Source organism: Zootoca vivipara, chromosome 6 (genome assembly GCF_965207765.1).
Source record: "Zootoca vivipara chromosome 6, rZooViv2.hap1.1, whole genome shotgun sequence".
In the NCBI taxonomy this organism is placed as follows: Eukaryota; Metazoa; Chordata; class Lepidosauria; order Squamata; family Lacertidae; genus Zootoca; species Zootoca vivipara.
In genome coordinates this window covers 72263671-72333946 of record NC_142589.1, presented here as the reverse complement: position 1 = coordinate 72333946, position 70276 = coordinate 72263671, and the positions used below count along the sequence as shown (strand labels likewise).

The 70276-nt window shown below is 44.8% G+C and overlaps 5 protein-coding genes across 5 annotated transcripts in view; 3 read left to right on the top strand and 2 right to left on the bottom strand.

Moving 5' to 3' along the window:
- The window catches only part of LOC118087822 (phospholipase A2 inhibitor NAI-like), an 8612-nt gene extending 6814 nt beyond the window's left edge, over positions 1 to 1798 (top strand). The window contains exon 4 of the mRNA XM_088671216.1: positions 1 to 1798. This exon is cut by the window's left edge and continues 704 nt beyond it. The gene's annotated coding sequence lies outside the window, so the exon portion shown is untranslated.
- Positions 1799 to 4656: 2858 nt separating this feature from the next.
- Positions 4657 to 9396, top strand: LOC118087824 (phospholipase A2 inhibitor NAI-like). Its single transcript, XM_060275647.2, has 4 exons — positions 4657 to 5003; positions 6995 to 7119; positions 7498 to 7611; positions 9066 to 9396. The coding sequence occupies exons 2-4, from the start codon at positions 7041 to 7043 to the stop codon at positions 9260 to 9262; spliced, it is 390 nt and encodes a 129-aa protein (XP_060131630.1). The 5' UTR covers positions 4657 to 5003; positions 6995 to 7040; the 3' UTR covers positions 9263 to 9396.
- A 13018-nt stretch (positions 9397 to 22414) lies between these two features.
- Positions 22415 to 30805, top strand: LOC118087819 (phospholipase A2 inhibitor and Ly6/PLAUR domain-containing protein). The gene is made up of 6 exons (XM_035120832.3): positions 22415 to 22471; positions 23139 to 23231; positions 24892 to 25002; positions 25970 to 26122; positions 28335 to 28478; positions 30288 to 30805. Exons 2-6 carry the CDS (start codon positions 23183 to 23185, stop codon positions 30428 to 30430), a joined length of 600 nt encoding a protein of 199 aa, XP_034976723.1. The 5' UTR covers positions 22415 to 22471; positions 23139 to 23182; the 3' UTR covers positions 30431 to 30805.
- Positions 30806 to 32270: 1465 nt separating this feature from the next.
- Positions 32271 to 41538, bottom strand: LOC118087820 (phospholipase A2 inhibitor NAI-like). The gene is made up of 6 exons (XM_035120833.3): positions 41273 to 41538; positions 40236 to 40328; positions 38060 to 38176; positions 36080 to 36232; positions 33975 to 34115; positions 32271 to 32873 (listed from the first exon to the last, which is right to left on the bottom strand). The coding sequence occupies exons 2-6, from the start codon at positions 40282 to 40284 to the stop codon at positions 32734 to 32736; spliced, it is 600 nt and encodes a 199-aa protein (XP_034976724.1). The 5' UTR covers positions 40285 to 40328; positions 41273 to 41538; the 3' UTR covers positions 32271 to 32733.
- Positions 41539 to 51579: 10041 nt separating this feature from the next.
- LOC118087823 (uncharacterized) lies at positions 51580 to 61954 on the bottom strand. Its single transcript, XM_035120835.3, has 4 exons — positions 60034 to 61954; positions 55185 to 55283; positions 53823 to 53939; positions 51580 to 51947 (listed from the first exon to the last, which is right to left on the bottom strand). Exons 2-4 carry the CDS (start codon positions 55231 to 55233, stop codon positions 51757 to 51759), a joined length of 357 nt encoding a protein of 118 aa, XP_034976726.2. The 5' UTR covers positions 55234 to 55283; positions 60034 to 61954; the 3' UTR covers positions 51580 to 51756.
- Between the last annotated feature and the right edge of the window lie 8322 nt (positions 61955 to 70276).

Below are 70276 nucleotides of genomic sequence, written 5' to 3'. Positions count from 1 at the left end.
GTGACAGTGCTTGCACATAATTCTCTTGAAAGTGAAGTACCTTGCAATTTCGGTGCTTAGCTTTGAGAACGTATGGCACCTGTAGCTGCAGTGTGCATAGGTGGGTGTGCCTGGGTAGAGTTGGGTTTCTACATCCTGCAGGGGAGCCTACAGAAACAGACTCCCCACTGTAGATGGCTTCCATGTAACACATAAAGGGTGATGAGGAGTCAAGAGGAAAGGAAGGAAATGGATCCAGGAAATAATGAGTGAACCAGGGAAGGAAACCCATGTCAAGCCATCAGCTCCCTGGCTTCTCACAAATTCTCATACGTTTGCTTCTTGCAATGATGCACACTAGATGGGATGCCAAAGAACTTTGGACAGAGAAAGATATGGAAAGTTTCACTTGTGCCTGGTAGGAGTGTAACATAAGAACACGTGACAAATATAAAGCATGCAAGATAAGATGTCACCAGGTCTGCTAACTGAGACAGGGGCCAGTGAGCCTTTCTTATCCAGATCCCTCAACTAACTCTTCATTGTGGTATGGAAAACACTTCTCATTTCAAAAGAATTCTAACATCTTATTTTGCTTTTTATTATATTTCTGCATCTAAACACATGCCTTTGGACTCTCTCCAAGTGAAATCCCCTACAGGCCACACCTTTCACTGCCCTTGTTTCACATCCACTCTAGGTACCTGCCTAGAATGTGTATTTAAACTCTGAGAAGTCCGCTCACCTCCTTTTAGTCATGCTCCGACTTTGTGGGAAGTCCAGCACCTCCCCTTCCACCAATGATGTAGGGCTGTGCATTGAGGTCTGATCCTGTTCTGCATCAGCCTGCCGAATTGGCCAATGGCAGGCTGGCCTGGAGGGCTGGGCTCTTTGGGGGCAGGCTTGAGGGAACAATCAGGCTTCCCTCATATCCACTCTTTGGGGATTTAAAACAGCCCACACCAGCCCCCGATACCCAGCTCTTCTTTGTCAGATGAACCCACCCACTCACTCTGGTCATTTGGCATTTACTCCTTTAATTGATCTTGCTGTGGCTGTGGTGGCAGCCATATTTGTGGGGCCAGGTAGAAATTTGCCTACCAGGCAAATTGGCTTTTACCTGGAGGTTTTGCCTCCATAGCAATCATCACAGTTTTGGCAGTTTAGGCACTGGGTAACATTAGGGACAGGGACGCAGGTGGCACTGTGGGCTAAACCACAGAGCCTAGGGCTTGCCGATCAGAAGGTCGGCGGTTCGAACCCTCCATGACGGGGTGTGCTCCTGTTGCTCAGTCCCAGCTCCTGCCAACCTAGCATTTCGAAAGCACGTTAAAGGGCAAGTAGATAAATAGGTAAGGAAGGTAAACAGCGTTTCCGTGTGCTGCTCTGGTTCGCCAGAAGCAGCTTAGTCATGCTGGCCACATGACCCGGAAGCTGTACACTGGCCCGCTCGGCCAGTAAAGCGAGATAAGCACCACAACCCCAGAGTCGGTCGTGACTGGACCTAATGGTCAGGGGTCCCTTTACCTTTTTAACCTTAGCCTTGGTTGGAGGGGGAATTTTATCCTCACCTTCCCCTCCAGAAATAGAGTGTCCAATTAAAGGGGTCCATGATGGAGTTATTTCTGTCCATTTGCCCAGACGGGCGGCTTGGGCCTCAGCACTCCTAGAGGCGGTGATCCCTGCGGGGCTACCCCTATTTGATGTAAGTCATAGGAATCCCTGCTGCTGGGTTGGCCCTGATGTCATCTCCCCACTGAGCAGGGGGGAGGAGTGAGCAGCCTGGTCCTGCAATGCATAGCTGCCAAGTTTTCCCTTTTCTCGTGAGGAAGCCTATTCAGCATAATGGAATTTCCCTTTAAAAAAGGGATAACTTGGCAGCTATGCTGCAATGACTCTTCCTCCATCTGCTTTTGCCTCTGGTCCTGCCCCCTAATGGACCCCCAGTGGCATGTGCAGACCCTCCAAGTGTCCCTTTTCCCAAGGATAGTCCCAGATTTACAGAAGCCATCCCGGTTTCTGATTTGACCCCATAATGTCCCGCTTTTCCTTAGGATGTCCCTATTTTCATTGGAGAAATGTTGGGAGATAAGCAGTTATGCGACCCCTGAGCCAAGGAGATGAAGACAACCCTGAATAGCAGGCATGGCCAAACTTGGCTGTTTTGGGACTACAATTCCCATCATCCCTGACCACTGGTCCTGTTAGCTAGGGACGATGGGAGTTGTAGTCCCAAAACAGCTAGAGGGCCAAGTTTGGCCATGCCTGTATAGGGAAGGTTCTTTTAATGTTTAATGTTCTGTTATGTGTTTATATATGTTGTAAGCTGCACAGAGTGGCTGGGGCAACTCAGTCAGATGGGTGGGGTATAAATAATAAAATATTATTATCAGGGTGTCCCTATTTTCATCGGTGAAATGTTGGGGGGCATGCATGTGGCTCCCAGAATGTCAGTCAGAAGGGAGTGTGGCCCTCAGCCTGAATAAAGATTCCCCAACTCCTATCTATATCTATTCTTCAGTTTCATTGTTATATTCTTCACATATGTCCATGTCTAAGTTATGGCACTCCATCCCTTAGGTCACAGCACAACTGCACTCTTTGTTTATTTATTTTTGATTTTTTTGAAAATTAAATTTATATCCTACCCTTCCTCACAAAGGAACCCAGGATGGCAAAATACAAGTAACAAAACAATAAAAACCTCTTTAAAACAATTCCAATGCAGGTGCAGGCATGGAAAGTTTTCAAAATAGAAGCCTTGTTGAAAGGGGAAATGTTGGCACCTGTCCGCTGTTCAGTGAGAGGGAATTTCCCAAAACACTAAAGGCCTGATTCCTACCTAATGTTTGTTTTTCATTTCTCACTTCCAAATATTCTGTTACATCAAATGAAATACCTGGCAGGGAATACACCTTGATCATGAAATTTTAGTCAACTGACCAGTCAGCCGAGGGGCTGGATTCAAGCAGTTCAATCCTGGGTTGTTGTTTTTTGCTTGCTTGTTGAAAGAACACACAAAAATGTGCCTTTAAATGGAATGCATTTTGTATACACTTCTTACCTAAAATATTAAACTTCCCCATAAAATACACACTTCCCCCTGCTTTTCAATGCATTTATCTGTAAACGGTGTCCTTTGTACAACTCTTTTATGTAAAATTTACATTTTTGCGAACACCTTTTGCTCACTGAAACTGCAATGTAAAATCTAGAGAAGAGAGTGATACTGTCAGGAGTTGCATTCTCACCTGCAAGCTGTTTTTTGGCGGGGGTCGGATTGCTCTGCTTCTCCTACCTCCCAGCTTGGAGGTGTTACTGCGGGAGGGTTTACTGAGCATTGGATCATGTGCCTTGGCAGATGGAAGCTGTCTGCCTTCTAGATGTATGTCCAGCCCTTAATGTATACATTGTAAAAGGTAAGTAGGCGGACAGATATTAGCTGCTTTAGTTGAGGGCTTGGTTGCTTTGTGTGATGTGAGATGCACGATTTGCCTTCTGTGCTATCCAAACGGATACTCCCTACAGCAAGCATTTGCCAGATGCCAATCCTCACCAGGTTTACTCTCTGTGCCCATTCCCTTCCCTTCTGGGTACACATGGGCAGATGGCATTTCATCACCATGATTAGATTGCTATGGAACGGGCTGGGAAGTGGGAATGTGTGCTTTCGAATCAACTGTGCTGCCCACTTTGTGTCAAATGGTGTCAACTGGCCCTGGTGACATAGCTGCCAAGTTCTCCCTTTTTTTAAGGGAAATTCCCTTATGCTGAATAGGCTTCCTCGTGAGAAAAGGGAAAACTTGGCAGCTATGCCTGGTGATACATTTGAGCAAGAACGATCTGGGGCCATAGCTGTCAAGTTTTCCCTTTCCTCGCGAGGAAGCCTATTCAGCATAAGGGAATTTCCCTTTAAAAAAAAAGGGAGGACTTGACAGCTATGTCTGGGGCAGAAGATAGGACTGTCCTTGAATCACCAGGTGCAACAGGGCCTGGAAGTGACACATCATCTCTCTCTCTCTCTCTCTCTCTCTCTCTCTCTCTCTCTCTCTCTCTCTCACACACACACACACACACACACACACACACACACACACGAGAGCACACCTGACTGTCAGTGACTCCCGGCTGCTTGCCCAGGAATGTACAAAGACAAGGGAATGTTTCTTACCATCCACTTTTTATTCAGTATTTACAGAGAGAGGCTATAGAACCCAGCCTCTTGGATAATAGCGTTGTTCCGAGTGAATTCCGCCCCCCATATCTCCCACTTCCTCATTCATCAATTGCATCATCTCTCCTACAGGTGCTGAAAAGTGCCCCCCTGTGCTTCCTCCTCCTCCTCTCCCATTATTTCCCAACTTCTCCCTCATCTTCCTCAGAGCTGTGACCTCCCTCAAACCCCTGGTGTAAATCTAAACTTCTTCCTCTTGTCTCCTGCCTCCTTTTATCTGCATGATCTGAAATGCGACAGAGGAGGGTTCGGAAAGGGGTGAAGCACACTGAAAAGAATTTGGCGTACGCAGTCTACTGGAATGTTGTGGGCTGGCACCAAAGCACGCACCCCACTTTAGAAATCTATGCAGTCATCCACTTCCCCACATGAATAGGATCCACTCTGTAGCATTCTTGTCCTGCTGCCCCACAGCCCTCCTAGCATAAAAACACAATAATAGCCTTTCTGGATCAAACCAAAGGTCCATCTTAGTCCAGATTCCAGTCCTTGCAGCAGCCGGCTGGATACATGAAACCACAAGCTGAGCACAATAGCACTTGCGATTACCAGCAGTTGTCATCCTGAGGCACCTGGATAAGGATAATTAATAGGCATAATAATATATTAGGATAATTAATAGGCATGGAGTGGATAAGAGAAGAGAACTGTTCCTGTTTCACACAGAGCCCTTTATAAAGGTGGGTTTCTGAGCTCCATACCTGACAAAATTACATTTGGCAGTTAAAGAAGGACATCCTGTGTGCCTTGCACTACCAAACATCCCACCAGAAGTCCTTGAAATATTGTGGTAAGTCCTACCATCCTTCCCTATTTTAAAACAAGCTTTATTGAATCTCATATATACAGGTAAAATTCGGAAAATTTGAATATCGTCGAAAAGTGCATTTATTTCAGTAACGCAACTTAAAAGGTGAAACCAATATATGAGATAGATGCATGGCATGCAAAGCAAGATATGTCTAGCCTTTATTTGTTGTAATTGTAATTATTTGTCATTAGGCAGGTCAAGTATAAATGGAATGTAATTAATGAAACATAAAAGCAATGTTTATTTTTGTTTATTTTTGTATTATTGTAACTATTTGTTTTATTGCTGTGGAATTTCCAAAAGAAAGCATTTGTAAAAATAAAAATAAAAAATAAAAAGTTGCATTACTGTAATAAATGCAGTTTTCAACGATATTCTAATTTTCCGAGTTTCACCTGTAATTGTGTAAAATAGCAACATTCTACATGTAATAATATCATTATAATCATATTATACTTGATGTTGCATTACATAAAAAACCTGTTTGCTTCATCCATATTTAATTGATATTTATATTTCATAAATTCAATAAATGGACTCTACTTATCTTTAATATTTTCTCTTTGTGGTCTGCCTTCTTTCATCATGGCTACCTTCCAAATGTTTGTTAATTGCTATTTCACTATTGGTGATCATCTGATCTTCCATTTTTGCACAAAAAGTATGCAAGTAGCTACTATTCCATTAACTCTTCACAGCTTATTTGTGGGTCTGAATAACTTATTAAAATGATCAGGGGGTCCAACGGCAAAATGTAATGTGTTATGAATGACATTATCTCTGCTACCTCTCTCCAAAATAATTGAATTATTGGACAGATCTGCAAGCAACTATATTTCATGTCCACATCTCCAACACTGTAAATTTTCCTCAGTCTGTGTGGAGTCACATTCCATTTCAGTTTGCAATGAGCCTTGCTGGTTCCTGAGTACAATTCTTCCGTTCTTTTGTTCAGAAATTGGTCTTCCTATTATTTTTTCCCATTTTTAAACAAACCTATCCACCCAAGACAGAAAAAAACTGTAGCTCAGTGCTAGAGCACATCCTTAATCTGCAGAAAATCCCACACACAATAATTCAAATCTCCAGTAAAAAGGATCAGATAGCAGATGATGAGAAATGTGTTTCTCTTCCAAAAACCCTGGAGAGCCATGGCATCTCAGAAGGGACAATACTGAGATAGGCAGAGTTGGTGCTCATGTGCCTATCTGAGGCACTTTGGGAGGGGCAACAGATTCATACTTAGAGACCTTCACCTGCAAATGTTTATTCAGTAGAAGCTGATCCATTAAGAGAAAGCTCACTCTGCCCTCAGCCACCTCCCAGTCTTCTTACACCCAGCTAAAGGTAAAGGTAAAGGACCCCGACAGTTAAGTCCAGTCGCAGATGACTCTGGGGTTGCGACACTCATCTCGCTTTACAGGCCGAGGTAGCCAGCGTTTGTCCGCAGTTTTTCCGGGTCATGTGGCCAGCATGACTAAGCCGCTTCTGGTGAAACCAGAGCAGCGCACAGAAACGCCGTTTACCTTCCCACCACAGCGGTACCTATTTACCTACTTGCACTGGTGTGCTTTCGAACTGCTAGGTTGGCAGGAGCAGGGACCGAGCAACGGGAGCTCACCCCGTCGCGGGGATTCGAACCGCCGACCTTCCGATCGGCAAGCCCAACAGGCTCTGTGGTTTAGACCACAGCACCACCCGTGTCCCAGTTAGGAGGTGTCTATTCCTGTCTTTATCTCTGACCCCCACCAGCTGCTAGTTTCCCTGCCTTCCTCCCCACCATTCCCAAAGAGCACCAGCAACCACTGGTTTTATTGCTTGCTTGAAGAGTAAGTCTTCGTTACTGTCCATTCCTTAGTTGTACTAGGAAATGACACGCATCATTCCTGCACCATTTAAGTGCTTTTACAGCCTAAAAGGGAGCCCTGATTCCCATGAGTTACATGCTGATTCCATAAATAATTGTGCAGATCCTTCAGCCCAGAAAATCTGCTTCATCAACGAGGGACATCTTGCATGAGGCTTAGACGGCGCACTTCCTTCACCATGCAGCTTCTCCTGGGACTCCTCTTCTGCTCTCTGCTTCTCACTACAGGTGAGGACTTGCTAGTGAATTTCCTTCGTACACCTCAGAGAGGAATTTTCCTGGAAGACTTAACAGTTTGGGACAAATTCAAAGCTGGCACCCCTCATTTTCTCACATGAGGAAAAAATAAAGTATAACTTCTTCAAGCAAGGGTAGCTTGTCTTGACAAAGGCATGTATTGAACTGGAAGGACTGAAAGGCCATCTAAGGCAAGGGAGATCTTCCTGACCTCCTGCTCCATTCATATTTTGACCAGGAGCAAATGAAGGCCTGTTCCACAGTGGGTAAAGTGAAATCCCAAGGGTATTCTCATTATCCACGCAGGTGGGATTTACTCCTATTCCCCAAACAAATAACACAGGCATTTGAACATAATTTCTCTTCCAGGTTCCTCCTTGCAGTGTGAGGTTTGCAGTGCCATTGGGAAAACATGTTCCAGTGATAAGGTGGATTGCCCTGCTGGAGAAGATACCTGTGCCACCTATTTGTATGCACCTTCAGGTGAGTGAGAATTATCATAACCCAGGCCAGGTGAATGAATAAGCTCCCTAGTTTAGCCTGGAAAAGAGGAGACTGAGAAGATATATGATAGCCATCTTCATCTTAAGGGGTTGTCACATGGAGGAGGGAGCATGCTTGCTTTCTCCTGCTCTGGAGGGTAGGACTCGAACCAATGGCTTCAAGCTGCAAGAAAGAAGATTCCGACTATACATCAGGAACAACTTTCTGACAGCTAGAGCTTGTTCAGCAGTAGAGCAGTCTCCCACGAGAGGTGGTGGGTTCTCCTTCCATGGAGGTTTTTAAGCAGAGGTTGGGTGGCCATCTGTCGTGGAATCTTTAGCTGAGATTCCTGCATTGCAGGGAGTTGGACTAGAGCAGGTTTCCTCAAACTTGGCCCTCCAGATGTTTTTGGCTTACAACTCCCATGATCCCTAGCTAGCAGGACCAGTGGTCAGCGATGATGGGAACTATAGTCTCAAAACATCTGGAAGGCTGAGTTTGAGGAAGCCGGGACTAGAGGACCCTTGGGGTCCCTTCCAACTCTAAGGTTATATAATTCTAGCTGCACAAATCATACAAACATATGAAGCTCTCTTCATATGGCACAGCCTGGAACTGTCTGCTCTGACTGAAAGCCCCTTCTTGAGGTCTCAGACAGTTTTCTTACCTAGCCCTACAGCCCAAGACCCTCTAAATAACAAGCCCCCATGTGCTCAACTGCAAAGTTGAGATCTTTCTTTGTGAATATGTCATGGAGGGAGAGCAGAGCATTCAGTCTGAACATGTGAAGGAGGATTGTGTGCCCTGCCATAGCTGCCAAGTTTTCCCTTTTCTCACGAGGAAGCCTATTCAGCATAAGGGGAAATCCCTTAAAAAAGGGGATGACTTGGCAGCTATGTTGAGTGCTGGTCCAAAACGGTCTACCATATTCATGGGTAAGGTTTCCAAGACAAGGTCCCCACTTGACTAGTCAGGCAGCCTGCTTCAGACTAATGTCAATTCTGCTTTTGACCAGGGAGTGCACCCAGTTTGCATAGTATCATTGAGCCGGTGGAGCTCAAACCACAAATTCCAATTTAATCTTTCAGACATTCAAAATGAACACTTGAACAGGGCTGTGGCTGCTGTGTGTGAGTGAGCACTACTTTGGGTTCCAAAGATTCAGCCTTTTTTAAGGTTGCATCATCATTCCTGTTTGCCTTTTATCCTAAAATGCAAATTTTTGTATGAATTTTCTACTGTTTTTGAGCTGAAAACTGCTGCAAAAAACCCCCCAATGATCCCTAGGTTCTGAGTTCCATATGAGCCCAGAAAGTGAGATTTGGGAATGACAACCTCCAGCATTCCTAAATAGAAATTGGATGGGTGAATTTTCTTGGGACATAATGGCTCTGAGCTGTGACAACTTATTATCACTCCTCTTTATTTTTCCTTTTGTTTCATTTTATATCCAGCACCAAACATCAGCATCACAACATTCAGGAAATTATGCCTTACGGAGGCAGGATGCAGAAATGCAACAAAACAGATAGGGGAGGTTTTTGAAGACAAGGGACGTCTTATAAAGGTTGGATGTAACAAGGCCTCTGAGGGAGCTCCATTTGTCCTCCTGGCACTCTCTGGGCTCCTGTTGATGAAGGTCCTCCTTTAATGAACGACATGCAGTGAATTAGCGCTGAAGAAGAGTTTCATTCTTATATCCATGCAGCCTTCCATGTGTCTGTCCAGAGGAAATGGTTGTTTTATATTTCTTCAGTAAAAACAAATAAAAAAGCTTGGGGAAAACTGGAGGTGAGAGGGTCAATGGAATTGGCTTCTGTTGTTGCTATTATTTTACTCGCCCTTCATGCTATGAGGTGGAAAAAATGGAGGTGAAAATGTTTGTGTAAATTCAAGATTTGACTGATTTTCATGAAACCCTGCTGTTCTTAGTGGAAAATCAGACTAAAAAACATGTCACGTAAACTTAAAAAAGGGTTGTTCTTCTGATAGATTTTGATCAGCTGAGTCTGGCTTACAACAGAAGCCAGCTGAATTTCATTCTGATCCTTGCTTTGAGCTATTTTCCAGCATGATGGTAAGCAAGAGAAGTTTGCAGGTGTGCGTATCATCAAAAGGAGTTCTCTGAACGCTGCTGGTGCTTCCATTCCTGAGGGCAGTGTTTGCATACGCTCTGACACTGCTCAGGTCACCTTAGCTCACTCGCTCACTCCTTCCCTCTCTTGCTTCCTTCTCTCACTTGAGGACATGCCAGCAAAGCTGTTCCCTCCCCTCACACTTGCAGGAGACAGAGAAAAACAGGGAGGGAGAGCTGTCAGCCACAGCTGGCTGTGCCGCCACCGGATTCCCCCTGAAATAGTGCTTTGGCACCAAGGAGCTGCTACGGTACTGGTGGAGGAAGGCGAAGCAAAGGAGGAGGCAGTGGAAGTTGCTGCTGGTGAATTAGTGGGTCGTGGTGGGCAAGGACACAGATGGCAGCAAAAGAGGAAGAAAAGCAGTAGGCAGAAGCAACCTCCAGGAAAGGGTTGGGTGCATAGGAGGAGGGTGACAGAGATGCGGAAGGGAGTCCTGCTTCTCCTCCCCCTCTCCTCAATTGAAGCTTCACCTACATGAGGATTGAGACCCATCTATGTGGAGTCTAGTGCAAAGGAGCTGCATTAAAAATAAAATGTGTCCTTGCAGGCTGGCTCTACCAAGTCTCAAGAACATTCTCATTCTGAGAGCTGGAGTTCCTAGGCTCCTTCACACCTCTCAGTCCTCCCTTTTGAACTACATATACCATAGTCCCAGCAGCTCATGCAAGGCAACCGATGAAGACAGCAGAGAGCAGCAGCAGATGCCTCCTTAACACAGGCTTGAAAGGTGTCTGTATGTGTGTGGAAGGAATAGAAGCGAAATTTGATTCAGTTCACATTTAAACAACTTAGTTTGCACTTTCCGAAAAATGATGAAAACTGAAACACGGCACATAACTCCTGAAGGTAAAGGTAAAAGGTAAAGGACCTCTGGGCGGTTAAGTCCAGTCAAAGGCGACTATGGGGTTGTGGCGTCCATCTCGCTTTCAGGCTGAGGGAGCTGGCGTTTGTCCACGGACAGCTTTCTGGGTCATGTGGCCAGCATGGCTAAACCGCTTCTGGCGCAACGGAACACCGTGACGGAAGCCAGAGCACACGGAAATGGCATTTACCTTCCCACTGCAGCAGTACCTATTTATCTACTTGCACTGGCATGCTTTTGAACTGCTAGGTTGGCAGCAGCTGGGGCAGAGCAACGGGAGCTCACCCCGCCATGAGGGTTCAAACTACCGACCTTCCGTGGTTTAGACCACAGCACGACCCACATCCCTACATACCTTCACATAAGTCCTACACTGTGTAGTTCCCACATGCACTTTCCAGAGTGACCCTAGGAGCCAAACCTCAGTGGCTGACTCTTCTCTGATTGGTTCCAGTCAGTTCAAAGGTCGACAAGAGTTTTTGCTCAGTAGATAAAAAGCTCCCCATTCACTCCGATTGGATACTGGAGACAGAGACACTGCTGGGACCCAGCTGTAGAAAGCATAACAGGTCTTCAGCCCCTTCATAACCCTGGACCATTGCACTTTCCCCACTAACATGCAGAGGTGCCAACAAGTGAGCTATAGCTCTGCCGACTGGCCTTGCCTCTCACCTCCTTGGTGGATGACAACTGCCTACAGCTGGTGTGTGTGTGGAAGGGGTAGTTTTGGGATTGTTTATCTTGCAGGGAGCCTGTAGAAACAAACTCTCCACTGTACACAGTTTCCATCTAACTCATAGTGATGAGGTGGAAGGCAGTGCTGGGGCTGGGGAATAAAAAGGAAAGGAAGGAAACAGATCCATCAAATAATGGCCACTAATGGATTGAGTCAGGAAAGGTAACACACATCAAGTCGCCAGCTCCCTGAATATTCTCGCACTTCTGCTCAGGCACGTAGCAAGGGAGGGGCAAAGGGGGTGGGCTGCCCCTAGCTCCACTCTGGTGGGGGGCAGCACAGGGGCAGCGCGCAGGGGCAGCTCCCCCAGCCCCTGGCCTGCCCCTCGCCTCCTCCGCCCGAGCAGGAAGAAGTAGAGCGCACTACGGATTGGGTTGCCGGGCGGCAAACCGCCATCGGCAACCTGTTCCATAGCGTGCGCTGAAGCAGAGCACTGGCCAAGCGCCGGTGGTCGAGCGCACTGGCCGAGTAGAGCAGCAGCACCAACCTGGACAGACTGTGCGTGTGTGGACATGTGCAGTCCGTCCTGGCTCATCCTGGCGCGCGTGTCATGCATCATGACGTCAGGACGCATGCGCGCAGCGGAGTGATGCCCCGCCCCCAGGGGGTGCCGCCCCGGGGAGCCAAGCAGCGCCGTTCGCTACTGCTTCTGCTTTCTGTGATGATGCACTCTAGCTGTGATGCTTTGGACAGGGAAAGAAATGGGAGGTTTCACTTGTGTGATAGCAAATTTATTGCATGCAAGATAAGATATAGCCAGGTCTGGTAACTAATACAACGCCCAGTGAGGCTTCCTTATCCAGCTCTTTCTCTTAACTGTAGTAAGGAAAACACAATAAACAAAATAAAACCTCATACATGTCATGTTGCTTTTTATTATATATGTGCACCTAAACACATGGCTCTGAATCTGGCCCTTGGGTCTCCTCTCCCCAAAAGAAATCCCCTCCTCTTCTGATTTTGCATGGCTGGAATGTAGTGTCCTATAGCAGGTTAAGAGTCACATGTGTTGGCAGCCTGCAGTGACGTAGTGTGGGTTGCCAGAGTTTGAGGAAAGCAAGTATTGTGTCCCCTAAACTGTGGATCATTAGCACTCCCTGACTCCATTCCTCCAATCCAGTATTGAACCCATTACCCACTCCCCCAGTGGATGTATTGCATTTTAAGAAAAGTCTATCTAGGCCAGAGGTTGGCAACCTGTGGCCCATGGGCCACAAGCTGCCCACAGGGGTCGTTTAAACGGCCCACGAGCCGCCCCCAAACCAAGCTGCCTGCTTGGCAAGGCCCTGCACGCTGCGCTAAAACAGCACAGCGCGGAGCAGGGATTCGTTTCCACAATGCCAGAAATCGCATCTGCGCATGCACAGATGCCGAAAAATGCATCTGCGCAGACGCGATCTGGCCCACGGAACGATCTCCATGGGAGTGAACCAGCCCAGGTGAGGTAAACCTTGCTGACCCCTGATTTAGGCGCACTTTGATTTTTTAAAATTATGATTTTTAAAAAGCGGAACATGGAAGAAAGTTTTGGTTTCTCTCCAGCCACGTAGCATGGAGATGCTATATATTTATATTTAGAATGGTTTGTTGTTGTTTTTAAAAAAGTTGCACCTCCCTCCAGACACTTCACCCACATATATATATATATATATATATATATATATATATATATATATATATTCTGAAAGTCATTTCTCCTCCTCCTCTCTCCAGTTTCTTCAAAGAATGAGAGGCTCCTTATTAAGGAAGGAAGGAAAGAAGGAAGGAAGGAAGGAAGGAAGGAAGGAAGGAAGGAAGGAAGGAAGGAAGGAAGGAAGGAAATATTTCACTTAACCTCTCATCCCATAGAGATGTTTTACTACATTTTGAAAAAGAGAAAAACCCTTCCTCCAACTTCACCATCTTTTTCTCCAGTGTCTGTAGAAGGGGACAGGGGAGCCCACTTGGACCCCAGGTTATGGGTGCCCAGTGTGTGTGATGTCATGACGTCACACGCCCCTGGCCTCAGAACCTGATTTCCAATGCCTCTGGAAGTCAGGTTCCAAGACCTTGCAAGACCTCAGAAAGCATCTCCGAGGTCTTGTGAGGCCCCAGATATGTTTTCTGAGACCTCACGAGACCTCTGAAGTTGGTGGGGGGGCTGTGATTTTTTTGTGGCTGCTCGGGCAACCAGAGCCCCATATAGTTGGTGCCACTGAAAGGCGACACTCCTTATTCTTGCACAGTTGGTTTTTAATGTTTAAGGAAGAAGCTGCAATCTTCAACTAAGTAAAACTAAGCCCATGCTTGGATTAGCAAATGAGTGTAAATACTTGACATATATTCTTATTTAGCTATATGTTCTGCAAGCAAAAGCTTTTGAATATTTTGACAAGTATTTGGATATTGTTTTAATTTCAAGAAAAGGGTCTGGTTTCCTGGCTGCAATTTAGCTGCAATGCCGACAGTCCTCCCCCCCTCCGCCCCCCAGCACTTTCCCAATGAAAATCTGCTTTTTTCCACTGAATTGGAGCAAATGGCAATTCGTGGAAAATCCAAATTGCCGTTTGTTCTGATTCAGCAGTAAAGAGTGGATTTTCATGGGGAAAGTATTGGGACCACAGAAAGGGCACTTGGGCGCATCACCTTTGAGATAAGCTGCCCTGGTGAGCACTTACCTGGTTACACCACTTATCAATCACTTCATGGGGATTCTGAGAACAAGGTTTCCCATGCGTCATGACTGACAGTTTTATCACATCCAAGATTGCCTAGCCAGAGTGAGATGGGGACTAATCCAGTAGCAGATGTCATCTGCAGTAGACAGTGGGAGGTCCTCCCAGCTGCCCTAATTAAGTTTCCAGGAGGCCCACGCCAGGGAGATTAAGATAGATATGGCTAACCCATTGCTGTTCGCTGCAAGTAAAAGGGCTGACCTTTAATCCCAAATACTGTTTTATGACTCCATTTCAGGAAATGAGACACACTGCAGGATGAATAATATAATAATCCTCTATTATCGCAATGCAATAAAATTTTATGTTCCTGGTAACGCCACATGCAAAGGATGAGAACATGAACAGAATACAATAAAGAATAAATTCCAGAGCTTCTTCCTAGCACTTTTCCTTATAAGAGTTAAACTTTGGATCCATTTCATGAAGAGTTAAGCTTAAAAGCTGTTTCTTTCTCTTTACAGGTCAAAGCTGTGCCAAATAGTGGAGAAAAACTGAATTTATTTCCTTCCATGTTCCTCTGCTTTCAAATTCCCTAGCCCTATGGAGGTGTCGTTAAGTTGCTGTAAGTGACGTAAGCTTGAATTTCTTTACTTTGGTCATGGATAGGCTCAATAAACCACATTCCTAAAGCAGATAGTGAACAATAAACAGGGCTGGCTCTAGGTAGAGTCCCGGTGGTGCGGGGTGCCAGGCAAAGCCGCGCGGAAACCATGCTGCGCCGCGATCCCCTCCCCTCAGCGCCAGGGCGGCCGACCTGCTCGAGACTGCCCTGACAATAAAAACAATAATTTAACAAGGTTCTTTTATCCAGAAGCAGGAAGGGTGTGCCCATGATTCATACCTTGTAAAATTACTCTCCAGGAGTATCTGTGATCTTCCTCAAGTACAGAAAAACCTTTATTTTATTTTTTTAAGTCTACTTCTGAGACGCAAGCCTTTTAGACCCCTGAATTCTTCTCCAGCTCAGATTAAAATCCAACTCAAATACTTCACTCCAGGAGTGGGGGACTTTTCCACCAAGGCCCACATTCTCCTCTGAGCAATATATTAGGGGCCACATGCCAGGGGCAAGCGAGGGGGAAGAGCCAATAGTGGTCAGAACAAGGAATTTCACCTTTATACAGCAGGTTAGTTTCTACACATTCCCATACACCCCCCTATGTGCTCTAACCAGGTGAACACAAGGCATTATAGGAGGTCAAGGATACAGTCAAGCAAGGCCCAAACATAACTCAAGGAAGATGCATGTTGCAGAGAGAAGTAGTATGGCTGATGAGGAAATCGAGGTCTAGCAGGCTGTGCTTCAACCTGGTCTGGAGGTTTCCCACCCTGTCTCTACTCTATTAGTCTGCAAAGGGGAGATTTGAGAGGCTTCTGGAGCAAGATGCCAGAAGAGGAACCGATCCATGTACCCACCACAGAGAATCATCTTACCTTAAAAGATTCTCCATGGAGAGGATGATTTCCCCCTCTCAGATTCCATAGCCTCTTTATTTCTGCTCCTAATCAGAACCAAAGACCACAGGGGGAAACCCCGATATGTGTGTGTGTGTGTGTGTGTGTGTTGGGGAGGTCCTTGTTTGTATGTTTAACCTTCTGATTAAACCACAGAGTTAAACCACAGAGCCTAGGGCTTGCCACTCATAAGGTTGGCAGTTCGAATCCCTGTGATGCGGTGAGCTCCTGTTGTTCGGTCCCTGCTCCTGCCAACCTAGCAGTTTGAAAGCACGAAGTGCAAGTAGATAAATAGGTACCGCTCCGGTGGGAAGGTAAACGGCGTTTCCGTGCGCTGCTCTGGTTCACCAGAAGCAGCTTTGTCATGCTGGCCACATGCTGTACGCCGGCTCCTTCGGCCAGTAAAGCGAGATGAGCGCCGCAACCCCAGAGTCGTCCACGACTGGACCTAACGGTCAGGGGTCCCTTTACCTTTTCCTTTAATCAGAACCAAAGACCACAGGGGGAAACCCCAATATTTGTGTGTGTGTTGGGGAGGTCCTTGTTTGTATGTTTGTATGTTTGTATGCTTGTGTGTGTGTGTGTGTGTGTGTGTTTGTTTGTCTGTCTGTCTGTCTGTCTGTTTCCTTTCCTTTCTTGTTTGGCTTCTGAATTATGCCCCTGTTGTTGTTTAGTCATTTAGTCGTGTCCGACTCCTCGTGACCCTATTGCTTCACTCACTGAACAGAAACAGAATTCGGAGGATGAGATAAAGGGTTCACTCTGGCCTTAGTCAGCTCTCCACCTGCCTGCCCTCCTACCTTACAACCAGTGCAGGGAGTGACAGTGGCTGTCAGCTTCTCCACCCCCCTCCTTTAGGCTCAGTGTTTCCCTTGTAGAGCTTAACAGGAAGGAGGATAGTGGGAGAAAATGAGAATTAGTCTTATCGGCCATTGGTTTTGACTCCACCTGTTGTTGGGCTCTGTACCAGGGAGTGCCAGACACCAATGGGCATAGATTGGGCCCAAAAAGAAAGGGCAAGTAAGTGGGCATGCAATGCCTTGGCAAGAGTGTGGGGGCCCCCACTGTGGGCACCTTGCCTAAGGGTCCCTCACATCCTAGAATGAGGACTGTTCTGCGGCAGTGTGATTTAGGCTACTTTCACACCATACATTTGATTTTTATTTAAAAATATATAAATTTTATTTTTGCATTTTCTATTTTATATGAACAAATGAATTAAATACATAAACATACAATCCCTTTTGACTTCCCTCTCCCCCCCCCCCATTGTGGATTTTAATGTAATGATTTCCCCCTCTGCATCTCTTTCATAACTCTAGTTTTATAAATCCTTTGTCAATCCATAGTTCTAATTTTTACTACAAGTTTTCTGTCAATCCTACCATGTATGTAATTGTTTACAATACATATAAATTATAAACTTTACCCATTCTTTACTAAAGACCTCCTCTTCCTGGTGTCTAATTATTCCTGTAAGTTTTGCCATCTCAGCATGTTGTTTTTTAGTAGTTTAGTCATGTCCGACTCTTCATGATCCCATGGACCAGAGCACGCCAGGCACTCCTGTCTTCCACTGCCTACCACAGTTTGGTCAAACTCATGTTCATAGCTTCGAGAACACTGTCCAACCATCTTGTCCTCTGCCGTCCCCTTCTCCTTGTGCCCTGAATCTTTCCCAACATCAGGGTCTTTTCCAGGGAGTCTTCTCTTCTCATGAGGTGGCCAAAGTATTGGAACCTCAGCTTCAGGATCTATCCTTCCAGTGAGCACTCAGGGATGATTTCCTTCAGAATGGACAGGTTTGATCTATTTGCAGTCCATGGGACTCTCAAGAGTCTCCTCCAGCACCATAATTCAAAAGCATCAATTCTTTATGGTCCAGCTCTCACTTCCATACTCTCAGCATAGTTCATCAATTTTGTCTGCCACTCTTCTTTGGTCAGAGTTGTACCCTCTTTCCATTGCTGGGCTAACAGAGTCTGTGCAGCATACATTTAAAGCACTATGATACCACTTTAAACAGTAGTGACTTCCCACAAGGAATTATGGGAGCTGTAGTTTATTAAAGGTTGTGAGAGTTGCTAGGAGGCTCCATTCCCCCAAACAGAGCTGAAACTTCCAGAATTTCCTGGGAAGAGGGATTGACTATTAAACCACTTTGGAGCATCCATTCTGATTTGCTTGTGAGGAGGTTGTATGACAACCAACAGTCATCTTGCATCCATTAGGATTTGCCTGATATCGTCAGCATTGAATAAAGTTGCACCACTGCCTTACAAATGGTGGAACCGTTTGGTTCCACATTGCGTTTCTATGCTATGCACAAAAAAGGTGGTCTGTAAATGAGATTATGGCCAGCCCCAAAAATCATGACCAGAGGGCAAGGACAATGGGAGTTGGAGTTCAGTGATGTGTGGAGGACCAGAGTGCCCTGTTTTAGCTACAGGTTGTACTCCAGCACTCTGGCTCCTCCTTGTGTACACAGGAAGAAGAGTTACAGTAACAGATACCTTTATTTCAAAGCTACCACAAGTTAATATTGATTACAGGCATCATGCATTCCCTGATACATTCAGCCCACTCTACATTACAGTCATACCTTGGGTTATGTTTGCTTCAGGTTACGTACTTTCGAGTTGCATACTCTGCAAACCCAGAAGTATTTTCCGCCGCTTTTTCGCCCCGCGCACGGTCTGCGCATGTGCAGAAGCGTGATATTGCACTTTCGCGCATGCACAAAATGGATGCTCGGGTTGCGTACTTTTCGGGGTGCGAATGGCACCCTGGAACGAATTGAGTATGTAACCCGAGGTACCACTGTACAGGTAGAAATGGATAGATGTGTCAATTGAAGTTCTTTCAGTTTCTCATTTTTCCAATCTTCTGTTCAGTTCTCCACATATTGCACCAATTTCTTATTACAATTTTTAAATCCTCATGAAAATTCACCAGCACCTTTGTGCAAATTTCTCCTTATAAACATATTTTTGTATGCACTTTGGAGTAATGTGAAAAATTTTGTAGGCACCCCCCCCCCCGGAATATAATGCATTTCTGCATGTGATTATCACTAATTTATTAATTTTCACTAATAAATTCATTTTGATGCTCACTTTTTGCAATTATGTAAACATCATTTAATTGAAGAACTGCATCACAAAATTTGGTAAAGTGAAAATTTCAAAGAACGACTGTGTTTCTGTTCTCACATTATTTCAGAAAGTCAAGGCGGGGAACAGCAATTTAGCAATCAAACCCTCCCCACAGGGAACTATGAGAATTGTAGCTCTGGGAGGGGAATAGGAGGTCACCTGACAACACTTAGCACCCTTAACAAACTACAGCTCCCATTATTCTTTGCAGGAAGCTGTGACTGTTCAAAGTGGTATCATAGTACATTAAATGTTTGTAGTGAGTGCTGCCTGGGTTTCAATAACTATGCTTCTGGAATGGAAAAAACGCTTTATTTGATCCTGGTTTTTGGTCAAGCAAAAAAAATAAATCTGAACAATCTTTATTTAACAAAATGTATAGACCGCTTAGTTAAAAATAAATACATCTCCAAGCAGTTTGCACAATTATGTTGTTGAAGGCAGGAAGCTTGAAACTGTGCATCCTATTCCTCTGTTAGTAAAGGTAAAGGGACCGCTGGCCATTAGGTCCAGTCATGACCGACCCTGGGGTTGCAGCGCTCATCTCGCGTTATTGGCCGAGGGAGCCGGCGTACAGCTTCTAGGTCATGTGGCCAGCATGACTAAGCCACTTCTGGTGAACAGAGCAGCTCATGGAAACGCCGTTTAGCTTCCCGCTTGGAGCGGTACCTATTTATCTACTTGCACTTTGACGTGCTTTTGAACTGCTAGGTTGGCAAGAGCTGGGACCGAGCAACGGGAGCTCATCCCATCATGGGGATTCGAATGGCCGACCTTCTGATCGGCAGGCCCTAGGCTCAGTGGTTTAACCCACAGTGCCACCCGCCTCCCCACTCCTCTGTTAGCCTGAAGTAGTTACAGACACCTTTTTGCCCCTAACGCAGTAGCAAACAAAATATCTGATTGATAATGTTTATTGATTGTACTAAATGTGCAACACACACACACACACACACCCCACACCACACCACACCACACCACACCACACCAAAAAGGGAGGGGGAGAGAAATAATGGGGAAGTGGTGGACATGATATGAAAAGGTCTGTGGCTTTCACATACAAAAAATGTACTGTATTGAACAAACCACCAAGCAGGAACAAATAACCAAATTGCTGACAGTGAAACTCAGTAAAATTACTGTGCAAGTCGTTTTCTTGCTTCTAGGAAGCGTTGCCAACAGAAAAAGAACAGAGCAATAAAATAGGATTTTGATTCGCAAACAATGGTCTGCTGTGGCAAATGGGGTACACGAGTGGTCCTGAAAGCTGAATGTCAGAAAATTTAGGACAGATAAAAAAAGTCCTTCACAATGCACATAGTTGAACTATGGCACTCACTCCAACAGAAGGCAGTGATAGCCACCAATTTATAAATGGCTTTAAAAGTGAATTGCACAAATTCATAGAGGATAAGTCTATCAATGGCTGCTAGCACGATGGCACTAGCACATTGAGAAGATAGCAGGCAATGCACCCTACATGTTGCAACTTTTACCGTGTGCCTATAATGTTGCTGCCATTGTCTGCAGCAATGTTCCCAAGTTTGAGGCCCAGTGGAGAAAACCAGTCCTCCAGCACCAAGTTTATTTTCTGGGCTGTGGTATACACAACTAAACCTGGGTGTGTTGAAGACTGCCTTATGCTAGCAAAAATGTATAAAACAGGGTCAAATGTATGCTGGAAATGTAAGGGGGGGGGGAGAAGGCACTTTTTATCATATGTGGTGGAAATGTAAGGTAGTAAAATAATTTTGGGAAATGATATATAATGAGTTGAAAAAAAATGTTTAAAATTACCTTTTCTAAACAAAACCCGAAGCCTTCCTTTTAGGAATTCTAGGTGCCGAAATCCAAAGGGAGAAGAAAATACTATGTATGTGACCACGGCTGCGCAGATGTTATTGCCCCAGAGATGGAAAGAAGACAAAGTCCCTACCAGAGAAGAATTTGATGGATTCTGCCGAAATAGCAAAAATGACCGGAAGAATCAGAAATTTTAGGAAGACCAAAATTTTAATAATGAGGAAAATTTATAACTTATCTTAAAAAACCATTGCAAACAGTTAAAATTGTTAGAAGGACTGGAATATCACTTGTAGTTTAATGGTGAATTTTGGACACAATGGAGAGGTAAAATATTTGCATTATCATAAAAGATGCAGGAGGATATGATTAACAATAGGACCCACAAAGGGAAGGGGGGAAGTCCAATAGATTCCATATAATCTTGTTTTTATGTTGTATGTTGGATACGTGACTGTAAAATTTTAATCTGAAAAACCAAATAAATAAATAAAAATTTAAAAAGTTAGACTGCCTTATGGTGGATTTACCCTGCCCAGTCCGGAAGTTCCTCAACTCAGTGTTAATGCATCTGCTTTGCAATCAGCACAGAACACATTTAACTAGAGCAGGGATGTCCAACAGGTCAATCGGAATCAACTGGTCGATCACCGGGAAATTCTGGTCGATTGCGGTTGATTCCTGGCTCCTTTTCCTTTGCAGTGTCACAAGAGCATCCTTCCCCGCCCCCTCGCCCCGCCCTCCATTTTCGCCTGATCGCTGGAATGGAAGACAGTTTTTGCTGTGAGGTACATTCTTTCCATAGTGATCTTTTGTTGAGCGACTTTTGCCCCTTCTCTTTACAGTCATACCTCGGTTTAAGTACGCTTCGGTTTGAGTACTTTCAGTTTAAGTACTCCGCGGACCCGTCTGGAATGGATGAATCCACTTTCCATTACTTTCAATGGGAAAGTTCGCTTCAGGTTAAGTACAAACTTCCAGAACCAATTACACAGTTCAGCTCTTGGGAGTTGGATGTCCCTGAACTAGAGGAACCAATGGCCTGTGTTCTTAAATTCCCTTCCCTGGTTGAAGCACATGGCCTCTCCCAAGACCTGCAAGGTCTTCTTCATGCACAACCATGAAGGACAATAGCTACCAATGCATACCAGCCACAAAATCTATGTTCTATCTCTCCTGTCAGAGGCAATATGCCTCTGAGGATCAGTTGCAGGAGGGCAGAAGGGCAGAGAAGAGGAATGGCAGGAGGGCAGAATTGCAGGGAGGATAGAGGGCATTGCAGGAGGGCAGAGAAGAGAATGGGATGCTTAACCTGGTCGGCCATTATTGACCTGACCCAGCGGGTTCATCTAATGTTCTAACTATTTGAAAAGAAAATCAGAAGAGGAAGTAAGATACTTGAAAACAAATCTATTTTTGTTGAGGACATCCAGTGCTGACCCTGCATCTGGATGAGGTCTACTCAAATTGGCAAAAAAAATATGCATTTACATAATTCATTTCCCTATTCTCTCGCATGGCGCAACACTGAAGCTCCTACTCAAGTCATGAGGTGGGTTAAAAAATATGATCTGAAAACACTGAAATCTATCGCAGAAAACACAGAAACCCAAATTGCCCCCATACCCTGAAGGAAGTCTCAACACAATTTATTGGATAGGGGGAAAGGTTCCATTTATTGAAATATAACAAAATTAGAGGCTCTGCCAATTAAGGAATTCAGTAAATAATTAAAAGCAGGTAAATGGGTAAAGGAAGGATTGGGCTACAAGTTTTTTAATTGATTCTCAGCACTACCAAAATAGGGAAGTGAAAGGACACTGGCCCAGAAACTGAAGGAATGGGATTCAGAAATAGGAGGAGGAGCTTAGGAAATACGTCCTCAAATTCTTGTTTATAAATAGAGCAACAAATGAAAACAGAGAGGAAGACATCCCAAGCCTGTCTTTTCTTCCTCTTCCTACAGACACCATCTTGACAACACCTGAGAACTCTTGGTAAGGCCACCATCATCCTCTGATATGTCCCTAGTCTGATCCTTGAACTTAAGCTTACGAAAATTGTATCTAATATGAAAGCCCATCAAGCTACCATCCAAGTAGAATGGAACCTTGGAGTTTCTTCTTATGCTTTTATGTTACTTCTGTATCTGGTGGAATTTAGACAAGTCATGCAGCCTTCTGTGGGTAACCCCCCCCCAAACCCTCTGTTTTTCCCCCTCTGTAATGAAAGGGGCATGCTTTGATATTATTGTTTCTGAATCGCGTGTATACCATGTCGTTCACCAAAGGAGCACAAGGAGGTGTACATAAATCTCTTCCCACCCCAATTTTCCCCATTCATCAACGCTGTGAGGTAGGTTAGGCTGAGAGTAGGTGACTGTCCCAAGGTCACCTAGCACATTTCATGACAGAGAGCAGATATTAACATGTATCTCCCCATTCATAGTCCAACATTCTAACCACCATACAACACTTGTATCCATTGAAATGAGCATTGCTTTCTTTTCCACTGGGGGGGGAAAGTATTGGATTGTGTGTGTGTGTGTGTGTGTGTCATTTTTTTAGGTCCAGAGATATGTAACTTGAGAGTGTGCTCACCACCCTGCCCCCCAAAAGCTTGTTAAATTTGGAACACTTCACCACCTAACAAATTACATTACAGGGGCAGTTTGTTTCTGAAACTACTTACCTGCATTTGGCATCACCATGAAGTTCCTGCTGGGACTCGCCATTGGCTTTCTGCTTGTGACTACAGGTAAGTAGGGATGTGAGAATCTGTCAATTTCAGTTTTCCCCAGTTCTGAATGTGTCCATTTCAGTTTCTTCCATTTTTATGCTTGCATTTTTGTGCGGACTCTTTTGAAACTGCATCGCAACATTTGGAGATGTGCAGATGTTGAAGGATAGATGTTTCAGTTTGTGTATTGTGATGAATGAAGAAGGCTTGCATTTTTATTTTTATTTTAAAGTGAGCTGAAGCAAATTTCTGTCCCATCCCTGGAGGTTAGGAATGCTCCCGTGGCCATGCCATCTGGTGTTACATTGTTATGGGAACCAGTATAGCTCCTTTGTGCTGGGGAAGGAAGAATTTTACATAATGTGGGGGTAGAAAACTAAGGTTCTCCAGCCATGATGGTTCAGGCTGATAAGAGGCTTAAGGACCACACACTCCATCCTAGTGCTAGACCCTTTACCACCAGCTTCCAACCCAGAGGGAGGTCACTGTAGTATTGAAGATGCTGGTGCTAGCCCCTCAGTTCAGCCTGGTCCCCTTCAAAGAGGTGGTAGGACCAGTTCAAACTGGAGATGTTTTATTCAAGTGGAAGGGCAAGCTTGCTAGGGACTCAGGAGAGGGCCTTCTCGATGGCTGTTCCTCCTTGTTGCCCTTCCACCAGCAGGTAGCTGGTGAAATGTGGACTGAATGAGGTAACTGTTAGGTGGATTTGTAGCTGGTTGACTGACCGAACCCAAAGAGTACTCATTAATGGTTCCTCGTCATCCTGGAAAAAAGTGAAAAGTGGGGTGTCGCAGGGGTCTGTCTAGGGCCCATTGTTGTTCAAAATCTTTATAAACGGCTTGGATGAAGGAACTGAGGGGATGCTCATCAAATTTGCAGATGACACCAAACTGGGAGGGGTAGCTAATGATGGAGAAGATAGAATCAGGATTCAAAATTTCCTTAAAAGATTGGAGAACTGGGCCCAAACTAATCAAATGAATTGCAATAGGGACAAATGTAAGGTTCTGCACATAGGCAGGGAGAACCAACTGCATAGATATAAGATGGGGGACATTTGGCTTACTAGCAGTACACATGAAAAGGGTCTAGGGTCTTGGTGGACCACAAGCTTAACACAAATCAGCCACGTGATGCAGCTGCAAAAAAATCTAAAGTTATTCTAGGCTGCATCAAGTATAGTATCCTGATCAAGGAAAGCCATAGTCCTGCTCTATTCTGCCTCTATTCTGTCACTGCCTCTATTCTGCCACTGAGGACAGGCTCCTAGGCTCACTCTGGAGAAGGCAGACGGGAAGAAAACTGAAGAGGAGTTGTTCTGTCCACTCCGAAGCTAAGCATTGGTGCTTCAATTTCAAGAGAATGGTGTGCAAGTTCTGTTACATACAGTGCAACTTCAAGACCACTTAAGTCACTATTTAAAAAAGATACAGGAGCACTCCAATTCATTTGTCCATGGATGTGCACAGAAAATAGTAGACACAGCTGAAAGGGAATACCTGGAGATCTGCATTGATCATTGTAATGGGTCCCCAAAAATATATATTGTTGCATTGTTATAAGATTATTGTATGAACATAGAAGGTTCTACATTCTTAGAAGGGGCGTAAATGAGATGTTGCACTTCTGAATTTGCTACTACCCTCCTGAATGGCACGAACTGTTTGCCCTTTTCCAGGTGCTTCTTTGAAGTGTGAAGTTTGTATGGGCAGTGGCAACAGCTGTTCTGGCCCCATGGAGACCTGCGACAATGACACCTGCGTCATCTCTGTATCTGAAATCACTGTAGGTGAGTGAAAAGGACCGCAAATCTGAGCCTGTGAATAGCATAAAAGGTAAAGGGACCCCTGACCATTAGGTCCCGTCATGACCGACTCAGGGGTTGCGGCGCTCATCTCGCATTATTGGCCGAGAGAGCCAGCGTACAGCTTCCAGGTCATGTGGCCAGCATGACAAAGCTGTTTCTGGTGAACCAGAGAACCTCACGGAAACGCCGTTTACCTTCCCGTACCTATTTATCTTTCTCTTGGTATCCTCTGCTCTGGTCCATTATTGGGGTCCAAGGATTACTCACACATGAAGGTGGCAGATGGCTGAATGGAAGGACCTTGAGTAAGAGGCAAAGAAGGAAGGACTTCCCCACATGAGAAACTGGGAGAAGAAAGGAAAGCTCCCCGGTTAGAGCTGGAAGGATTCACCATTTTCGGTGTGAGAAAAGGATTAAGAAATACATTTGAGAGAGAACTCTACATTTTCTTATCTCTTTCTTTCTCTGGTGTTGTTTTTCTTAAGATTAGTTTCTTTAATTTCATTGTATTATGAAAAAGCTTTAATAAAAATCTTATGGGGAGAAAAAAGAACCTAAGTAGAACACTATCAGATCAGGTCAAAAGACCAATCTGTTCTCACCATTGCCAACCAGATGCCCATGGAAAGCTTGCAATCAGAACCTCAATGCAACAACACATTTCTCATTTCTAATTCCTGGCAGCTGGCTCTCAGAGGCATAGCCATTATGGCTAGCAGTGAATGATAACCTTATCTTCATCTAACAATGGCTTGCGCAGGCCGCATCCAGCCCCCGGGCGTAGTTTGGGAACCCCTGTTTTAAGCCCTCTTGAGCTTGGAAATGGATGCATTAAATAGAGGAGAATTTCATATCTTCTTTTAAAATTAGAACTGGGTTTGGGATTTTCTGGCTAAGGAAACTAACAGAGGCAAAACCTAACCCTTCATCCTTCATTCCACCCCTGCAGGTGGAATGCAAACTCAGATAATAGCTAAAAGCTGTGGATCGTCCAACATCTGCAAAGACAGAACACAACTCCTCAACTTTGGGCGAGGGCAAGAACTAAGGACAGGACTCGCTTGCTGTGTAGGGGATGCCTGCAAAACTGCAACTCCTCAAGGTAAGGCAAACTTCACCAGGGCTAGCCCAAGAAATTGTACTTCCTGAAGTGAAGGATGAGGTGGCCTGGTGAATGTGCACAAGGTCTGGTTGTTGTGCACAATAAAAACACTTAACTTGTGCTACTCTTAACATATGGGGGAGGGGTAATAAACAGGGAAGTCAAAGGGAAATGAATGCATTAAGTATAGGTATAGGTGTGGGCAATTCAGTTAGAGCTGGATCGTATGCAAAATGAGCCTAATAATCCTTTACAAAGGTGCTAAAACTATCAACTTGTTAGTTTGGAGTTAATAAACACCAGTACAGGATAGGAAACAATGGTCTCCATTCAGAATGACGTGAAATGAATTGTGCTTCTTGGTGAAGCTGTTTCACAGTGGAGCCTCCCTTTGAAATTGTTCTTTACACACACCTGTTCCCAACAATTAGGGGCATGAATTCAGGCTCATGGTAGGAGAAGGTAGGAGAACAAACCAAGCCATATATAAGACAATGGGACAGAACAATAACAATAACAATTTATTTGTACTCTGCCCATCAGACTGGGTTGCCCCAGCCACTCTGGGTGGCTTCCAACATATATAAAAACAAAATAAATCATTAAAAAAAATTTAAAACTTCCCTATGCAGGGCTGCCTTCAGATGTCTTCTAAAGGTAATTTAGTTCCTCATCTCCTTGATATCTGCTGGGAAGGCCCTCTGCCTGGTTCCCTGTAGCTTCATTTCTCGCAGTAAGGGAGCCAGGAGGTCTTCAGTGTCTGGGCTGAATGATGGGGCTGGAGATGCTCCTTCAGGTATACAGGGCCATGGCCATTTAGGGCTTTAAAGGTCAGCACCAACACTTTGAATTGTGCTCAGAATTCAGGAGAAGATGTACTGTAGAATTTTTCCCTTTGCACTTGTGGGTTAGAATGAGGGAGGAACACGGATTTCCATACTCTTCAGAAATTGTGTCTATGTTTTCAAAATGTGAGGTTTGCTTGTGTTCTGCTCTTGCCCCACGCTTTCTTGACACAGGTCCACACTTTCCTAGTCCATAGAATCATAGAGTTGGAAGAGACCACAAGGGCCATCCAGTCCAACCCCCTGCCAAGCAGGAAACACCACCAAAGCCTTCTTGACATATGCCTGTCAAACCTCTGCTTAAAGACCTCCAAAGAAGGAGACTCCACCACACTCCTTGGTAGCAAATTCCACTGCCGAACAGCTCTTACTGTCAGGAAGTTCTTCCTAATGTTTGAGCATTTTCTTTTCCCCGCCTCTTTCCCCAGGAAAACACAATCTTTACTGCTGAATCGGAGCAAACAGCAATTCAGGTTTTCCACTGACTGTCATTTGCTCCAATCAGTGGTAAGTATTGTGATTTCCTGGGGGAAAAGGCAGGGGAAAGAAAAGTCTGGAAATCTCACTTCAGATGCTATGACAGTGATGTAGCTCAGCCTGGTGGCTACCTGTGTCTGTTTACAGAAGTTGTTGAAATGACCTTACCTGCAATAGACCTTTAGACTCTAAATGGGAGGACTTGAGGAGTCTCTGTGGTTTTTTGTCTGGAACCCTCCAGCTCTGAAGAACGGGCAGCTCAAACACCTCTGGCTGGGGAGATGCTGACAATATGGATTCCTCATGCACTGGGCTTCTGGGAAAGTGGTGCCATCAGCAGTTGGTGAGGATATTAATTCCTTCACCTGTTCTGCCACCTTCTCAGAATCCATCATGCCATCCCCTTGACATTTGGGGAGGGGGTGTGACCCGTGACTATTACAACTTCCTAGTAAAATAGAGGACTGCTAAACCACAGAGCCTAGGGCTTGCCGGTCAGAAGGTCGGCGGTTCGAATCCTCACAGTGGGGTGAGCTCCCGTTGTTCGGTCCCAGCTCCTGCTAACCTAGCAGTTCGAAAGCACATCAAAGTGCAAGTAGATAAATAGGTACCACTCTGGCAGGAAGGTAAACAGTGTTTCCATGTGCTGCTCTGGTTTGCCAGAAGCGGCTTAGTCATGCTGGCCACATGACCCGGAAGCTATCTGTGGACAAACGCCGGCTCCCTTGGCCTATAGAGCGAGATGAGTGCTGCAACCCCAGAGTCATCCATGACTGGACCTAATGGTCAGGAGTACCTTTACCTTTAGTTCAAAACTATGTTCTCCTCTGCATCCATTTCCTTGCTTGCTTCACTCTCCCAACCAATGGGCTTTTACGAATTGGTTTCAGTGCCTCCACGCATCAACCAACCCAATGGGAAGCAGTGCCCAGCCTGCTATTCTTTGCTCTCTGGTGTTTGCGATACCAATGAGACGGTGGACTGCGTTGGACCACAGAACAACTGCCTTGAAATGGCTGTGACCGTTTCTTATGGTAATTCAAATTTCAAATTCACAATGTGCCATTGAAGGAGAGTCAGTGTCCTATATCTATTCTGTTCAGGCAAACTGAAATGCAGGGTGAAAAGCAACTGATGGAATCAGTTGCATGTACATAAAAACAGGCATAAAACACATTGGTGGAATCAGTACTCATGGTGCTACATAGCCCTCTCAACAGTTTGCCTCTGATTTCTGCCCCTCCAAAACATTTATCTTTCCTATTCAGTGAGCTCATGCCACATACACTCTCTGAGACTAAAGAAGCCATAGAATCATAGAACTGTAGAGTTGGAAGGGACCATGAGGGTCATCTAGTCCAACCCCACTGCAACGCAGGAATCTTTTACCCAATGTGGGGCTCAAACCTACAACCCTGAGGTCAAGAGTCTCATTCTCTACCCACTGAGATATCCTTCCTTACTTATTAGGTTACTGGACTCATTAGGTTAAGTAAATTATAGAGCAAAGACTCGGTGGATATAGGCAACTCTTGTTGTAGTATATGTAAAATACATGAGAATTGGAAGGGGTATCAGGGATCCTTCAGCAACTGACTTGGCATGTTGTTGTTGTTGTTGTTTGTTGTTGTTGTTAGAATATATATACCACCCTATACCCGGAGGTCCCAGGGTGCTTTGCAGAATACACTTTTATATAAAATACTTTTTACAAAGATGTATTTTCACCATAAAGATGCAGAAGACCCACTTGATTTCAGAAAATGACTACATGGGGATCACATAGTCTAAAGCCATCTACATTGATAAGTTTATATGGACTTACTTTGGTCTGTTTTTTGTTTTTGTTTTTTTAGCATTGTTATGCTGCAATGCTGTAAATACATTTGGGAATAATCCCCACTGATCTCAATAAGGCTTTCTTCTGAGCAGACATGCATAGGATTGCTGTTAATAGACTCATTAATTAGCCTTTGCTACACAAAGTAGAAGATATCAATACAGTGGTACCTCAGGTTACAGACGCTTTAGGTTACAGACACTTCAGGTTACAGACTCCACTAACCCAGAAATACAGGTGAAACTCAGAAAATTAGAATATCGTCGAAAAGTGCATTTATTTCAGTAATGCTACTTTTTACTTATTATTTTACTTTTAATTTTTGCAAATGCTTTCTTTTGGAAATTCCACAGCAATAAAACAAATAGTTACAATAACTCAAAAATAAACAAAAATAAACATTGCCATTACATTTCATTAATTACATTCCATTTATAATTGACCTGCCTAACAACAAAAAATTACAATTACAACAAATAAAGGCTTGACATACCTTGCTTTGCATGTCATGCATCTATCTGATATATTAGTTTCACCTTTCAAGTTGCGTTACTAAAATAAATGCACTTTTCGACGATATTCTAATTTTCCGAGTTTCACCTGTAGTACCTCAGGTTAAGAACTTTGCTTCAGGATGAGAACAAAAATTGTGTGGCGGCAGCGGGAGGCCCCATTAGCTAAACTGGTACCTCAGGTTAAGAACAGTTTCAGGTTAAGAACCGACCTCCAGAACGAATTAAGTTCTTAACCCGAAGTACCACTGTAAGAGCAACATCAGGTAACGGGATTTCAGAGGTGTGGTTGTGCTAGTCTGTTGCAACTGAGGTCAAGTGGCCGTGAAACGTAAGAGATAGAAAGAGAGCCTGTGATAATTCTATAGGCCAAACCATGCCTGCCAATTCTTATAGCGCAAAGCATGGAAAATGTCTTGGGACTTGGGCAGAGACGGAAGTTGTTTGTGGAATCCAGGACTCATCAAATACATCTTCCTTCCCATATCCAGGAACTGTCATCGTCAACGTTGTTCAGAAGGGTTGTGCCACTAAGGGGTTTTGTGATGGCTTAAAACTAGGCGAAACCACCGTATCAGGCTTTTACTCTCACATCACAAAAGCTGAATGTGTGCCAGCCTCACGGCCAGAATGATGACTTCATCAGCTGCCTTCTCAGGATTTGGGGGCTTCTGCCACTGAAGAACCGATTCTGATCCACCTGGTTTGCTGCTGCATTGGGGGGGGGGGGCTCTGCTTAAACACCTCTGTATCACTTATCTGCAACTTCATCCAAAAATGATTTCTACCTCCCAGGGGGAGAATGATGCCCTCTTTGAGTGAAACAAATAAATCATAATTTGCATGAAAACTGTCCCCTTGTTCTGCTAGAGCAGAAATGGGGAATCCTGTGGTCCTCCAGGTGCCAAGTGACAAGTGGGCAGGGCCACTCATCTGTCAATCACTTGACATCATTATGCTGGTTATATAGGGAGATTTTTCAAAGGAAAATAAAAAAAGAATTATACAACTTTTTCCAATTAACATTCAGTTCATATTCGACTTCCCCTCTCCCCATCCATGGTTTCCCCACATTTTCTAATATCAGGGCATATTATAGTTCTTCTATATATTATCTCCTCCAAAGTATTCTCAGACATGTATTTTACTGTTCTTACACCAAACCTTTTAGCTTGTTTACATTTAAATAATATTAATCTACAAACATTTTCCAATCCTCCTTAAACACAGTATCATCTTGATCTCTAATTTTACTACTTAGACTTGCTAATTCAGCATATTCCATGAGTTTCAACTGCCAATCGTCTTCAGTGGGCACTGCCTCATCTTGCCATTTTTGCTCATAGATTATTCTTGCTGCAGTAGTGGGATATAAAAATAAGTTCATCTGGATTTTTTGTACATCTGTCCCAGTTATGCCTAAAAGAAAAGCCTCTGGGTTTTTCTTGGGGAAAGTCTCACTGAATATTTTTTTAAAGGTAAAGGTACCCCTGACCGTTAGGTCCAGTCGCGGATGACTCTGATGTTGCACACTCATATCGCTATATAGGCCGAGGGAGCCTGCGTTTGTCCACAGACATCTTCCGAGTCATGTGACCAGCATGACTAAGCTGCTTCTGGTGAACCAGAGCAGCACACAGAAACGCTGTTTACCTTTCTGCTAGATAGGTACTTTTTATCTACTTGCACTTGATGTGCTTTTGAACTGCTAGGTGGGCAGGAGCTGGGACTGAACAAAAGAAGCTCACCCCGTCACAGGGATTTGAACTGCTGACCTTCCAATCAGCAAGCCCTAGGCTCTGTAGTTTAGATTATGACCCACGTCTCGAGCCCAATGAATCATAGCAGCACTTGCCATCATTATGAAGCCAGATGGCAACCTCAGAAGGGCTCATTATCAGTGTCCATTAGCTGATTGGTGCTAACATTCCACTTTCAAGGGACCCATATTGAAGCCATAGTTTGTATTCAATGATAGTCAATGCCTTAGGTTGTACTCCCAGTACGTTTCCGAGCACAATTCAAAGTGTTGGTGCTGACCTTTAAAGCCCTAAACGGCCTCGGTCCAGTATACCTGAAGGAGCGTCTCCACCCCCATCGTTCTGCCTGGACACTGAGGTCCAGTGCCGAGGGCCTTCTGGGGGTTCCCTCATTGTGAGAAGCCAAGTTGCAGGGAACCAGGGAGAGGGCCTTCTCGGTGGTGGCGCCCGCCCTGTGGAATGCCCTTCCATCAGATGTCAAAGAGAAAAACCGCTACCAGATTTTTAGAAGACATCTGAAGGCAGCCCTGTTTGGGGAGACTTTTAATGTTTAATAGATTATTTTATTTCATTTTTCTGTTGGAAGCCGCCCAGAGTGGCTGGGGAAACCCAGCTAGATGGGCAGGGTATAAATAATAAATAATAATAATAGTTGTTCTTGTTGTTGTTGTTGTTGTTATAAATGTGTTTGTGAGAGGGGGGCTATGGGTTTGTTTTGTTTTATTCTTCCCTTTACAATATTATGTAATATATTATTATTATTAATATTATTATTATTATTACTACTACTACTACTACTACCCAAAGCCAACCAAGAAGGGACATCACTGTAATAAAAAGGCCATCAGGAATATCAGTGAAGCTGGTCGGAAATGGACTTCCCTATATAAAACTGATTGAGGTGTATAGAGAGAGAAATTATCTTGCATTGCTCTTTAGCTAGTTTTTATTGGTCATCACAAAGCAGCAGTCAATGTCCTCTTTGGGAGGAAATTACGTTAGAGAAGATTGCAGACACAGAGGGAACAACTTGTGGCATCTCCCTAGGCTTTTAATTGATTCTCAGTAGGGCTCATCTTCTTAGAAGCAATATCCTTGCCACCTAGTACAGGAAGATTATAACACAATCTCTGGTAGGATCAATAGTTAGGAGGAAGTCAGGTGGCTGGTGATTCATTCAAGCTGAAATGGGAGCTGGTGTGCACTCAGCTTTCGTAATATCAGAATAAACCCCTGCAGTAGCTGATCTGCCCACTTTCGCAGCACAGGCAGGTTGGGAAGCACAGCCATTCATGGTGATGTGGAAGGTGAATTTACCTGGAAATGAAAAGTTCAGGGTCAGGAGAAAGAGCTAAACAGAGAGCAGGAGAGAAAGAGGGAGAGAGAAGTAACCTGGCCTCACAATGGTAGCTATTTCGTATCCATGTCAACGGAGGCCTTGTTCAAAACCTAGGAGACTGGATATTCAAGGAAATTTATCCTAAACCAACAAAGGGGTGAAAGAATAGAAAACACCAGCCCAGGATCTGAGAGTCTGTGGCCCTCCAGGTGTTGCTGGACCCCGACTTTCATTAGCCCCAGCCAACGTGGCCAATGGTCACGGATGGTGGGAAGTGTGGACCAACCTTGTGGACAAAAAAAAGTACTGTGCTTAGTTAAACTATGGAATTTGTGATGGCCAACAAATGGGGTGGCTTTAAAAGAGGATTAGACAAATTCATGGAGGGCAAGGCTATATGTGGTGACTAGCCACAAAGGCCATGTTCTACCTCCACCATTGTAGGCAGTAGGCTTTTGAAAACCGCTTGCTGGGAATCACAAGCAGGGAGACTGCTGTTCTGCTCATGTCCCTCTTGTGGGCTTCCCATAGGAATCTGGTTGGCTACTGTGACAACAGGATGCTGTCCAGTAGATGGGCATTTGGCCTGATTCAGCAGTGCCTATTCTTATATGTTCTTAACACCAGAAGGTACACAAGATCCCGATTCTTGCCCAGAAATTTGGGGTGAGCAGATGAACTATTTCCACTCCATGTCTGTTTCATGGCATGGAATGGTCACTTTTAATAAGGTATTTCCTTTTGACTTCACTCTTTGCATTCCCCACCCGCTCCAATGTGTGTAGTTGCAACGAAAGATAGCACATCGGGCATCTGATGAAGGGGTCCGTGGTCCATGCAAGCTGATGCCATAATTAATTTGTCAGCGTTGAAGGTGCTACTAGAATTGTAGAGTTGGAAGAGACCACAAGGGTCATCTCCTGCAATGCAGGAGCCTTTTGCCCAACATGGGGCTCAAACCCACAACCCTGAGATTAAGAGTCTTATGCTTTACGGACAGAGCTAGCAGGTAACCATTGTAGCAGTTTGACCAGGGGCTCTAGCTAATCTCTACTTGCAGGCCTACAATGCAGAATTACCATATGTGACTTTTTCCTCCATTTCAAGGCAGTAGTCCTCGGTTCCAATGCAATCCACGGTCTCTGTTTCACAACCACCGGGTAAGAAAGAGTAGCAGCCTGGGCATTGCTTGCCATTAGGTTTGTTCAATGCTGGTGACACTGAAATCATATAGAGAGGGAAATGGTAAATGGTCAGCTTGTTAGGCAAAGCAAAGTTGGCAGCTCACACAATTCAGCTACACCCTCCATTCCCCGCCCCAGGCAGCACACATGTGTGGATGCTTCCAATTCTCACCATCTACTTTTCTTGCTGGATTTTAAAGTTACAAATGTAGGAAGTTGCAAACACCAGGAAGTTACAAACATATGAGGCTGCCCATGAAGACATTCGGAAAACATCAATAAGTACTGACTATGGTGACCGTAAAACGAAGAGATCAAAATGATGAACTTTCTATGGAAAACTGGAGGCCTGTTTTGGGGGGGCGGAGATCTGATGAAGTATTATAGTGATATGAAGTCGCAAGCAGGATTTGAGATATGAGTGGTGGAAAAATGAAACAAAAAACAATAAAATGTATTAGGGGGGTTGGTAACAAGTATAAGGCAGCAACTAAGAATAGGAACAAAAACATCAGGAAGGGAAGGGTGGGAGGTCAAAAAGAAAAATCTAAGAGAATGGCATGTTGCCTGTGAAGTAGATTTGTTAAAATCTTTGAAAAATTAATAAAAATCAATTAAAAACAAAAGTACTGAATATGGCTTCCAGAATTCTGATGGTGCAGCCCTGTAAAGACATATCATGAATTTTAAGAGTTTTATTAGCTGCTTGTTTTCCCCCCAACATCTCTCTCTATATATAAAAATGTAAAAGGTCCATGTAAGTGGGCATCCACTTTTCTCCCAAACTGCTTGACCAATTGGGTTGAAATGTTGACACAAGGTTCCAGACCAATGTGGGCGTGTTTGCATACACTTATATTACATAGATGGGACACCTAAGGCAGGTAAAAACATGATTTTAGGTAAAAACAACAACACAGCGCCCTCCAGTGGACATCAAAGGAACTGAAGCCATTTCCTTTGGTATACCGCCATCTGCTGGATGCCAACACAGCCTCAGCTGCTGCCATTAGCTGCAGACTATCGGTAACATCACAGAAGACCACGGCAACCAACTGAATATGGGCCTTTAACAGAAATCAACAGCAATGCCCAGCATTGCCCAGCCAAGAGAACCAGCTAGGCCACAGGGGTTTGCAAGGGGGAGAGATAGAGGGGTTGAGGTGACGAGTGCCATCACGTGGAAGGAAGATGACGTCACAAAGCTTGGGGAACAGAGAGAAGGGGTTGTGCCGTCATGTGACTGGGGTGAGGAACGGGGGCATTTAGTGGAGGAGGGCCCTGCCTTTGAGGAGGGTGGGTCGGGATGGGTGGGGGGATTTCACAGAACACACTTGGGTAGGGGAGACAAGGTTGGGATGGGGCGGAATTTTAAACAACACACGTATTGGGGGGAATGATTGTATGCAAAATGAAGGGGGACTCTGAAGGTTAGGGGACTCTGAAGGGGGGCTCTGAAGGCCCATTTAACAGACTGAGCCACAGCAACGCGTGGTCGGGCCAGCTAGTAATACATAAACATGGAAGACCATAGGAAGCTATGTTAAACTGAATCAAACCATTGGTCCATTTAGCTTCATAATGTCTATATTGCCAATCAGTGGCTATCCAGGGTTTGAGGCAGGAGACATTCCCAAACTTACCTGGAAAAGTCAGAGATCAAACCTGGAACCTTTTGCATGCAAAGCAATTGCTCTAGTTCTGAGATACATCTCCAGACAACATAGGAGCATATGTCACACCCCTTCCCCAAAATGCACCTGGGGCCACACACACACCCAGCCCCCCGCTACACCACTGGGCCATGTGGGCACTGGTAACTTCCCCCAGGTATGCCCCTGTGGACAATACCATAAGTCTGGCCATAATTATTTGGCCCACAGCGGGGTAGGGGAGATAAGAATATGGCCCACCGGTCACGTCCAGATTCCCACATCTGTTTTAAAGGGACAGAAGAACTTTCCAGGTTGTATGATCACTGGCAACTCACGGATACTTACGTTGAGGAGATACTGTCCTGCAAGCATCTCCCGCGCAACAGGTGATGTGGGACCGAATGTATTTCCCCTGCCCAAAATTCATGTACGTTGGGGGGCTGTTGCAAACACTTGAGGATGCACAGCTCTTTGAGACTGACTGTGTTGTCGCTTCACCTGCACAGGAAGAAAAATGGGATTTGGTTAGAAAGCTGCAGCCACCAACTATTCTCATCTTATACCGGTGCATATTAGCTTTGTATAGCTAGGTAGAAATTCCTCGGGGGGGGGAGGGATCGTCTGGGTTGTTCCTATGGGTGTTTCTGCAGCACAGGATCCTCCAGATTCAAAGCTTATCGGCACCATTCTTTTTCTTGTTCTTCTTTTTCTTCTTTCAATATATGAATATTGGTAGCTCAGTTTTTACACAAGTGCACACACACAAGACTGCTGCCCCTGCTTGATCTGCCCATCAACCTCACCTACCTCTTTCATAGAATCATAGAATCATAGAGTTGGAAGAGACCACAAGGGCCATCCAGTCCAACCCCCTGCCGAGCAGGAAACACCACCAAAGCATTCTTGACATATGCCTGTCTAGCCCCTGCTTAAAGACCTCCAAAGAAGGAGACTCCACCACACTCCTTGGTATCAAATTCCACTGCCGAACAGCTCTTACTGTCAGGAAGTTCTTCCTAATGTTTAGCTGGAATCTTCTTTCTTGTAGTTTGACTCCATTGCTCCATGTCCGCTTCTCTGGAGCAGCAGAAAACAACCTTTCTCCCTCCTCTATATGACATCCTTTCATATATTTGAACATGGCTATCATATCACCCCTTAACCTTCTCTTCTCCAGGCTAAACATATGCAGCTCCCTAAGCCGTTCCTCATAAGGCATCATTTCCAGGCCTTTGACCATTTTGGTTGCCCTCTTCTGGACACGTTCCAGCTTGTCAGTATCCTTCTTGAACTGTGTTGCCCAGAACTGGACACAGTACTCCAGGTGAGGTCTGACCAGATAACCAACTGTCAGGGACTGGCAGAGGAGAAGGACTAGTGGGGACTGCCTCCCCACCCTGACCCTTCCAGGGAGGAGAAAAAGAAAGACAGTGTAGATTTACAACAGTGGCTTGCGGAGGTCACAGCTCAGAGGCAGATGCAAGGAAATGTTGGAAAATAATGGGAGAGGAGGGGCAGGCAGAGCCAGAGCAGCAGCTGGCTGACATATTGTCACTAGAAAGCATTCCAGACCCACTATCTCCCAGAACCTGGCAGGCATTGAAAGTAGGAGAGCAAAGAGCTCGAAAACAAAGGGCACTTAGCAGCATCTGTAGAGGTGACAAATGAGGAAGTGGGAGAGACGGGGGGTGGAGATTCACTTGGGACAATGCCATTATCCAAGAGGCTGGGTTCTACAGCCTCTCTGTAAAGTCTGAAATAAAAAGGACTGAAAGAAACTTTTCCTTGTCTTCATACTTTCCTGGGCAACCAGCCCAGGATGCTGACAGCATCCTGACACCACCCTTCCACCACACCTGACTAAACCCCTGTCCCATTTTCATCCCACCCGTGCCTACCTGCCCCACAACTCACTCCAAGTCCCTCCCCTCCCATCTTGCCTTAAGTCCCTCATCCTCCCCTCTTCCTCCTCTCTCAGCAAACTGCAGCGTTACAACAGCCTTATATTTTTATGTATATAGGGATACACAAACACAAGCATCCCTTCTCTTTCTCTTGCCAACCATTAGATGTTAGGAGTCATGCTAGTTTAGTGCTCAGTCCCTGGCTCTGTCGTGCCAAAGGCATAAGGCTAGTTGCTGTCAAACTCTTGTTCTGAATGAGCAAATTAAGTCCTCGCTTTGCTGTTAAGTGTGCAGAGCTCTTGCTTCTCATTTGAGCTGTAGACTTAATAGAGGCTGTAAAGATCTGGGAGCACAACAACTTCCCCTGCCCACCCTTGCTGCAAGGAGGCATTTCTGGACTTGTCTGTCTCAGACGACCAACCTAATGAGGTTTCTGTGAAGGCAATGACACAGGTATCTTGGCCAGCATCACAGTTCTCCATCCTGCCAGCACAGCTGCTGCCAAGGCCACTGCAGACTTCACATTCCAGAGAAGTGCCTGGTGGAGAGAAAGCGACACAGTATCATATCCATTTGCACGGGTCTCCCATGCATTACCTCCTTCAGCAACATGAACCTTCATGCATTCACAAGGCAAGGTGTGACCACAGACCACAAGACTATCACCAGCACATAACTCTGGCATTGAAAAGTAAGCAGGGGCTGTCTATATGCTATTGGGTCAGCTTCAAGGTTATTGTGTTCTTTTACAAGCACTGTAACAATTTGGGTCTAGGGCAGTGATGGCCAAACTTGGCCCTCCAGCTGTTTTGGGACTACAATTCCCATCCTCCCTGACCACTGGTCCCTATTAGCTGGTCCCCAAAACCACTGGCCCCCAAAAAATCTGGAGGGCCAAGTATGGCCATCACTGGTCTTGGGACTCAGTTACATTAGTCAAAAAAACAATGCTTTGAATGCATTATAAACATGCAACACCAGACGGCACCAGAGAGCAAACAAATTTTCTATGCCATTTTTACATAGGGTTTTTTTCTTTTGTTTTGTTGTAACGATTTAATTTCTGACTTATTTATAGTGGGGTTTTTTCCTTTGTGTAGATCCACCCCAGGAGACCTCAAGGACTGCCTAACTCTCCATACTCCTGCCTGATCACTTAAATCTTCAGGGGAGGCACTGTTAGTGGTTCTTATAGTTTTACCTGATTTTTATTTTTATTTTTATTGTTTGCATTGCATCTTTTTAAACAAGTTAGAGACTATTGCAGCTAAGCAATATACAAACTGTTTAATAAAAAAAACAGTATACCAAAAATGGTAAACAGTTAAAGTTCTATGGCTCCCAACCCAGAACCTTAGGGAACACAGTTTGGTGGGGTTGCAGTTCCCATAGGTAAAGGTAAAGGGACCCCTGACCATTAGGTCCAGTTGTGACCGACTCAGGGGTTGCGGCGCTCATCTCGTGTTATTGGCCGAGGGAGCTGCCATACAGCTTCCAGGTCAAGTGGCCAGCATGACAAAGCCACTTCTGGCGAACCAGAGCAGCACACGGAAATGCCGTTGACCTTCCCGCTGTAGCTCTCATAGTTCCCATAGCTCTCATTGACTACATGTTCAGAATGGAATGTGATTTCTGCATAGGGATGGGAGAGACAACCAATTCAGTTCACATTTCAGAACGGAACTCCCTAATTGGCGCTTTCTGAAATGACTTGCGTGGCGATACCCAGATCCCTCCAGGAGTAAATAAAGACACAGGACATGTTGAATAAGGTTAATGGGCATAAAAAGGTCACAGCTTTATTGATTACGGGTGTAGAGAGGTATTGGCTTAGGCATTGGATCTAACCAACTATATCCGACACCAGCCCATTGTGCTGGCAGTCTGTGAAGGGTTAACCACCGTTGGGTGAGCCCTGTGATGCAGATGAGCTAGGAACTCACCCTGGGGCCACCGATAGGGGGCGTGCCTTAGGCCCTCACCTTCCACGGCTTCGGACATGGCCACGCCCCCAGATTCCATAAGGAGTACCCTTCAGCATTTGGGGGGGTGACAGCCATCCCCCCAGCACGTGAAGGGCTTGTGGGTGCCTGCAACCTCCCCTCCTGCTATGCCGGAAGGGACTTTGTGAACTGAAACAGCACCATCCACCGAATTCTGCACTTGTCTGAATTTTGTAGTGCTGCTCTTTGGCCAAGTACTGTGTGTAAAGATGCCTATACCGGGGTTAAGTGTGTATTAAAAATGCACAGGTTACTGAAGAGAACATACAAAAATGCATTACAGAAGGGTGATTGCTTGGGGGGGGGAATGCACATCAAAGCATATTTCACACCAAAATGCTAATGTATATCCTTGAACACTTCTTGAAAATAATTACAATTGCTGGTTAATGTGGAAATGTGAAGAATTCAATTTAAGATGGGAAAAGTGAGAAACTGAGAGGAACCTAAATTGATAGATTTGCCTGTTTGACCCAGTTGAAGCCTGTTTTGGAAAGCTCTTAAACTATCTGCCAGCGAATGGAAAATTGGAAAATAATTTTGTCCTGCCAATGAAGCCCTTTCCCACAGGAGTGCTTGCCAGCCTCTACTGACCTGTCTGTATTAAAACAGAGAAGAGGAAAAATCCCAGGAGTGCTTGCATGTTGATGGGGAAGGGTCACAGAAGAGACAACGAGACTGGTGTATCTGTAATGATATCAACATTCAATCAACTGTTTATCTAAATATCATGTTTAGAGTCTGTGATTCTCCCCCTCTGAAATATACTCAGAGTCTTGTAGTGACTTCATTCACTGTTTTACAAGCTGCAATGAAGTCACTACAGGACTCTGAGTGAAAAGCTTAGTACATAACACCCTCCTTTTTTATCCTATTGTACCCACCCCAAAATGGTAAAGGCCGTAGCTATCATTCTGAAATTTTCCAGGTTCCATCCCCTCTGAAGGGGTGGTCATGCCTGCTCATTGCATCCCGCTCTGACAGAAGATTTTAAAATGTATAGAACAAGGTAGCTCCTGTGTCTGCAAACAGGATTCACTTGGTCCAAAAGGGGGAGAGGAGTTCTAGCTATGTCTAGATTCCCCATTATAATGAACAGGACAATAGAAATTCATTTATACAGAGTGGCTCAGAACCCAGGGCGTATATCAAAGCATAAAAAGCACAGAGTGATTCAAATGCCAATCAGAATTTATTTATTTATTTTAAAAAAGACACAGATACAGAGTACAGTGGTACCTTGGTTTAATAACAGCTTAGTTTATGAACAACTTGGATTAAGAATGCTGCAAACCCGGAAGTGTTTTGTTTGTGAACTTTGCCTTGGAATAAGAACATGTTTCACTTCCTGTTGAGTGTGTTCCATTTGTAAATTGAGTCCCCCACTGCTATGGGATAGCACGCCCTGGTTTAAGAATGCTTTGGTTTAAGAACGGACTTCTGGAATGGATTAAGTTCACAAACCAAGGTACCACTGTAAATGTCTGTGCCAACTCCTAATATATACCAGCAGCTGTTGTACATTGCAAGACAGATACTGGGGTAACTAAATACATTGGGGAGTTTATATGTATAGAGTTGAAGAAGGACTCTAGCTAGAGACAAGGCAGGATAAAGACCAAGGAACTCACCCAAATATCTTGAGCTGCTTTTCCGTTCTGGGGAACAGCTTCTCTGAATTGCAGAATTTGCTTTCTGTTTTTCTCCTGCCTTATCCGTCACTCATATAGGAGTCTTATGTACCATGTTGCTGGAGGGTTTGTTTGTTTTTTATAACACCCACAGAAATAACACTTGATTGTGGTTTCTCCTCTTTCTCCCACAATCCTTTCCCCATTCTGCAAACAAAAGGAAGCCAGCCAACAGCTTGGCACAACAAGGGCAAACACTGAAGGCAGAGACTTCAGTGACTTCTTATCGGCTTTAGAAAGTCAGAGGACAAGTGAGAAGGAGGAAGTACATCCTAGAGGTTGAGAGTAGAGCTTCTGACTTTGAGGATCTCCTGTTCTGAATAGTGGGGGTGGGGTGGGGGGATGACCCATCCATTGTTGCCCCTGCAAGGTCCTCCTTTATGCCCCATTCATTGTTGCCTCTGTAATGTCCTCCACATTCTAAATTGTTGTTGGTTATTATTATTATTAAATTAATTCATTGGTTTTTCAGATTAAACTTTTACAGTCACATATCCAACACACAACATAAAAACTAGATTCCAAGGAATCTCTTGGCCTTCCCACCTCTTTGTGGGTCCTACTGCTAATGATTTCCTCCTGCACCTTCTATGATCATCCAAATCCTTTATCTCTCCATTGTATGCAAAATTCACCATTATACTACAAGTGATATTCCAATCCTACTAATGATTTTAACAGTTTACAATGGACTTTATGATAACTTATAAATTTTCCCCATTCCTTATTTTAAAAAATTGGTCTTCCTGATTTCTGATTCTCTGGTAATTTTTAGCCATTTCAGCATAATCCATCAACTTGTTCTGCCATTCTTTTATCTTCTTTCCATCTCTAAGTTGTTGTTGTTTTTTAAGCACTATTATCAACCCACAACTAACTGTGAATGCAAGCAACCCGAATGTGCTTTAAAAAAATGACACTTGGGCACCAGCCAGTAGATTGACTAGACAGCCATAGGGAGCTGAATCACACCAAGGGCCCTCTAGCTCAGTACCGGCCCTGCTGTTGGTCTCCACAAGCATCATACAAATAAATGCTAAAAGTTTAAAATGTTCTTCCCACCCCCCACCCCCCACCCCTGCATGTTTGGGCTAAAAGTGAGTCCTGGGTTTGCAAAGGTTGAATGCTGGTGGCAAGATTTCAGATGGAAGTCTTTCTCAGACCTAGGACTCCCCTACAGTTAAAAGTGTTTTAAATATATTATGACACTGTGACACCAGATGATGCTGTAGAACTGAAATCGGAATTTTACATTTTGAGCTATAATATGGGTTTTTAAAGATCATTTTCAGATCATAGAATCATAGAGTTGGAAGAGACCACAAGGGCCATCCAGTCCAACCCCCTGCCAAGCAGGAAACACCATCAAAGCATTCTTGACAGATGGCTGTCAAGCCTCCGCTTAAAGACCTCCAAAGAAGGAGACTCCACCACACTCCTTGGCAGCAAATTCCACTGCCGAACAGCTCTTACTGTCAGGAAGTTCTTCCTAATGTTTAGGTGGAATCTTCTTTCACGTAGTTTGAATCCATTGCTCCGTGTCCGCTTCTCTGGAGCAGCAGAAAACAACCTTTCAACCTCTTCTATATGACATCCTTTTATATATTTGAAGATGGCTATCATATCACCCCTTAACCTTCTCTTCTCCAGGCTATACATACCCAGCTCCCTAAGCCGTTCCCCATAAGGCATTGTTTCCAGGCCTTTGATCATTTTGGGGTTTTTTTTTGGTTTTTTGATCATTTTTTATAGCTGTGTATATGCAGCCCAACTTACAGATCCCAAGGCAGGCTATCCTATACCACTAGACAACTGCCTAAAGTGGTGAATGGTGGCAGATTATGAATGCTGGGGAGTGGGGTGGGAGCAGCAGCTCCCCACCCCCCACAACAGAGACACACCATTCCCTCTGAGCCCCCTAAACTATCTCCCTCTGTGTTGCCCCAAGATGTACTGGAGGAAAATATTCTGCTGGCAGTGCTGAAGGGAGATTCGGCTGCCAATCTGACTGAATTCGGTACGCGGAACGGGATGTATATCTTTGTGACCTTGTCCTCAGTGAAATATTTTGACCATGGATAGAATCTGGGGCCTTTTCAGTGTCAAGTGCACGCTCTTGCAGCAATTCTTTATCTTCTTTAAAAAAATAATAAAAGGCATCATTTGTAGAAATGGCAAGTTGCTCTAAATGGCCTCTGAAAAAGATTCCCCGAAAAAGCATTTGGGTATATAAATAATGCAAGATTTAGAAAAGCTTGTGAAATGCCATCATGATAATTTAATGACAGGAGTCCAGACATTGCAGGAAAGATCAGCTCAAAGAAAAAGCTAAAGCTTGTGAAAGATGGCCGCAGTTAGGATGATGATGCTACCCCCCAATACTATTTATTTCCTCAAATCTCCCACTCCAAGTAGACCTCATTACTGAATGGCAAAAACTATTGATAGACTTTGGGAGAATAAAAAGCCTACAATGGAGCAGTGATAACACATTAATTATTGTGGTGTCCCCCAGATCATTTGACTGTATTGGAACATAATAATGTGTCTACAGAGTTTTTAATATTATGGTATTGTTCAAGATCTGACAAGGGTATGTTCAAAACCAATCCGTATATTAATACACTGTTTATGCAATGGCAGGAAAGTATGCATGGTTTTAAATGATATTTCTAATTTCTAATTCCTTAGGGATTTTGGTAATGTTCATGGTGCAGAGGTGCAACAAGCAGTAACATGAATCAGGGCCTTCTTGGTGGTGGTGCCATCCTGGATTGTGATTCCCGGTGAATTCCATCAAGCCCCATCACTGTGTGTTTTTGAACATTTGTTTTAAATCTGGTTATTCCAGAACATTTTATCTGAATATTTTCCTTTCATAAAGTGCTTTGCTGGTGCTGGTGCTGTCCTTTTTCTAAGATTTCAACTATGATTCATGGCTTATTGCTGATTAAAAATTTGAAAATAGAAGACCTACCAACAGTGGATGAATGGCAAATGAAGATGATTGAATTTATGGAACTGGCCGAGCTGACCAGGAGACTCCATGAACAGGGAGAAGAGTCGGTGGAAGAAGATTGGAAAAAAATTAAAGTGTATATAAGGAATAACTGCAATATTGAAAATGTTTAATATAGATTTGGAAGTATATAGAGGTTGTAGAGGAAGGATATGTTAAGGTATTATAGTGTATTAGGATTTAGGTATAAGTGTTAAATAAGAGATGAAATGATTGTCAGGACAAAATAAGATGATTGGAATTATGATATAGAAATTACTAAGGATGAGCTACAAGGAAACACAGGGGGGATACGAGGAAGTGAAAAATGTTAAGACATAAGAATGATGAATATGAATTTTTCTTATTTTTTATTGTTCTTGATTTTTGTGTGTTAAGTTTCTGTATTATGTGTATTTTTGTGTTGTAGGTTTTTGTATTATGTATTTTTTCAGTTTTATAAAATCAATAAATATTATTTTTTTAAAAAAAAATTGAGAATGCAGCATTTTTTATTCCGTTCACCTCTATAATTCACAGAGGATGGTTTGGCTGCTTTTGTTATGCCCTTCAAACCAGATTGCACCACCAGCAGAAGTATGGTGCAGCTCAATAACCGGAACAAAGGTTCATGTGTTACTTTCAACAAATGTACAATCTGTGAACCTGTGATACACAAACAGCTGAACTGTACACTCACACAGTTATTCACATGAAACACTTAATGAGTGTGCAGTGTATGTACCCATGGACACAGCAACTGAGCTGCACAAATCAACAAGGGTATGCTCTTTCAAACGACATCTATCCATATGTAGAGGCAGCTTGTACCTGTGCTCAGTGTGGATATGTAAACAACACTTTTTATAAACAAGAATCTGGTAAAGCAGTAATAAGCCTGGACACTATAAATTGCAGGAAGCTATGGGCTGTCAGGGGATGACGTACTGGACAGGAAAACTGCAGGGGTCTGTTTTGCTGGCATGTTCCCGTGATGAAAAACTTATTGATATGCCTATATATTGATAGATAACCTAAGAGGCATATTCAGCAAAAGTAAATGTGAAGAGAATAATAAACGAAAGGATGCTGTAAAAAGAGCTAGGATGTCTGTGAAGAAGTGTGAAGGAATTTGCTGACACTGAATCTACGGCCTTGCTCTTCCTCCAGCCCATGCCTACGGTGTTACTTTTGCTCTTCTGATAAAGTTATTGCTTCGTTACCTACAGGGGCACCAACTATAGAGGGCCCACAATTTTTTTGTGGGTGCTCAGCACCCACACTGCCCTACGAAGCACCGGAAGTCACATCTGAGGCCTTGCAAGACCTCAGAACCTGTGATGTCATGACTTCATGTCGTGCGCTGGGTATCCATGGCCTGAGACCCAAGTTGGCAACCCTGGTTACCCAAATGTAGCTTCTTGTTTGTTACATAACTCGATTTCTATGTCTGTGCAAAGCTAAGGTGAGGAAATGCATCTCTATAAGCCTGTGTGATTTATAAGCCTGTGGACTGTACTTTTGATGGGTTCCCCAACAGCAGCTGCTGTTCTGACCAAGTAACAGATGTCCCCAACCACAACAGGTGTGCTTTATTGCATTGGGCTGGGAAGCCCAGAATGGCCCGGGGCTGTCAGGGGATGGAGTATGGGGCAGGAAAGCCGCAGGGGGTTGCTTTGCCAGCATGATCCCCTCAGATAATGCGCTTGGGAAGCAGACACCAGCAGGATGGAAGCATCCTGCTCTTGGCTGACAGTGGAAGGCGATTCAGCATCTCATACGTTTCATAAGGGCTTACAAAACCCAGTTCAACATTAGCTCTGCCCCATGGACCAGGTTGGGTGTTCTCCAAGTCAACTCAGGTTGGGTCAAGGGGGATGTGCGCATCCTTAACACCCACATATGCATACATCCCAAGCACCCACCTCCTTCCTGTCCTATACATGGACTGCTTGGCTTCCTGTATGGGTTGCCTTTGAAGTGTTTTGGCATGGAGTGGGAGAAGGAAATTATTAACAGAGAAAGAAGTATAATGGCTGGCTATTGAAAATCATGGGAAATATTTGCCCTTTGCACTGGAACAAATGGATCCTTGTTCTACGCAGCGAATGTAATCTGACCACTCTGGTTTGTATGCATACAATTGCCTAATTGGGACTCAGCATCTTGATTTTGATACCTTTTCTATGGGCTTCTTTATATCCTTAATCCACTGCATTGATCGTCCTGGAAGGTGGCCATCTGAATACATGATACAAACAAGGGGCCTTCTGAGGCCATCAGGATGGAGCCCACCCCACAAAACTGAACTGAACCCACAGGAGTCAGTGATGGCCACCAACTTAGTTGGCTTTCGAAGACGATTAGACAAATTAGTGGAGGAAACGGCTATCGGAGGCTACTAGCCATAATAGCTATGTTTTGTCTCCATGGTTGGAGCCAGCAATGCTTCTAAAATACCAGTTGTTGGTGATCCTGGAGAGCCAATCCTGTGGGGCTACCTGCTATAAAAGCTTGCAAAATCAACATGAGCAGTTTCTTCCTAAGTGATTCCTTGCTGAAGCTATGCTCTCCTCACCTCCACCCTGGGTTAAGGTTCTTTCCAACCTACTATCTCCCAGGTTGAGGGAGTGGTTGATCTAAAGAAGAAGAAGAAGAAGAAGAAGAAGAAGAAGAAGAAGAAGAAGAAGAAGAAGAAGAAGAAGAAGAAGAAGAAGAAGAAGAAGAACCAAGAAGAGGAAGTAGACAATTCAGTATAAACAAGTACAAAAGTCCTCTCTCATCTGAGGAACTTGGGAAACACACCACAAACCTGTTGCAACAAATATACTTTCATAGAGAAGAAATAAATTAGGGAATTGTACCTGGGTGAGGCTGGGTACATTGGCAGCAAATGTCTTTCCACATCCTCTTTCATCAAGGATGTTAGCCTTTGCAGTGAAGCTCTAAAACCCACACCTGAGTCACAGCAGGATTTGACCTGGCTGGATTGGTATAATCAGCTGATAGGTGACTGTGTGGCTGCTGTGTAAAAGGGCAAATTCCCTTCTGGGAATCATCAGGAAAGGAACCAAAAACAAAAATACTAACATCAGAGTTGTTGGCGTGCCTCTGCCTTGAGAGACAATGGTGTGTGCCTCTGGCAGTGAAGTGACCTCCCCAGGGTGCAAGCCTGGGCCGTGTAAGTGGAGGTCCAGAGCTGTCTAGGCCAGTGTTTCTCAACCAGTGTGCCTCCAGATGTTTTGGGACTACAACTCCCATCATTCCTGACCACTGGTCTTGCTAGCTAGGGATGATGGGAGTTGTAGTCCCAAAACATCTGGAGGCACACTGGTTGAGAAACACTGGTCTAGGCAACCAGACCTCCCTCTTGGCCATACTGATGTGGTCTAAAAGAAAGCAGAGTAATACTTTTGGTACCAGCTTGACTGCAGGACTTGCTGGAAGGAGGGGCACAAGGTGCCAGCCAACCGTCTAGGGACTCCACTCTGGATTTGTGTACGGTTTACTCCTTAGCCTTTTCTTCTCCTGAAGATATCCCACAAGGTAGTGGTGGTTTAGGATCAGAGTTTTTCTTCTCCTTGATAGGCTACCTTCCCAGGTTGACAAGCCCTGTTTGCCCCTCGCTTCCCTCTTACAGCACGTGCAGAAACCGCCTTCTTGACCATTGGATCCACTCTGGGTCTCATCCACTCCATCCACCAGAGCCTGTCTTTACTTGCAGGGTAAGTCCCTAACTCACCAAGGGTTTGAGACCCATTGGCTACCCTCACCTGTTTTAGCTGTTCAGTTAAAGCCATTTGTCGGTGGTATAGCCACTGTCGCATGCTAACAGCTTCTAGGAGCCACAGGTGAGACCTGAATGCAGGGTGGGGACCAAAGATAGACAAACTACCCCAGAAGGAGAACAATGTGTCCCCTCACCAGAGGTACTACCTCTTTGCTAGTGGTGCCGCTGTGCAAATCTATGGTGCAGCCATACTGGGAATATTATGTTCAGTACCCACAAACTGAAGTTGTAGAACTGCAAAAGGTGTAGAAAAGGCCAATAAAAATTATCAAGGGGCTGGAGCAACTCCCCTATGAATAGCACCTTCTGGGGTTCATGAGTGGGAGAATGGCATTATGCTCATGTATAATGCACCTGTTTGGCCACTGTGGGAGAAGGAGGCTGGACTTAAAAGCCTTTGGCCTGATCTAACTGGGCTTTTCTTTTGTACTCATTCAAGCACATGGAAATTGCTTGAAATGAGCCTTTTAAATCAGATGTAGAACCTGCCAGCTCTTTCCTGTAACTTCAGATGACTCACCTAAGGAAACAGCCAAGTGTAATTGCTATGCCAGTTCCACCAGATCCGGAACCATTACTGTCTCTCCTTGCATTTGAGAATGCATCTCCTTATGTGGTCATTTTTTTATCTGAGTTTTCTTCCAGGGGGCCACTGATTCCTGGAAATATCCTCAGCTTGCAAAAATGCATGCAAACATTTGTTTCACCTTGTGTGCCTAACCAAATAGATTGGCGGAGAAAGTTCCTTCCTTGCTTGTCCCCCCTAAAAATAATAGAACTAGGCACAAGGGTGACTATAACTAGGGACAGGGGTTAAGTTCAGTTCAGTTCAATTAACATTTTAATGGTGGTGACTGGTCCCCTTTGGGACTGGTGGGGCTGGAGACAGGGTGTGCCACAGCAGATGGACCCAGAGCCATTGGCAGGTGGAACTAACTAATAAGTTATTCACACCATCAATTGAAAGCATTCTGATACCACTTTGTGCAGTCATGGCTTCCCCCAAAGAATTCTGAGAGCTGTTATTTGCTAAGGCTGCTGAGAGTTATTAGAAGCCCCCTATTCCCCTTGCAGTTACCATTCTCAGAGTAATTTAACAATCAATCCCATTTCCCAGGGAATGCTGGGAATTGCAGCTTTGAGAGAGGAATAGGGGGGTCTCTTAACAACTCAACACCCTTACCAAACAACAGCTCCCAGAATTCTTCGGGGGAAGCCATGACTGTGTAAATTGGTATCCTACTGCTTTTAATTTATGGTGTGAATGTAGCCTTAGGCAGCAGATGACAGAAATGGAATCAGAAACAATGGGGGGAGTGTTTTCCATTTTCAGTGCTGATGTCTAACTGGATTTTCTGTACAGTGGTACCTCGGGTTAAGAACTTAATTCGTTCCGGAGGTCCGTTCTTAACCTGAAACTGTTCTTAACCTGAAGCACCACTTTAGCTAATGGGGCCTCCCACTGCCACTGTGCCGTTGCTGCGCAATTTCTGTTCTCATCCTGAAGCAAAGTTCTTCACCCGAGGTACTATTTCTGGGTTAGTGGAGTCTGTAACCTGAAGCGTTTGTAACACGAAGCGTATGTAACCTGAGGTACTATTACTGGGTTAGTGGAGTCTGTAACCTGAAGCATCTGTAACCTGAAGCGTATGTAACCCGAGGTAGCACTGTATATAGAAAGGAGGCAGTGACATCTTGGTTTTCACAGCAAAAGAGCCCAACATCTGGAGGCTCACAGATATAATGGCTCAGTTAACACAGAGCACAAGTTGTCTCTTCCATGGGAGCTGTCCATGGTCCTGGATGACGAAACTTGCACTTGCTGAGTGCTGCGAACTATTGCCAAACCTTCTTCCTCCAGACTCCACCATGGGCTTATCATCACCATGCTTCCAAAGCCTAAGGAAGGGGAATTGACTGCCCTGGGGAGCTTTGGGACTCTTTCACCAGAAGCATTTAAGTGGAGGCCAGATGACACTTCGCTAAGGTCCTGTAATTGTATCCTTCATTATAGAGCCATTGTGTAGTGGATTGTACTGTTCAACTCTCATGATTTTTTGTTTAGGCAAGCAGAAGTTACATGTGTTTTATCTCATTTTAGCTTCTGTTGATTTCAATAATCTTTTGAATATTTCTTAAATACCTGGTTTTATTAATAATTTTATATTTTTATTTTATATTTTTGTGAAGTTTTTCTTACTATCCAGCAGTATATAAATTCTGTTAGATTAAATCAATTAAATAAGAAAATCCAGTCATTGCCAAATGCATCAGGAGCAGGGGAAAGGTTAAAAAAATAAAAATAAATCAAACAGCACCTCTGCTGAAATCAGAATCTAGCCACGGCATGGAATTTCACACCAGGGTTGTGATACAAAGAAATATAAAGCCCCATTCCTAACCTCCCATTTTGCCGTGAGCTCCTGTTACAGAACAGAGAGGAATCTGCTTCAAAATAATAGGACTGCTGCTGTTAGTTGAGATCAGGCTACAGTAGCAACAATTGACAAAGAATCAGGAAATGTTTTAAACTAAACCTCTTCATTAAGGTCACATTCACACCATACATTTAAAGCACAAAGGTACCACTTTAAACAGTCACATCTTCCCCCAAAAGCATCCAGGGAAAAGAAGTTTGTTACAGGTGCTGAGAATTTTCAGGAGACCCCTAGTTTAACAATCAATAAATTGTAGCTCTCTAAAAGGAATTGGGGTCTCCTAACAACCTTCAGCACTCTTAAGAGACTACAGCTCCCAAATTTTTTTGGGTGAAGCTGTGTGGTCTCATAGTGCTTTTCAATGTATGGTGTGAATGTGGACCGAATCACTACAATTCTGTCACAGCTTGAGTTTTGCTGTGCTTTAGCTGATGCTAGACACGCACGCACAGAAATGTCAGTTTTAATTGAGTGGAGTCCCAGCAGAGCTGCTTTCAAATAAAAAGAACTATCCAAAGGCAGCACCTTCTCCCCTGTACTGCTTCTCCAAAGACCTCTCCTGGCCTGAGATGGGAAGAAGGAAGAGTGTGTGGAATTGTCCAGAGCTACCTTAGCAATGGATGCATCTATTTCAAATGAAGAAACAGGGGGGCAATGAAGACCAAAAGCCTGACAGAATGCAGTGACTGAAGCTCTGCTTGCCCAGTAAACACTGCAGTGAGGCACAAATCATCAGCGTCAATAGCAGATGGCCAGGATGATGGAAAGGCAATGTCACCTGACTGACAGGTGGGCATGGTTTGTAAAGAAAAAGAAAACAAAATGGCCTCATGGGCCATTTGAAGGGGCAAGGGGCAATCCTTATTAGGCTGATGGGCCAGCTATTCCCTAGCCCAGATGGTGTGGTACATCTGGAGGGTGTCACATTGACTAGCCTTGAGCTAGCCAGTGTGGATGGTGGGGGGGAATTCCTTCCTCACCTACCCCTCATCCCCAAATGAACAGAAGCAGACAGAGAGTGTTTGTCGGTACTCTTTTCTCCCTCCCGGTATCATTTTTTTATTCATTTCCATTCAGCCAATCATACAGGAGGACAAAAACAGTTGAAAAGCCAAAGGAGCAAGTTCAAAGAAGATGGCATGCGAGCAAGTAATGCGGTGGAAGCGTTCTTTCATGCTGAGCTGCTGCACGTGGTCCGTTAGAAGAGGATGTTCTTCAGCAGGAGCCCAGAGAGGGCCAGGAGGAGCGATGCAGAAGGTGAAGGGGCCTTGCTACACTCAATTTCATTAACTGTGCCCCTATAGTGATCAGTTGCAGGCTTCCCTTTCAGGCTTTTAAAAGAATCACACACAGCCTTCTTCTCACACTTCTTAGCGACACGGAACACCCCTGGATGTAGAAAACAAAGATGAGTTATCCTCAGAATCAACGTTCCAAGCCATTATGGCCCAATAGCATGCTCAAGGCGGTGAACAAAATCAGAGCCGCGCGAAATAATCACAAGAACATGTGTTATTCTACTTGCAGCCAGATATGATGGTGTTGTGTGAATTTATTGCAAAGGCTCCTCAGGATGTTTCTAAGAAACGGGACACACAGGGCCAGTCCAAGACATTGTGGCACCTGAGGCAAAACCACAAAATGGTGGCAGTATCCCCCCCCCCAGCCAGGGAAGAAACACACCACTGTGACGGCAACAGCAGATGACACTTTCCTTGGAGGCCAGATCTGCTGCCCATGTGGAGTCTAGTGCCTGAGGCTGTCACTTCACCTTGCCTCATGGGTGAGCCAGCCCTGAAGATGTACTACACCCCCACTTTGAGACTAGGTTGGGTGTTTCTGTCATATTGCTGCTGGTTGTGGGTTTTTCAAAATCAATCTTATTTTTATTGTAAGAACAGAAGAAGGATCCCCCTGGGTGAAGCCAAAGTCCTTCCTTCTGTTCCTACCAAGGCCAATCAGATTCCTATGGGTAGACCAGAAGCAAGAGATGGATGCAACAGCACTTTCCCAACATGTTGTCCTCAGCAACTGATATTCAGATGCATGCTGTCTCTGACACTGGAGGTATTAGATATATGTCATATCTAGTAGCTGTGGGAAAGCTGTATGCACAATGCATTTTCTTAATCCCCCTTTAAATGGGGCAGCTGTCCCAGTTGGTAGCCATTACTGCATCAAGGAAGCAAATCCCACAATTTAACTATGGACTATACAACTTTCCCGTATGGGGCAAATTTAAGATGTGCGCTGTTGTTTGGGGATTTAAAATTGATGGTGCATTGTGCATTGAGACATCTTACTGGAAGCAAGTTTGAGAAGGGTTGACCCTAAAGATTGCTAATAAATATCCCATAAAAGGATCCTTAAGTGCATTACCGTACTTTCTTTGTGGTCATGGGGTGGGGAAAATATTTCTGCATCAATTCCAGCTATTAATGGCTGTGGATCACTCCCCATTCCCAGGTGCCAGTTCCTTTTTATGTGTTTGTGTGGAATGAGTCTGCAGTTGGGGAGACTGATTGCAAATATGACTAAGGGGAAGGGGGATCTTTTTCTCTTTCTTGTCTTTTCTTTTCGTTAAAGTGTCGTTCAAGCTGTCAGCAGCAAAAGGCAGAGTTCTGCGGGAAAGCAGAACGACTGTGGCATTAGCCAAATCTCTGCTCCTACACCGCCAATAGGGGGCAAATGGTAAGAATGATCATGATAGCGGCAATGAAAGGAGGAAAGAAGCCGAGAATGTTTTTTGCCCAGGGGTGGAAAGAAGAAAGAACCCCATTGAAAGAAGAGTGGATAATGAAGATGATGGACTATGCAGAAATGGCAAGGCTGACTGGGAAGATCAGGCACCAAGAGGATAATAAATTTGACAAAGAATGATTTCATATAAGGCAGCCTCCTATGTTCAAGAATAAAATTGGGCATGTCTTTGAAGCAAAAGGCAGGTGAGCCAACCTTGAATCCATATATGTCAGTGCCCTTCCAAACATCGGTGGCCCCACCAAACAGTTGTCCTCTCTTCCCTGATGGAGAAGGTGTGGCCTTGCAAGTATTGTTGGGGCTCCATCTCCCATCAGCTTCAGCCAGCATGGTTGAGGGTCAGGGGTGCTGGCTGTTGGAATTCATGAACATCTGGATGACCATAGATTCCCCATCACATTCAACCATCGCTACACCCACTAGGCTACTTCATATATTCCCGAGGATAATGCACAGCACAGTGTTACCATTGGCTGAGAAAGACTTAGGCTCCCTCTCACTTACCGCTTGTGACTTCAGTCACTAAATGTAAGCAGACATCATTCTTATCTTTACAAGTCTCCTTTTGTCCAGTGCAAGTTTTAGCGTCTCTTTCGCATACTTCACAGTCCAAAGAGCTAGCTGGGGAAAGGGAATAAAAAAAGGGGGGGTGTAAAATAAAGCCACAAATGATGACACAATTGAGCAATTAACTAACTGCCTTTTGATGGGAGATGAGTGATGGCATTATGCCATAGGTGCCAACTTCCAGATTGAAAAATCCGGGATTGGAGCTGCACGGAACTGGAAGTCGCACTGCGGCCATTTTGGAACTGGGCAGAGTAGCACTGGAAGTTGCTTCTACGCATCCTCTGCCCATTTCCAAAATGGCCGCAGCACCAGAAATCGCTTCTGCGCATGTCCAGAAACTCCAGACATGCGCAGAAGGAGCCTCCCTGGGCCAGTAAGAATCCGGGGGATTTCCGGGGGGGGGGGTGTTTAAATCCGGCCTGCCAGCGGGAAACAGTGTAAAAAATGGGGGTTTCCTGGGGAATATGGGAGACTTGGCAGCTATGCATTATGCTCTGCCCTTTAAACCACTCACATATTTTAGTTCTTTCCCCTCTTCTCACCACTAGGAATAAAGTGGGGAAGTCTTTAATTTGCACTAAAATATAATGCAATCCTGTATGGTAATCTTACTATGGGATTACTATGGTAATCCCAGCCCTCCTCCTGGAAAACAACCCAGTACATACATTATTATGTATGTGCATAATACATACATACATTGTTATGGCAAACATTATGATGCCCTAACATTTGCCCTTTTTTTCCTTTTCCCATTGGGAGGAACAGCAGAACAGAAATCCACCCCAGCACCTAGCCGAGCAGGGTCATCTGGTGCTGCTGACTTGCATCTAGGAAATAACTAAGTGTCTACTTAGAAGAAAGCCGCACTGAGTTCAGTGGGCCTTACTCCCAGGTAAGGGTGTGTGGAGCGATAGTGTTTATCTAGGCAGCCAGGGCTCCTCTGGATGATAAGATCTTTTTGCACCTGGTCAGTGAGGACCACTTGCTTTTTAAAATTATCCCATATATTACTTATTGGGGTGCCACTGCTCCCTGTCCCTCCGACTATGCCCATGGGGAGCACAGGAAGAAAACAAGGTTGGAAGGGGGCCACGGTCGGAAGAAGGTTGGGAAACACTGGACTAGGTGATCCTTGTTCTTCCCTCCAACTCTACAATTCTCTGGGGTTTTTTTATTGTGGGGGGTGGAGACCCACACAGTCAAATTTTGAAGGCTAGGTCAAGGCTTTTGTGAAGTTCAAATTGGGCTAGTTCTCGTGAAAATGAACTGAATATCTCTCAGATCTCTAATTACCTCTAGCAAGAAGCACAAAAAAGAAGAGAAGTCCCAGGGCAGCCTGCATGGTGATGGAAAGTTTCTGTTTGAGGAAAGATGTTCCCTGGACCAAAATGTCTGCAAAAGAAAATAAGACGCAAAAGACATTCAGTGGGGAAGCAGGCACATTCCTAAGAAAAGAAGTTGAAGATGTCGCTGAAAAGCACCAGAAAAACCCTGAATGGCTACAAAGTCCTTATGCTGGCTGATATATGTCCACGTTTCCTCAGATACAATCCCTGATCTTCCAGAATTGGAAATCCTACCCAGAGGTTCCTCACTTTGGAAAACGATGTCATAGAATCATAGAATTGTAGAGCTAGAAGGGACCCCAAGGGTCATCTAGTTCAACCCCCCGCAATGCAGGAATCTCAGCTAAAGCATCCATGACAGATGGCCACCCAACCTCTGCTTAAGAACCTCCAAGGAAGGAGATGCAAAGCAAGTAGAAAAGAACTGAATAAGCCTGCACATTGTTCTTTGTGCTTTCAGTAATGATGAAGGTGACATATTTCAGAAGCAACCCAATTCCTGTGAAGTTTAGATTCCTGCATTGCAGGGGGGTTGGACTAGATGGCCATTGGGGTCTCTTCCAATTCTATGATTCGATGAACTTTCTGGAATGGTGGGCATTTTTCATTCTGTTCTGGAACAATGAATATCAAGGATATATAAAGCAGTATGTTTTTGAGCTAATGAAAGCACCTCTCGTTTGTATAGAGTTTATGACAGTGGGGTAAAAAAATGAATCAGTGTGTGTGTGTGTGTGTGTGTGTGTGTGTGTGTGTGTGTGTGTACGTACGTAAGTAAGGCTGTTGTCAAGCTGCAGTTGACAGGGCCACCAGTAGGTGGCCAACTTCAGTGTTATGGCAGAACAGCAGACAAGTAGGCAAGAAAGCCATGGCGGTGGCAGGCAGCCTAGGCAAGCTGTTTAGGGAATGGTTGCCAAACCACTGCCTGAAGCACTGCAGTGAGGTTTAATGGAGAGGAGAGGCTCTCCTGAAAGTCATTAGTTAATTACGGTAAATAAGAGGAAGCTCGTTCTCTCTCTCTGTGTGTGTGTGTGACTCTGTGTCGAAAGTAGTCTACTGTACAAAGGCAAAAAAACCCCCATTTGTTGCTCTGGCTACTTTTGCCTCTGCCACACCCATCACTGATATGTGGCCCACGGGAGGTTGCCCAGGAGAGAACGCGGCCCTAGGCCTTGCCTAGCCCTGCTAGAAACAGAACTGAGATCTAAAGAGCCCATCAACTCTGAACTGCTGTGATTTTTGCCCCTCGGCTACCAGCTGTGGCTACACCCATAACACATTAAGGTCAAGGTCTGCTGTCCCTACCTCTCTGCAGAGCCAACTTCTAGGGGCCGAGGTCCCTTCAGCCCCCCACCCCCATGCCCAGTTTTTTGACAGGGCTGTCCTCCCTCAAAGTTGATAGCCACTGCCATTCAAATGGTGTGCGCGCGCTGCATCATGTGATCGATTATGCAAGGTGAGCCTTACCTGCCCCCCATATTTTATTCAAGTTGCCAACCCTGCTCCAAATTCTACACTGGATCTCAGACCCAGACTGGGAAACCTGTGACCCTCTAGAACAGGGTTTCCCAAACTTGGGTCACCAGCTGTTTTTGAACTACCGTTCCCATCATCCCTGACCACTGGTCCTGCTAGCTAGGGATGATTGGAGTTGTAGTCCAAAAACAGCTGGAGACCTAAGTTTGGGGAACTGCTCTAGAGGATGTTGGACTCCATTTCCCAGCATCCCCTGCCATCATGGCCAATGATCAGGGAGGATGAGTTCCCAAGCTCTGCACAAGGTTCTGTTCAAGCAACCGTGGTTTTCGCTCTCTCCTACTCCTTTCTAGAGGCCGCTATTCATTTATTAAGGGGGAGATGCCCAGTTTTGCCAGTGTGTGGCTACCCTAAGCCAGAGGTTTGCTTGATTGTTATCATTTGTATAACCCCTGTTTCCTCCAAAGAGTTCAAGGTTGTGATATATCAAGGGCACCTCCCAAGTCCTACAGCAACTCTCTAACCACTACAATACACTGCTCCTCAAGCTGTGGTATTGCAAGCTTTCATTTAGGCAGCGCACAAAAAAGTGGTCAAACAGCCAAGAAAATCTCTGGCCCGTCTTGCCTTCCTAGAATTTGGCTCACAAACACACCCACATCCGTCGCATTAGAAAGGTATTGAAATACGATACAAATCATGCATGTTCTTCCATTTGTGGGACAAAAGTAGTTTATTAAGTAGCCTGCTGAGACCTCCAACAATTTCCAGGAGGTCCGCCAGGGTGGGGGAGCTTTAGCATCATTGTCCTAAACCTCCCCCCCCCCCAAGTATGCAGCTTTCCCATAAATATGTTTTTGAAATGTAGAAATATTCAAAAAGGTTGTTTCTATTGATCAGGCATCCCCAAACTTCAGCCCTCCAGATGTTTTGGACTACAATTCCCATCTTCCCTGACCACTGGTCCTGTTAGCTAGGGATCATGGGAGTTGTAGGCCAAAACATCTGGAGGGCCGCAGTTTGGGGATGCCTGCTATTGATGAACACTGCTTGTGCCTTTACTGCTGTCTTCATTGTGTTATGATTACCAACCCCAGTAGATTTACAGCAAGGATGGGGAATCTCACATCCAGGGGGGTCAAATGCAGCTGGCTCCCCGTCTCTCTCTCTCTCTCTCTCCCTCTCCCCCCCCCCTTGGGACTTTCCCCAAGCCACACCCTTCAACCTCACATTGCTGGTGCTGCTCGCGGCTGTCTGCACCCTCACCCAACATGGTCACATGGCCCCTGGAAGGTTGCCTAAAAGGGAATGTGCCCCCTCAGTGTGAAATGGTATCTTCCTACCACATCCCTGATTTACAGGCTGCATTCTATACTTCATGCCTATCAATGAGCATTTATCTCTTACACTGCCAGCTCTGTCTGAGAAGGGGCTTTGCAGAACTATTTCACCCTTGTCTGCAAATCTCCTGCATAGGTGGTGTTTTTTGCCTATCCTCATCGTGAGTTCGTTTTCACGTTAGGGAGGCAGGAAGTTGGTTAATTCATTTAAAAATGATAATAATAACTCATGCATCCCTTTCCTTCAAGTAGCTCAAGGCAGCAGCATGTGCGATTTCTCTCCCCCTGTCCAATTTATCCTCACAACAATCCTGCAAAGTAGGTTGTGGTGAGAGATAATGACTAGCCCCGAGGGCACCCACAGTTGAGCTTCATGAGGGAGGGGGGAGCCCTGGTCTCTAGTCCCCCCCCCACAGCCACGCCCCAGCTGCAATGCTCCCACCTCAGTCAGACACCTCGTTCTGCGTAATGGGTAAAATAGCTCTTCCCTCCCCTCACTCTTGACTTTCATCCAGGCATCAGTCAGTAAAGAAGAGGCCTGGATGGGAGAGGAAGGACCTTGGGTGGGATTGTTTAGAAGAGATCAGAAGGGTCAGGCTCCCCAATGGTCAAACGCTGAAACACTGAGATGCAGCAGGAGGCCAAAGTCGTGTGTTGAAATGATGTCACTCCCAGATTTGGAACCTCGAATTTGTGTTGCCCCAGAAATCATGACCCCCCCCCAAGTCTGTTCAGACACCCATAAGGTTTCTATATAAATATGGTTATGAATTAAAACTCTCTGTACACAGTATTTGGAAGTTCCCTAACATGGTTGCAAGCAGCAAATTTGTCTCCTCTCTCTCCCCAGCCCCTTGCCTTTGATGTCTCATTTTCTTCCTCTCTCCCAAACAGCCAATCAAGCCACAGATTCCATTCCAATTATCATTCAGAACCTCACAGAATGTTTAGCATCCTGCACCTTCTCTGAGGCCAGTATTCTGTGTGAGATTGTTTCATTTTCTCCTCATGCACAGATTACTGGAAACTTACAGAATTTCTTTTTTAAAAAATAGAACAAACTCCCAACTGTGCATGATGAACAACGGGGAGCAGGCAACTCCCCAACGCCAGCCTGTAAAACATTGTCATCTCCCCCTTTAAAAAGCAACAGCATTCACTTGGAGCCAAATGAGGCATCTCCTTTTTTTCCTTTCTTTCTTGCAAACCAAATGCAAAAGCCTCCAACTTGCTTTGGAAAGGAAGCTGCCTCATGTTGAGCCAGACCTTTGGTCCACCTAGATCAGTGTTGTCTACACTGACTGGCAGCAGCTCTCCAGGGTTTGGGGCAATCATGAATTGATTTATCAGCAGAGGCAGAGGTATTAATTAGACCCTTTTAAGTATTTGATTATTGAGCAGAGGAGATGCCAGGGATTGAACCTGGGGCTTTGGGGCATACAAAGCAGATGCTCTGTCACTCAGCCACAACCATTTTGTTGTGAGCCTTCATGGGGGGGGGGAGTATCTCCCCATTCATGGAATCATAGAATCTTTGACCTGGAAGGGACCCAAGAGTCATCTAGTCCACCCCCTGCAATGCAGGAACCTCAGCTAAAGCATCCATGATAGATGGCCACCCAACCTCTGCTTTTAAATACTCCAGGGAAGGAGAGTCCCTTCTTTCCAGCCCCACCCAAACAGCTGGGGAGTGTTCAGCAGTTGGCAGGTGCCAGTCAACAAGCTATTCCAGAGACCAGGTTTTCATCATCATTGCTGTTCCTGCTTTCATATATTAGCAGGGGGGATGCTAATCAATTTGCAAATTGGAAAGTGCTGCAGCTTGCTTATTCTTATGCTGGATGAGAGGGCAATCTCGAGAGGAATATAGGTTTTAATGGTAGCATGTGGTGAATTTTCAGGGATAATGGAAGGCTCGGAAGCCACCCACCCCACCTTAGGCCCTAAAGTCTTCCATGCCAAGCAGTCGAAAGTACTCACCAGCACCTATGAAGGAGGCAGAACCAATTCCAAACGTTGTCCAGAGCTGGGAGCTGAGCTTCTTTAGAATCCTTGATTACACCAAGGTCTCCTCTCACTGTCTGATACAACTGAGAATGTTTTGCAGAATAGAGACGTATTTTTCTTCCCCAGAAAGGGGGAGGAGCAACACACCAGCTGCTCCGCCCTCCGCCTTGCCCCTGCTCCCCATCAAAGTGACTCGGGCCAAATGAGGGCGGTTTCAATGAAATTTCTATTTTTTAAAAAAGGCCTAAGTGAGGAAGCTGTGTGTACCTCTATTCTGGTGAGATGCTAAGCAACTCCAGGAAATCTCCAATGCAGAATCGAGGTCTGGACATAGCAAAGAAAACATTGGGAGACACGCCAAAGCAATGCCCATCCTCCCCAGCCTTGACCCAACTTGGGATCCTTTCCAAAGTGTCAGTGCAGAGGCTGCAATATTTTTATTTATTATTATTTTGGTTCTGCAGTTTATTAGAGAAAGGGCTTCCCACTTCACCGCCGCTTGCTGCTAACAGCAAAAGACTTCCTGGAGTGGTCTGTTTTCAGATTGTTTTTGGCACAGGCCGCAATACTGTGTGCCAATTCAATTTAGCTAAAACCTTGGTTGTTTTTAAAGCAACTGTCTGTCTACCTGACCTCCTCGGCTAGCGGGGGGAAATGATTTATTCCTCCAGTGGCCGCCAGGATTGATGGTGGATAGGCATGCATATATTACTGGATCCAGCAATAATGGGCTATGCCCCGTCCATTATTGGCTGTGTCTTGCAGAGAGAGAAAATTGTTGCACGCACTCCAGTCTATGAGCTCTGAGAGACTTTGGGGGGGGGGGGTGTGCTTACCCAGCTGACTGCTTTCCTTGGAATGAAGATGAATAGAGATTATGGTATCTTGAGGATATGTGGTTCTATTCACACACATATATAACATGTGTTACATGCCTCTCCAATCTCCGAGCGGTGCAAGATTCCAGGGGTCTCAAGCACTTGCCTAGAGTTTGTGTTTCCTCTTGGGAATGAGCCACAGCAGAGACTGTGGTGTCCTTCTAATATATATTCATGCATATATACAACCTGAGCCTATAATTGGGAGGCTCACAGCATTAAACACTCCAAAAAGTTCCTGTTTCTCCAATTGCTACAGCCTTGGATGCAAAAAGAAATCCACCATCATGCTCTCTCCCTTGCCAGCTTGCCGCATTTTACCAACTGCAACCTTCTTCCCCTAAATCAGGGGTCTGCAACCTGCGGCTCCGGAGCCGCATGTGGCTCTTTTACACCTTTGCTGCGGCTCCGGAGCGGATACGAGGGGAGGAGGCGCACGGTGCCCACCGCCGCCGGAGTACACAGCTGCGGCGGCGCGCTGTGCGCCTGCGCCCCGCATCCGCCGGAGTCCACAACTCCGCTGTGCGCGTGCGCTGTGCAAAAAGGACGCAAGGTGACATTAGCAGCCCGGGGAGCGTGGTCGGCCCCCTCCCCGCCGCATTTCTGCAGCCAATAGGCTCACGGGGGCGGGGGCAGAGTTATTTATTTTTTAAAACGGGCGCGCTTCTTCCCGCCCAGCAGCAGAAAAGGCTTGTGGGCTCGGAGCGCCTGTTTGCTGCTGCTGCTCCTGCCTGCGGCCTGCCTGTGGCCTCCTGCCGGCCTGGTCAGGAGATTGAGGTAGATGTATTAATCAATGGGTTGATTCAATATGAGGAAATTTTATAAGTTCACTTGATGGGAGCAACACACATGAAACCATACAGGTGTCCTAATAAGGGAGTCAGAGTTTTGCCCATTCACAGTAATCAAGGCAGCCCAAACTCAAAGTTATTTTTATAATGACAAGGATGACATTGGGCCCTCATTATTAATTATTATTTACATCAGGCACTGATTATGATTTATGGTACACTGGGGCCCTGATTAATTTTCTATGGCATTTTGGGGCATTGATTATTGGGCATAACAAATTTTGCTATGGGGCCCTCTGATTTCTAATTACGTCCCTGTTTTGCGGCTCCCAGTTTATTTATTTTTCTTCGGAAATGGGTCCAAGTGGCTCTTTTTGTCTTAAAGGTTGCAGACCCCTGCCCTAAATCATATAACCACCACTGCAATCCGAAAACCCAACCCTCAGAACTCTGGCATTGTCTTCTGGCTGACTTTCAGTTGAAGGAGGGGCTCACACCCACCTGCTGTCTGGCACCAAGTCTTTGCTTTGTTAATCACCCATTACCTTCCTTTTGTTCACTTAATGGCTCTTCTCCAGGCGATTTCCTGAACTCAGGAAGTTGGCCTGCCTTATATTTTAACATGCACAAAAAATCCCTGCCTGGTACTCAGGTTAAGATCCCAAGCATTGATTAAATTCAAACTCCTACTGGATGCAGGAATTTGGGGGTCGGGTCTGGCACTCCCAAACTCATAACACGAGCGTAGGATGGAGGGGCTCACACCATTAACAGTCCTCCCCATTAAGTTCCCGGGGAAGCACCAAACTCAGCTTTTGAACCCAGCACAGAATAGACATGTCTCTGTGTACCTCTCTTGCCCTCATTTCAAGGAAACCAAATCATGGGTTAATGCCTGGAACTCCTGGGATCTCACATCACTTTGAGGTTGGGGCAGTGTGCAACACTATCTTGGTGTGCATTGAGGAAGGGAAGTCACAGCTCGGCGGAGCGAAAAGCTGAGATGGGGAAATTTAAGGTGAAATGTAATTAGTTTCTTGTTGTTGTAATTTAATAAAAATTATTTTTTTAAGAGAGAGAGAGAGAACAGAGATAATAGGTTTGAGCCAAGAAAGTGAGGACGCATGATAAGGCAAAACGACCTGATAATCAACCAGAGATCAGGGGGATATGAGAGAACTGAGAAAACTGACAGATATCAGCTAGAGCAAAAAATGTGAACCCTACCAACCAAATAAAGGGTGTTATGGTGTAATGGAGTACCCATGAGTACATTGAGCTTAGGCAAGAAGCCTGTCTATTTATTTTTTTCCATTACTTATATTTACTAATTGATATTATTAGCAAGTGCATAAAGTCAAAGGGATGTGTGTTCAGATGAAAATGAGAAGACATTTGGCATTACTTACTGCAACGTCCACTGTATGCAAACCCAAGAAATCAATTTATATAACTCCTTACTAGCTGACCCGGCCACACGTTGCTGTGGTTCTTTCCTGTGATCCCCCCCCCGTCCCGATCCATGACATATCCTGCCCCTCCTCCCTCCACCCTGGCTCATCCCTGTGTTTCTGTAGGATACCCTTCCCTCTGCTGTCCCTGGGGAGTGTTGGCCCCTCCCCCCTGTATCTCCATACCTTGGTCCCCACCCTTCGAAAAGGAACTGTCAGCTTCTAGGTTCTATTTCCCAGCATGCACTTTTGTCTGAGCCTTCTGTTGTCCCTGGGGAGTGTTGGCACCTCCCCCATATATCTCCATACCTTGGCCCCCACCCTTGGAGAAGGAACTGTTAGGTTCTGGGATCTATTTCCCAGCATGCACTTTTGTCTGAGCCCTCTGTTGTCCCTGGGGAATGTTGGCCTCTCCCCCATGTATCTTCCTACATTGGCCCCCACCCTTGGAGAAGGAACCTACCTCCACTTGGCAATGTTGGGCCTTGTTGCTGGAAAAGGCCTGTTTTCAGTTGAAACAAAATAAAAATATTCCTTCCAGCAGCACCTGAAAGACCAACTAAGGTGCTGCTGGAAGGAATTTTTTTATTTTGTTTCGACTACGTCAGACCAACACAGCTACCTACCTGTTTTCAGTTGGTTTGGTCTTCAACACCTCTGCCCATAGCTGCCAAGTTATCCCTTTTTTTAAGGGATTTTCCCTTATGCTGAATAGGCTTCCTCGCGAGAAAAGGGAAAACTTGGCAGCTATGCCTCTGCCGGATGGATGGATGTATGTGAGTGGTGGATCTCGTGGTGGAGGCGGCGTTCGTGGGTTGCTGTGCGTTAGTCTGTCAAATGGAGGGTGATAGGCCCCCTTCAGATCCCCCTGAGCCTCAGAGTCCCCCTGTTTTACAGGATCTCATGGCGGAGGCGGGGTTTGTGGGTGTGGCGTGTTGTGGTGGCTGATCCCTGTGACTGCCCCCACGTGTCCCGATCCATGATCTATTCTGTTTGCCCCCCCCCTCCGTGAGCGGCATATCTCATGACGTTTTGAAGGATGGTATTTATTTTTGTCTTGTGGTTATTTGGTGGGGGATTTTTTTGGGGGGGGGGTAGTGGTGCTAAATTGTAAAGTAAAAACCCCTGCGACCTGTGATTCATGCACTTGTCCTCTTTTTTTTCCCCGGGCCTAGTGGGGGCCTGGCAGGGGGCTGCATAAAACAAAGGCCGTGCTGCGACCTGCGATCCGGGCACTCGCCCTCCCCCCCAGGCATAGTGGGGGCCTAGCAGCCTGGCAGGGGCCTAGGGGTCTGATAATGGCCGCCTTGTTGGTTTCAGTTGCTTGGTTGATGATGTCATTTGGTTTGTGGGTGTGGCTTAGATTTCACAGGAAGGGAGGGGGTGGAGGAGGGTATAATGCCACTTGAGGGCGCTGTTTGACTTGGTGGAAAACCAGGTTTCTACCTGCCCAGATGTGAGATGTCAGGGATTTTTGTCCCAACGCTCGGGGAGTGGCCTGGATCATTGTGTCAAAATTTTAGGACGGTCAAGCGGTTACGGAGAAAAGTTCGGCCGACACGTTCAAGATTTTTACATTTGTATATATATATATATACAAAATTGTCATTAAATTTTATGTCTTACCATTTCAAATAAACATTTTATATCCTTAAGATAGCAATGACTTCCCTTCTTCTCTTTCCGTAGTTCATTTTGCATACATTACATCCCTGCATATTTCACAAAAACTATTCCAATCTGTTTTCCATTCTTACATCCGTCAAAGCTTATGGACACTGTTGAATTTATCTCAATGCTGCCAGCATTTTCAGCTGTACACAGTTATTTTCCATATACTCAATCAATGTTTTCCAATCTTCTTTAAACGTATGTTTGCTCTCTTTTTCTATATGTTAAGTCTGCAAGTTGTTCATATTCTGTCAACTTAAGTTGCCAATCTTCTTTAGCTGAGACCTCTCTCACTTTCCATTTTGGGGCTAACAAAACACAGGCTGCAGTTGTTACATACATAAATACTGTATATTCCTGCGTATAAGACTACTTTTTAACCCAGGAAAATCTTCTCAAAAGTCGGGGGTCATCTTATACCCTGAGTCATATTTCTTATACAGCGAGTATATCCCAAACTCTATATTTTAACTGGAAAAGTTGGTGGTCGTCTTATACGCCCAGTCGTCTTATACGCCGGAATATACGGTAACCTTTTCTGACACCTGGGGATTTCAGTCTGACTGAAATTCCCAGTTTATACAATTTCTGTTCGTGAAGGAAACCAATTTAACCAGGGTGGGGGAGAGGTAATACAGCTGCTGAGTGACGCCGATGACTTTGTAACTTACAAAGTAGATCTCTATGCCTTGGCAACTAGGAAGAACTAGATAAACTAGCAGTCAACTGCAAAGGGCCCTTGGAGATTTAATTTCTCCATTTTATCCTATGTAACAAATAATTTTAGTAGATTTGACTGTGGTTTTACTGTACAGTGGTACCTCTGTTTATGAACACAATTGGTTCCGGAAGTCTGTTCATAAACTGAAGCGGACTTTCCCATTGAAAGTAATGGAAAGTGGATTAATCTGTTCCAGACAGTCCGTGGAGTACTTAAACTGAAGCGTTCATAAACTGAAGCGAACTTTCCCATTGAAAGTAATGGAAAGTGGATTAATCCGTTCCAGACGGGTCCGCAGAGTACTTAAACTGAAGCGTTCATAAACTGAAGCATGGGTGTAATTGGTTCCGGAAGTCTGTTCATAAACTGAAGCGTTCATAAACTGAAGCGAACTTTCCCATTGAAAGTAATGGAAAATGAATTAATCCGTTCCAGATGGGTCCGCGGTGTTCATAAACCGAAAATTCATAAACCGAGGTGTTCATAAACCGAGGTTCCACTGTATATGTAATGACTGTTGGGCGGTTTTGGATGATGCCATGGCCTTTGACAATGCAAATCGCCCTTCTCGTTGCCGCACGTCGCGGCACACCAGCCAGCGTCTCGCGGCACACTAGTGTGCCGCGGAACAGCGGTTGAGAAACGCTGGCTTAATGAAACCAATAAGTAGAACCTACAGGGAAATTTAGAGAACATTGTCAAGTTCAAACCCCTCTTAGATTCTATCCAGAGCAACCAATACTTTCATTGCTTCTCCCCCACACACACCAAATACAGTTTTGATCTGTCTTACCCTTATATTATAGCACATTTTCAATAAGCACTGATTTGGCAGGATAGCAGTTCTGTTAATGTACTTCAACTGAGCACAATGTACTCTTCTCTTAATTGAAGGTTATTCAGTCTCTGAATGCAATAAAAGCTGGAGGGATTCCAAATGGAAAAGAATATAATTTGCAGAGCGATCTAATCTGTGCCATTTCCAAAGCATTTACAGCAGCAGAGAGGAATCTGTAGCCCTCCAGACATAGCTGGACTACAACTCATTCCTGACCATTGGCAATACTAGCCAGGACTGATGGGAGCTGAAGTCCAACTACATTGGGAGGACCACAGGTTCTCCATCCCTGATTTATGGTAACACCACCAGTCCCTCAAACTGCAGCTTCACACAGTATTTGTTGAGATGGATCGGTTTTTTCACATGTCAGTTTTGCATGACTTCATTCATAACTCTGTTCCACCCTGTTTCCATATTAATCTGAATTTTTAAAAAAATCAATAAAAAAATCATATTTGTTTGTGCATTTAAATTAGGCATGAGAACTAGCCACAAATCCCAGTTTGGAAAAATTGAGCTTTATGCACCCTCATTCACCGTAATTGAGGTTGATGTGTCCATACCTTAGATAGATGGTAGATGATAGATCAGGCTTCCTCAACCTCGGCACTCCAGATGTTTTGAGACTACAATTCCCAGCATCCCTGACCACTGGTCCTGCTAGTTAGGGATCATGGGACTTGTAGGCCCAAAACATCTGGAGGGCTGAGGTTGAGGAAACCTGAGATGATAGATAGATGATAGATAGATGAAATTTTCAGGCATAGTAGATGCTCCTGAGTGAACATTTTTGCAAAGCCATTTCCCCTGATATAATGCATTTCTGCACATGATTTTCCCTTAACAGGTGCATTTTTATGCACACTTTACCATGGTATATGCATTTTTGTCCACATGTGCACACCACATTGCAAAATTCAGGGAAGCATGAATTTTGGATAGCTGTGTTTCAGTTCTGTGTTTCAGCCAGTGTGGTATAGTGGTTAAGAGCGGTAGACTCATAATCTGGGGAACCGGGTTCGCGTCTCCGCTCCTCCACATGCAGCTGCTGGGTGACCTTGGGCTAGTCACACTTCTCTGAAGTCTCTCAGCCCCACCTACCTCACAGGGTGTCTGTTGTGGGGGAGGAGGGGAAAGGAGATTGTTAGCCACTTTGAGACTCCTTCGGGTAGTGATAAAGTGGGATATCAAATCCAAACTCTTCTTCTCTTCTTCTTCTCACATTGTTTCAGAATTTAAAAGCATGAAGGATGGAACAAAATGAGAGAAAAGAATGGTGCATCACAGTGAAAGTCAAACGACCCAGCAAAACAGCACCAAAATCATAGCATCAATGGGCAGCAAAATTGTCACAATGTCAATACAGACAGGTAGAAAAAATGGATCCAGAGAAGGTCACAGGAAAACAACAATGAGGAAAACAACAATGAGGATTATTTACAAGAGAACTTTGATCAGCAGAAATCCAAAAGTAGCCAGGAAGAAAGACCCAGAAGAAGGAGCAGCCTTGTTCTTGCAGTTAATCTTCGAATCTATACTGCTAGCCTGAGGTATAGTGTCCTTTGGAAGCTGACAGTTGGTGGTGCAGCCCTTACTAATGAAATGCACAATGTTCCTTCCTGCACATGAAAAGCAAAAAGTAAAGGTGAGAGGAGGAGTCACTGCTCCCAGTACCATATGCAATTCCTCCTATAAGTCAATCTTGTGGCCCCTCCCTGCTCTGGGCACACAGCTCATGCGAAACTTTGGCCTGTTTGCCAGCCTGGACTGGCTGGTGATCTCTCTTACCCACCTATTGACGCATTCCTTAAAAGGACAAAACAGAGGTGTTCATCAGCCCTACAAGTCTCCTCCTTTCCGGTGCAGCTGATGCCGGTGGCATTGCAAGTCTCACATTGCAAAACAGGAAAGGCCTCTGGAGGAAGGGAGATAATAGGTTTCACAAGGGGAAAGGAGATGGGGAAGTAGGCAAACACCGCTTGAAATGCATCTTTGACAAACTTAGTTGGTCTCTAAGGTGCTACTGGAAGGAATTTGTTTGTTTGTTTGCTTGTTTCGACAACTGTTTTTGCAGAACCCAGGGCTCAGCAGATTCTATGCTGAAACCAAAACAAAATTCAGTAACGGGCCATTCGTTTGCAGTAAACTAAATGCATTTGGCAAATTTGCACCATTCCTTTGTATACTTTAATTTACTAATGAAAGTTCCAGTACTGTTTTGAGAGCATTTCTGACATGACTCTTTATTAAGAAGAGCAATGAATTATGCAATGAAATGAAGGCCATCCCCACTCTCATAGAAACTGTTATTGAGGCTCTCCTATGGGATTCTCTGGGGTTTCACCTAGAGGGGAATGAATCTATTTCTGATTCATGACTATTACATGCTTTAAGCCAAAATTCCATTCTATTTCTGCATTAACTTGTGATTTCAATATGCATTTTGTAGGGTTGATCTGATGTTTTTTAAGAAAAGAATTAAAGGGGTGGGTTCTTATTTTCTTTTCTCCCCTGCCCACCCTTCTGATATTCTCCTGAATGGTTGGATAATTTTAGTCCTCTCCTGGATAATGGCTTCTCCAATGGTGTCACCTGTGAACCTGGGGCAAAAGAGCAGAATTGGTTTTAATACTGTTTTAGATTTTTTGAACATTTTAAAAAAATGAAATCATTTTTAATTGATGCGCTCCTGGGTGAGTCACGTGACCTGTGCCCCCCCCCAGTACTTTTTCAGGGTGATAGAACACGAGATCGTGATACCCAAAATAGCTGCCACAATCTCGTCTGAAAAAACAGAGTGCCCCTTTTTTATGGGGCACTTTGCAGGTATGCGATAGTCTGGGTCCCTGATTGCTACCAGCTCTCCTTTCCTCAACCTATTGTTTCCTTCATCCACTAACATGAACATTGTTCATCATGAGGTGACTCAAAACTGGGCAACTCCCCCCCCCCCCCGCTCCACAAAATACAGTATCACCCCACTTAAATAGTATGCAGAATCTGGTGAGACCTTTTTTTGCTCAGTTGAACATTTCAAAGTGCAAACACCTTCATCATGATGATGAAATCAAATTGATTGAAATATTGTTCTTAAATGATTCGCTGGGAAACAGCAGGCCTGTTATGTACTAAGCTTGGATCCTAGAACAATAGGCAAGTAAGATCCTAGAATGCAACAACTGATTGGCTTGCAGGAGAAAACCAATCAGGCTCCAGGAAGAAGTTAATCAGCCTGTTAGGCTGGTAGGATCATAGAATGCAACAACTGATTGCCTTGCAGGAAAAGACCAATCAGGCTCCAGGAGGGAAGCAGAATCAGCCAATCAGATGGGACTCAAGATGCCAAAATCTCTCCCCAAATATCCATGACTGGAGTGCTCTGGGGAAATAATAACTGCCGTTAAAACAGACAGCTGTTCGTCAAAGCAAAATATGACTCCTGACTCCTCTGCCAGTCACTTCAGGTCAGTGAAATCCCCAGGTCAGTTTGGTTTTATTTATTTATTTTTAAAAATGCACTTTATTTTAAATTTCAACATGCAACCATATTTTTTTGGGGGGGGGTACCGAAAACATAAGAGTGACTCGGTGCAAACTGAATCTAACATGCATAAAGTAGGGCTGTGTTCACAGACCCAGCAAACTTGGGGGCCTGATACAGGTCTTAAAATCAGCTTAGCAACAAGAAGAGAGAGAGAAAAAACATTGCCAGCCTCCAGGCCAACACTGGCATTAGAGCTCAGCCCCTGGGCTTGCTTTGAACAGTCTTCACAACATGGACAATTGGAGGGCAGGAAGTTCTCTTGCACAAGACAGTTTGACTAGGCACCTTCTGGTTCTGCACTTGCCTTAAGCAAGCAGAT

Bases quoted from the DNA above. Each gene is read 5' to 3' on its own strand.
- LOC118087820 (XM_035120833.3), bottom strand. From the start codon at position 40,284: ATGCAAGCACTCCTGGGATTTTTCCTCTTCTCTGTTTTAATACAGACA. The intron at 38,177-40,235 runs GTCAGTAGAGGC...TCTCTCCACCAG, and splicing joins CTCTGTTTTAATACAGACAG to GCACTTCTCTGGAATGTGAA. The intron at 36,233-38,059 runs GTTGGTCGTCTG...CTTCCTGTGCAG, and splicing joins CTTCACAGAAACCTCATTAG to GTGAAGCGACAACACAGTCA.
- LOC118087823 (XM_035120835.3), bottom strand. From the start codon at position 55,233: ATGCAGGCTGCCCTGGGACTTCTCTTCTTTTTTGTGCTTCTTGCTAGA. The intron at 53,940-55,184 runs GTAATTAGAGAT...CCCTTTCCCCAG, and splicing joins TTTTGTGCTTCTTGCTAGAG to CTAGCTCTTTGGACTGTGAA. The intron at 51,948-53,822 runs GTAAGTGAGAGG...TTCTACATCCAG, and splicing joins AGTGACTGAAGTCACAAGCG to GGGTGTTCCGTGTCGCTAAG.
- LOC118087819 (XM_035120832.3), top strand. From the start codon at position 23,183: ATGAAGTTCCTGCTGGGACTCGCCATTGGCTTTCTGCTTGTGACTACA. The intron at 25,003-25,969 runs GTGAGTGAAAAG...CCACCCCTGCAG, and splicing joins TGTATCTGAAATCACTGTAG to GTGGAATGCAAACTCAGATA. The intron at 28,479-30,287 runs GTAATTCAAATT...TCCCATATCCAG, and splicing joins GGCTGTGACCGTTTCTTATG to GAACTGTCATCGTCAACGTT.
- LOC118087824 (XM_060275647.2), top strand. From the start codon at position 7,041: ATGAGGCTTAGACGGCGCACTTCCTTCACCATGCAGCTTCTCCTGGGA. The intron at 7,120-7,497 runs GTGAGGACTTGC...TTTCTCTTCCAG, and splicing joins CTCTCTGCTTCTCACTACAG to GTTCCTCCTTGCAGTGTGAG. The intron at 7,612-9,065 runs GTGAGTGAGAAT...TTTTATATCCAG, and splicing joins CTATTTGTATGCACCTTCAG to CACCAAACATCAGCATCACA.